Source organism: Esox lucius, chromosome 6 (assembly GCF_011004845.1).
Source record: "Esox lucius isolate fEsoLuc1 chromosome 6, fEsoLuc1.pri, whole genome shotgun sequence".
In the NCBI taxonomy this organism is placed as follows: Eukaryota; Metazoa; Chordata; class Actinopteri; order Esociformes; family Esocidae; genus Esox; species Esox lucius.
This window is the reverse complement of record NC_047574.1, coordinates 28460122-28532210: the sequence shown is the minus strand read 5'-3', so window position 1 is coordinate 28532210 and position 72089 is coordinate 28460122. Positions and strand designations below refer to the sequence as shown.

At 42.3% G+C, this 72089-nt stretch overlaps 2 protein-coding genes across 6 annotated transcripts; one reads left to right on the top strand and one right to left on the bottom strand.

Moving 5' to 3' along the window:
- The first annotated feature begins 46458 nt into the window (after window positions 1-46458).
- On the top strand, window positions 46459-64330 carry ikzf1 (IKAROS family zinc finger 1 (Ikaros)). Of its 5 annotated transcripts, none has more exons than XM_010898076.5 (8): window positions 46459-46618; window positions 50886-50939; window positions 51109-51231; window positions 56560-56838; window positions 59054-59221; window positions 59666-59791; window positions 60614-60748; window positions 61238-64330. In XM_010898076.5, the coding sequence occupies exons 1-8, from the start codon at window positions 46474-46476 to the stop codon at window positions 61945-61947; spliced, it is 1740 nt and encodes a 579-aa protein (XP_010896378.1). In that variant the 5' UTR covers window positions 46459-46473; the 3' UTR covers window positions 61948-64330. The 5 variants fall into 5 exon arrangements, with proteins under 5 accessions (XP_010896378.1, XP_010896379.1, XP_010896380.1 ...); XM_010898077.5 differs by having other exon boundaries at window positions 46464-46618; window positions 60617-60748; window positions 61238-64329; XM_010898078.5 differs by lacking the exon at window positions 60614-60748 and having other exon boundaries at window positions 46465-46618; window positions 61238-64329.
- A 3082-nt stretch (window positions 64331-67412) lies between these two features.
- Window positions 67413-70477, bottom strand: fignl1 (fidgetin-like 1). Its single transcript, XM_010898075.5, has 2 exons — window positions 70284-70477; window positions 67413-69705 (listed from the first exon to the last, which is right to left on the bottom strand). The coding sequence occupies exon 2, from the start codon at window positions 69695-69697 to the stop codon at window positions 67757-67759; it is 1941 nt and encodes a 646-aa protein (XP_010896377.1). The 5' UTR covers window positions 69698-69705; window positions 70284-70477; the 3' UTR covers window positions 67413-67756.
- Between the last annotated feature and the right edge of the window lie 1612 nt (window positions 70478-72089).

The window sequence follows — 72089 nt, the reverse complement described above, 5'->3', positions numbered from 1 at the left end:
TTATCTTTTCCCGGAGCTGTACTGTACCCCTATTTAAAGATGCTGAATGCAGTTATTTCTAAATGGTTCATCTGATACAGATGAATGTACCCTCCAATTAAAGCTGACAGTCTGCACGGTAACCCCATCATGGTATCATTTCAAATAAAATGTGCTGAAGTACAGAGCCAAAACAATAATGTCCTGGGTCACTGCCAAAATACTTATGGACAGCAGTCTACATTCAAACTTGATTTAATAGTATCATTTTTGCATACACGGTACATCCTCATACAGTAAATTAGGCTATATGCAATTGGTTTATAATGTGCAAATGTAAAAAACTATATTCTCTAACATGTTTTTTGACCCAGCCACCCTGCCATCCCTGGTTATACCGGCAAAGCTCAATTTGATGGTGCTTGTTCCTCTGGGTTCATTCTGCCTGAACTACCCAATTCTTCCCCAGGGTGAGTAACTAGTACCCCACATGTAGTCTTGTCACACAATGATCCATTACCATATTACATAATGTTAATCTCATGCATCCTAATGCAGCTGTGTGAGACATATCTGTGTGGGACAAATCTGAAACAAGTTTATTCTTTCCTGTTCACATTCAACAAGGATTACTACTATAATCCACTAGAGGGCATCCTAAACTCTCTAAAAGTTGTGCCTCAGGCAAGGGCTGTGTCTGAAAACCCAATGCTTGGCAGTGAGTGCAGTGACATCTTGTGTGGAACCATATCTTTTTATTATCCCTGAGAAATATTTTGTTTTTCCGTTTGCGTTTCAGTTCAAAATCAAAGTATTCTTTCGATAATAATCGGTCAAAAATGTATTACGTTTCCATAAATACATATAAACTCACTCAAGAGTATATCTGTATTTTTACTATTTTCCACCTTGTAGCCATGCTTTACCTTGATGACAGCTTTGCACACTCTTGGCCATCTCTCAAACAGCTTCATGATGTAGTCACCTGGAATGCTTTTCCAACAGTCTTCAAGGACTTCCCACATATGCTGAGCACTTGTTGGCTGTTATTCCTTCACTCTGCAGTCCAATTCATCCCAAACCATCTGAATTGGACTGAGTTCGGGTGATTGTGGAGGCTAGGTCATCAGATTCCTTCACTCCTTCAATCTCTTTCTTGGTCAATTAGCTCTTACACAGCATGGAGGTGTTGAAAAACAAATCATAGTCCCATTAAATGCAAATCAGATGAGATCTCATATCGCTGCAGAATGCTGTGATATTCTTGCTGGTTGAGTGTGCCTTGAATTCTAGATAATTCACAGACAGTGTCACCAGCAAAACACCCCCATACCATCACAATTCATCCAGATCACCTACTCTGCGTCTCACAAAGACATCACAGTTGAACTAAAAAATCTTACTTCTCCCTCAGTAGTGGTTTCTTTGCAGCATTTCAACCATAAAGGCCTGATTCACACAGTCTCCTCTCTCCTGAAAAGTTAATGTTGGGATATGAAATCTGTGAGGCATTTATTTGGGCTATGATCTGAGGTCCGGTTAATGGCAGATTTCTGAGGCTGGTAACTCTAATTAACTTTTCCTGTGCAGCAGAGGTAACTTTTGGTCTTCTTTTCCTTTGGTGGTCCTCAGGAGAGACAGTTTCATCATAGTGCTTGAAGACTGTGCAAAGCTGTCATCAAGGCAAAGGACGGCCACTTTGAAGAATCTACAATATGAAATGCAATTTTATCTGTTTAAAACATTTTTCTTTGCTACATTTCATATGTGGTATTTTGTATGTTATTACTCTTATCAGGAAATATTTATTATGTTCTCAGGAAATGTATTCAGTCCCCAGGTTCGTGGGTACATTATAAATATATCCCAAGATACGTAGCTAGGTGAAGTCACTGCCTGGCAGTTAGCGGCATTCATTGCAAGACCAGGATTGGGAGTGTACTTGCTGATTAGCCCAGAGATCCCACATAGAGCAATGCAATTGACCAGCACTTTTTAGGTTTGGGGATTTCTAGCGACTCTTTATGGTGACTTGGGCACCAGTGAGTCACTCAAGGTACTAGACAGTAGAATGTGGAGCACACTCTACTGTCTAGTACCTTGAGTGACTCACTATAAGCATGTTAGAATTGTATACTTCCTGGTTTAGCAAGTTGCATGAAGAACCATTGTTAAAAACCAGAGCGACAATGAATATGCTTTGTAGGAGATCACGAGTCTGCTGGAGGTAGATCATTAATCATGAATTGGATATCACAAAATTGTGGAGGAAAACTGGTTAAGAAAATAAAATGGAGAGAGGTGAGACAACTTACATTTACTACCAAAATGCATAGCAAATACACTGTACTGTAATATTTATCAGAAAGTCAGTGCTATTAGGGAGGTAAGTGCAGGCAGCAAATCAGATATTTTTGGAAAATGGACAGGAACCCCGTCGGATACAATGTTAGGGAGAAGCAAATTCTTCCATTGGGGTGCCAGGGCAGCTACTCGGTTTTACGGTAGATGAATTGAGGACCGTATCACAACCTTTTTAATGTACTCTGAGGATATCTATCTAGTACCGGGACAAAACTGAAATGAGTCTTCTAGGTGACCATGAAACTTCTAGATGGCCGTGGAAAAATTTTTTTTTATCTTTAGGGACAACCAAGAACTAAATAAAACGTCCAGGGGACCATGAAACAACTTCCAGAAAACATCCTAAAAAAACATCCATGGGGACCTCCCCGGGACAAACTGGTAACTAGACATAACGTCCTAGGGACTTAAGGGAAATACATTTTCAGTTTATTACTTCCTGGGGATGTCCTGATTTCATAATTTTTTTGCTGGGTAAATCCAAGCCACCTGTGATACCAGTAGTTAGAGTATGACACAAATCCTCTTCATTCTAGGATAGTCTGCTTTGGCAGAGTGGAGCACTTTGACACAGAGGTCAACAGTCTCAGTTGACCAAGTCCGTAGACAGCACTTATTTTGGAAAGAAAAGAATGAAGAGAAACAAACCTGTAGTTTTCGAGTCAGAGGTGTCAAGTCAAGAACGTTGGAGCAGTGGGTGACATGTTCCCACCAAAATTAGTAGCAGGTCAATTCTAGGTGTTTGCCTGGTACTCGGATTAAACGAGTATAGTTATGGATATGAGGATATGGTAATGATACTGTCATGTCACTAACCATGATCGTATAATTACGCACTAATCTCTGCGAAATGCTGAGCGCTCACTTGGCTGATTCGGCTGTCAGGGCAAACACCTGCAGCTAGGATGTTGATCATGCCGCGATTAAATTCTAAGTGTATGACCCCAGTCATAGAGTTTCACACATCAGCCCCCAATGATTAACACACATTGTCAGCCCCCTTCTCATAGTTCAACTTTCCCAATCCAATCATAAGTGAATTAGAATCTCTCTTATTTTCATCACTTTGTTTCTTTTTCTACCTGAATTTAATTCTATTTGCCCTACTTCAAAGTGATACAGCCTACTGTGTTACAAACAAACTAAGTAGCTAACAGTCATGAATTATTTCTTGTCATATTTTGTTAATACAAGATTGGGCAAAAAATATGTAATTTGTCATTTGAGCCGTCGAGATTGTTTTTGCGTGTGAGACATCGAAATCGGTTGATGGTGCAATAACCTGCGGTCGTTCAAACAAACAGCTAATTTTTTCTATAATTAAATGTGGAAAATGCAATCAAATGCCTTTAAGGACACAAATAAATCATGTTTTGTTCAACTAAGATCAGAGAAATGTATGCTGAATTGACAACGAAGTGAACTGCAAACATCTCCACACTGAGAATTGTGTGCGCGTTAAAATGAAGGTGGGTCAGATTCTGGCTGGGAGGCTGTGTTCGTCATAACACCAACATTTAAAACTTGCTTATGGATTTTCCGATCACGAGTATTTACGATACAAGAATACAGTGGGGAGAACAAGTATTTGATACACTGCCGATTTTGCAGGTTTTCCTACTTACAAAGCATGTTGAGGTCTGTAATTTTTATCATAGGTACTCTTCAACTGCGAGTGACAGAATCTAAAACAGAAAATCACATTGCATGATTTTTAAGTAATTGATTTGCATTTTATTGCATGACATGAGTATTTGATACATCAGAAAAGCAGAACTTAATATTTGGTACAGAAATCTTCAATTACAGAGATCATACATTTCCTGTAGTTATTGACCAGGTTTCCACACACTGCAGCAGGGATTTTGGCCCACTCCTCCATACAGACCTTCTCCAGATCCTTCAGGTTTTGGGGCTGTCGCTGGGCAATATGGACATTCAGCTCCCTCCAAAGATTTTCTATTGGGTTCAGGTCTGGAGACTGGCTAGGCCACTCCAGGACCTTGAGATGCTTCTTTTGGAGCCACTCCTTAGTTGCCCTGGCTGTGTGTTTCGGGTCGTTGTCATGCTGGAAGACCCAGCCATGACCCATCTTCAATGCTCTTACTGAGGGAAGGAGGTTGTTGGCCAACATCTGGCGATACATGGCCCCATCCATCCTCCCCTCAAAACGGTGCAGTCGTCCTGTCCCGTTTGCAGAAAAGCATCCCCAAAGAATGATGTTTCCACCTCCATGCTTCACGGTTGGGATGGTGTTCTTGGGGTTGTACTCATCCTTTTTCTTCCTCCAAACACAACGAGTGGAGTTTAGACCAAAAAGCTCCATTTCTCCTCTGGATCATCCAGACGGTCATTGGCAATCTTCAAACGGGCCTGGACATGCGCTGGCTTGAGCAGGGGGACCTTGCGTGCGCTGCAGGATTTTAATCCATGACGGTGTAGTGTGTTACTAATGGTTTTCTTCAAGACTGTGGTCCCAAGTCTCTTCAGGTCATTGACCAGGTCCTGCCGAGTAGTTCTGGGCTGATCCCTCACCTTCCTCGCAATCATTGATGCCCCACAAGGTGAGATCTCGCATGGAGCCCCAGACCGAGGGAGATTGACCGTCATCTTGAACTTCAATGTGATTTTCTGGATTTTTGTTTCAGATTCCGTCTCTCACAGTTGAAGTGTACCTTTGATAAAAATCACAGGCCTCTACATGCTTTGTAAGTAGGAAAATCTGCAAAATCGGCAGTGTATCAAATACTTGTTCTCCCCACTTTATGTCACCTGTAACAAACGGATACAATTACAGATACAGATTACCAGTGTGACAACATTAGCATAGTCATCATGTCATCTTCTTCCGCTTCCAACATTAGCATATCTCTAGTTAATCAATCAGCCATAACATTATGACCACTGACAGGTGAAGTGAATGACACTGATAATCTCGTTATCATGGCACCTGTCAGTGGATGGGATATATTTGGCCGCAAGTGAACATTCTGTCCTCAAAGTTGATGCGTTAGCAGCAGAAAAAATGGGCAAGCATAAGGATCTGAGCGACTTTGACAAGGGCCGAATTGTGATGGCTAGATGACTGGGTCAGAGCATGTCCAAAAATGCAGCCCTTGTTGGGTGAATCGGCGACAGGGTCAAGGGCGGCCAAGGCTCATCGATGCACTTGGGGAGTGAAGACTGGCCTGTGTGGTCTGATCCAACAGATGAGCTACTGTAGCTCAAATTGCTGAAAAAGTTGCTGGTATTGATATAAAAGTGACAGAACACACAGTGTTTCGCAGTTTGTTGCATAAAGGGCTGCATAGCCACAGACCCCTGTACTGCTGAAAGCGCCTACAATGGGCATGTGAGCATCAGAACTGGACCACAGAGCAATGAAAGAAGGTGGACTGGTCTGATGAATCACTTTTACTTTAACATCACATGGATGGAGGGTGCTTGTGCGATGCTTACCTGGAGAACACATGGCACCAGGATGCACTATAGGAAGCAGGCAAGCCAGCAGAGGCAGTGTGATGCTTTGTGATCCGTTCATGTGGATGTTACTTTGACACATACCACCTACATGAGCATTGTTGAACACCATGTGCACACTTTCATGGCAACGGTATCCCCTGATGGCATTGGCCTTTTTCAGCAGGATAATGTGCCCTGTTACAAAGCAAAAATGGTTCAGGATTGGTACACAACAATGAGTTCAAGGTGTTGACTTGGCCTCCAAATTCCCCAGATCTCAATCCAAAGCTTCTGTGGAATGTGCTGGACAAACAGGACCGATCCATGGAGGCCCCACCTCGCAACAGGACTTAAAGGATCTGCTGCTAACGTCTTGGTTCCAGATACCACAGCACACCTTCAGAGGTCTAGTGGAGTCCATGCCTCGACTGGTCAGGGCTGTTTTGGCGGCAAAAGGGGGACCTGCAAAATATTGGGCAGGTGTTCATAATGTTATGGCTGATCAGTGTCAATCATTCAGGAAGAAATCCCGCCTTGCAGAAGGCGAATGGTTGGAACGGGATTGGCTGGAATTCTATTGGCACTGGTGTTAGGTTATCACTCTGATTGGTTGTTGGTGTTAGGATATCACTGATTGGCTGTTGGTAGAACAAACCATTTTAACAGAAAAAGGTTGAATCATAACACTGTATAGAAAAAAACTGAAAAACTGCATCCATGCAATTCCCGGGACAACATTCCTGGTTCCCGGGCAACCGGGAATGTTGTAAATTAAATTAAATCTGCCTCAGATCCACACGAGCATTGCCTTATAAAGGTGCATATATCTTAAATAAGTCACAAATAAAAGGAGGGGGGTGGCAAATAGGTCTATTTTGAAAATTTTAATTGTGACTTTGTTGCTAGTAGAATAATGAATGTGTTATAGTTAGTTGAAACAACATATTCTTGTGGGAATTATTAAATGTGTCACTGTGTCATAATTTATTGAATATGGTTGCGAAGTTGGGAATATCACAAGTCACATTTAATTAAAGAAGTAAAACATTAACCTAATATAACCCATGAAAAACATAAAATATGTAGAGTACATTAATTGATTAAGCTATGAGGTTTGGTTTTAAACTATTTTCAGAAGGTGTATATTTAAAAAAAAACATATTTTTCAGCCATGTTTATTTCTTATTACACAGGATCGAAGTGAAAGATAGATAGAGTTTTTGCTGAAATAGCAGTAAAACGTATTCTACAGTATTACGTACACACTGCAGCGGTATACAGGATGTGCAATGGAGGCAGAGAATGCTGCCTCTAAGCGTTGTGGTGGCAGCATCACGTTGCTTGTCACTGGTCTCAGTCCTCTGAAACCCTAACCTTAAAAGTATACATTCTATTACAGGACAATTACACAAAGTGTAATTCTTTCAAAACACCAGAATAGCTTTTCAAGAGGTGTTGAGTTCCCTGAGCTATTCAGTGAGTATTTAACAGTGATAGTGTTTAATGATGGCACAAATAAAATGACTGTCAACCAAACGCTAGTTAGTAATTCTGACAATGGCTGCAAAAGGCACTTCCACCATGTATCAACCTCGAAGACATGCTGTATACAATCAATATATCTTTTTTTATTTGGAAAATGTATGTTCAATTTAAAATGTCTTAAAGAACCCAGAAAGTTCATGTAATGCCTATCATCCAAATATCAGAAGATTTGCAACTCTACTAATGAAACATTTTCAAAATTAAAATGGGTCCATCAAATTCCCATATTAGAATTGCAGGAAAGTTAGTAATCCATTGTTTATAAAGTGAGGACTGTTACTTCATGGGAACACCATGTTTTGTTTCCCACTTGAATTTCTGTTTCCAATTTCGGTTACATAGTGTTTGTCAGCTTTTTTGTAACTTTTGGAAAGACGGTTGGTGGCTAGCGCCTGACAGTGTCACCTAAAACACTAACGCCGACAGTTGTGACAGACGAGAAACAATGGTTAACATTGCCATAAAACGAGCAGTACCATACCACAAAAAGAGGGAAGTCTGGGAGAAAAACCAGGAAGAAAAAAACATTAATCATTTTGACAATATTATCAAAGTCACAGTCATTATGAATAAAGTACTTATTCCATACTGACTATATATTTTGTAGCCTATATTGAAATGATGAATGAAACCCAGGTATACAATAAGACATGAATGAAATAAATTATTAGGATTGAAATGTACTGCTATGTAACAGTATCAAATGAAACATACATAACATTCTACAGGCTAGGATAAGAAATAAGCAGAGGAAAACAATCCCCCAAAGTCAGGAGTCTTGTGTGTCTGTTGTTGAGGGTGTGAAAACCTGTTTCCTAGTTGGGCCCCAGTTGAGTGAACTTTACCGGCTTTTGGAGCAGCTCTCTCCAGATGGTTGAATCCAGAGCAGCTCGTGGTAATGGTGGTTTTTCACAACCCTGATCCATTTTCCTGGTGCCCAAACAGTGAGATCTGTTTCCTCTACTGATTAAGCTGGCCTCCCATCTTTTTTCCTCAAAACAGAAAAAGAAGACAAGGTCTCCGATTGATTGATTATCAACACCAACGTTCAAAGCCCTCTGAAGTTTGGCCGATAGTCTCTTTCTGGTGTCTTTTCACTTTTTTATTGTGTAAAAACGTTTTTAGTGAACAATGTTGTCGATTTTCCTAATGGTGTTCTCAAGACACTGGACAAAAATGTAGTTGCCATCTCAAAACATAAACAAATATATCCTAATGTTTATGCCACAGTAGAACTAAAGAGATGAACGCAGATAGTGTTCGAATTTTGCAACTAAACTTGTTATACTCCTAACTCAAATACAGATCAATATATAACTTGTTTATATCTGTGCAGTTTAGAGGAAGTTGAAGTTATCTTCTGGAGCAGTTGTTAAATAGCAATGTTAACTAACAGATTGAAAGAGTAGGGAAAGGGGAGGGGGAGGGTGGTTGTTGCTACAAATGAGCATGTGTTCTCAGCCAACTTACCTGCGAAAATAAAGGCAAGTAAATCATAGTGCTATTAAATACTTGTTGATGATTGGCTAGAATGAGTTCTAGAATGCAGAATAATTCCTGATATACAGGACAGTTGGATAACTTTGGGACAGATAAGTAATCATGACATAACAGGCCATACATTTAGAAAGTGATAAACACCACATTTACGGAGGTTTTTACCCTGCTCATATGACATTTGCCAACTAACAACAATATAAACAAACGTATTCTACTAGAAATGGCATATATTTGTTTTCATATCTATATGTTTATTCATTTTTTTTTAATGTTTTGGTTGCTACAGACGCAACCCAGTCATTCGTTCCATTAGTTTAACTGTAATAAATATAGAACTAATAAATATAGCATGATTAAAACATTTAAACAAACACATATAATTTCTACTAGTAAAGGGTTGCTTATGTTGTTAAATGACGATGTTTATTGTATACATGTTATATATATTATTAAACATTTATATAATACAATATTATATATTTGTTATATAGTGTTTTTACAAGGAAAAATACTTTTGCACAGTATTATACAGTGCCTTCAGAAAGTATTCCGACACTTCACTTTCTTAATTTTGTTAAATTATAGGCTTAATTAAACATTTATTAAATATATTTTCCCACCAATCTATACACTATGTTCCAGTATAACAAAGCGAATTTACTGAAAATATCTCATGTACAGTGGATATAAAAAGTCTACACACCACTGTGAAAATGCCATGTTTTTGTGATGTAAAAAATGAGACAAAGATAAATCATGTCAGACTTTTTTCCACTTTTAATGTGACCTATAATGTGAACAATTAAATTGAAAAATAAACAGAAATCTTCGAGGGGGAAAATGAAAAATAAAAACCTTACAATAAAATGGTTGCATAAGTGTGCACACCCTCTTATAACTGGGGATGTGGCTGTGTTCAGAATTAACCAATCACATTCAAACTCATGTTAAATAGAAGTCATTACACACCTGCCATCATTTAAAATGACTATGATTAATCACAAATAAAGTTCAGCTGTTGTAGTAGGATTTTCCTGACATTTTCTTAGTTGTCTCAGAGCAAAAGCCATGGTCCGCAGAGAGCTTCCAAAGTATCAGAGGGATCTCATTGTTGAACAATTTCAGTCAGGAGAAGGGTACAAAAGATTTTCCAAAGCATTAGATATACCATGGAACACAGTGAAGACAGTCATCATCAAGTGGAGAAAATATGGCACAACAGAGACAGAGAACAACAGGGAACTGGACATCCCTCCAAAATTTATGAAAAGACGAGATGCAAACTAGTCAGGGAGGCTTCCAAGAGGCCTACAGCAACATTAAAGGAACTGCAGGAATTTCTGGCAAGTACTGGTTGTGTGCTACATGTGACAACAAACTCCCGTATTCTTCATATGAATGGACTATGGGATAGGATTACAAGTGGGAAGCCTTTTCTTACAAAGGAAAAAATCCAAGCCCGGCTGAAAACAAACATCAAAGTCCCCCAAAAGCAGGTGGGAAAATGTGTTATGGTCTGATGAAACCAAGGTTGAACTTCCTGGCCATAATTGCTAAAGGTATATTTGGTGCAAAAACAACACTGCGTATCACCCAAAGAACACCATACCCACAGTGAAGCATGATGGTGGTAGCATAACTGATTGGAAATTATTTAGAAAGGCACACAACTGTCTATATTAGAGCTCACCAGCCAAACTAAGTAACTGAGCAAGAAGGGCCTTGGTCAGGGAGGTAACCAAGAATCTATTGGCCACTCTAACCGAGCTTCAGTGTTTTTCATCAGAGATGGGAGAATCTGCAAGAAGGACAACCATCCCTGCAACAATTCAATCAAGCCTTTCATTGCAGAGTGGTTAGATGGGAAGCCACTCCTGAGTAAAGGTATTTGGTTGCCAGAAGGACTCTGAGGGCATGAGGAAAAATATTTTCTGGCCCGAATAAACCTAAATTGAACTATTTAGACTGAATGCCAAGCTCTAGGTCTAGCGAAATCAAAGTACCAGTCAAGGTACTCATTATCTGGAAAACACCATCCCTACAGTGAAGCATGGTGGAGGTACTGTAGCATCATGCTATGGGGATACTACTCAGCAGCAGTGACAGGTCAAGGATACAGGTCAGGATTGAGGGAAGGATGAATGGAGCTAAATACAGAGAGGTTCTTTAAGAAAACCTGATCAAGAGCGCACTGGATCTTAGAGTGAGGCAAAGATCTTTCAGTGTGACAATGACCCAAAGCACACTGCGAAGACGAAGCTGGAGTAGCTCTGGGACAAGTCTAAGAAAATTTGTATTTAATAACTGGTCACACATTTCTAAAAACATGTTTTTGTTTTTTCTTTATACGTTATTGTGTGTAGATTCATGGCAAATTAAAACAATTTAATTCATTTTAAATTTAGCCTCAAGTCACAAGACATGGAAAAAGTGAAGGAACCTGAATAGCCACTGTACAGTGGATTTTTCCAAATGTTATTGTTATAACATGAAATCAAAATGGATTTAAATAAATTTTCTTTTGTCTCTGATCAACACAAAAAAGAAAAAAAATGCATTCTACAAATTGTTTTAAATTAATAAAAAAATTACAGAAATCATTGATTACATAAGTATTCACCCCTTTTGACAGGATTTGAGGTAATTGGTTGAGGCACCTTTGGCTTTGTTGAGGTGTTTTGGTCTCGTCAAACCACATGTCTTCTGGTAAACTTTAGATTTTATGTGAGTAGTGTGTTCTTTTTGCCATTCCCAATTATGTGAAGGATCCATGCCATATTATCTCAATTTCTTAATAATGGACTTTACTATGCTACGGGGGATATTCAATGCACTTAAAATGTTCTTACATCCTGATTGGTGCTTTCGAAGAACCTTATTCCGAGTATGCTACTCTGGGACCTCCCAGATACAATTGTATTTAACATGAAATCAGGTGAAACCACTTGATTGCACACAGCTGGACTCCATCCGACTAAGTACATGACTTCTAAAGAGAATAGCTCATTTAGGCGTGTCATTGTAAAGGGGGTGAATACTTATGCAATCAATTATTTTCTGTTTTATATATGCAATTAATCTAGAACAATTAGCATATTTAGTTTTTCCACTTAGAAATTATAGACTTTTTTGATTTCATGTTGTAATAAAATAATATGTGGAAAGGTCCAAGGGTGGTGAATAATTCTAAGAGGCACTGAACATACACAATCAATCAACACTTTGGGGTCACATAGAAATGTCCTTGTTTTCCATGAAAACATACTTAAAATGAGTTTTAAATTTATTTAAGTAATACAATTATTTAAATAATAATAATAATTTTGTCCTGGGAAATGTGCTTTGGGACATTGGCTACAATCAAGCACCATCCACAGGGTATGGCATGGCATTGCAAAATGGAGTGATAGTTTTCCTTCTTCAAGATCCCTTTTACCTTGTACAAATCTCCCACTCTAAACCACTGATTACCAGGCTTGAAAGACACGTTGCTGTCCCTGTCCAAAGTCCTCCTGGTTGTGTTGCAGATCAAGACGATACCTGACAATTTCAGCTGCCACTCTGCTGTCACTGAAATTCAACACTACTGTTGTTTGCTCCTTGGGGTTTAAGGCCGGGTATTTTGTAAAAGCACTTTGTGACAACTGCTGATGTAAAAAGGGCTTTATAAATACATGTGAATGATTGATTGAATACATTTATAAATACATTTGATAATAAATGTAACATGAACAAATACTAACACAGAACGAGTGAAAATAACATAATATGTAAAAATGGGTGAACTTGCCCTTTAAGAATAAATTCTATGCATAATTTTTTGTATTACAATAGTTTCTCAAATGTCTGTAACATTGCATTTCCTAAATTAGAATGTGTTCCTCAGATGCCAATCAAATGCCCTTTAGACTTTCAGGAAGCTTGATTGTTGTCCATTGTTTGTGAATTGAGGGACTGTACCTTCAGGTGAACTCCATGTAAATTACTTTTTCCCATTCAACATAACAGTTGGTTGTATTTTGGTGTGGAACAGTTAATGTGTGATCAGTTTTGCTGCTCCAGATGTACATGTTAGCATTCTGCTGTGAATGTTATCTATACCCTAACTAACTGACTAAGTGTTGATGTGTTTCACAGGATGACTCAGGGTTTACATAATCCTTCTGCTAATGTGCGCACTGCACCCCTGTCCAGAATTGTTACCAATGTGTCAGCACACAACCCATTCCTGCAACCCATTCCTGCACACAACCCATTCCTGCATCCCGACCTGTGTTTCCTATTTAATGCCTCAAGAACACATGAGAAACATTCAACAAAGCATATGAGAAACTTTGGAAGGTGTCTGCATGCCTTTTATGCCATCCAATCTGTATGTCTGAATAGATCTGTAATGATGTGATGTCAATGACTGATTCTGGATGAGTCGGAGAATAATAAGAGGCTTCATTAGCATAATTTCCCTGATTTAGATGAGTGGTTTCATGACTTCAGGGCTGTGAGCTTTTTGCTAGCATTGTCCTCTTAAGCTACAGTGTGTCTGTGTGTGTATAGGTCTGTGTGTGTGCGTGTAATAAGTGAGGGAAAGAGGAATAGGAAAACAGTGTGAACACTAATAACAAAGGCTCAGTTCTTTGCAATTAATAATTAGATGTACAACAACTGTGTGCACAGGGAGAGTTTGAAGAAATCCACTGGAGAGTACATCCACTGGGGAGTACATTTCTGGAATTCACCTTAAAAAACAACACCCCTTCTTTCTTTTGAAATCAGTATCTTTGTTCTTCCTCAGTAGAACAGATGGTTATGCCTCGTTTGAAATCAGTACACCCAATTAACTGAATACATTATCTGGTACCATTTAAGTCTTGCACATACTACACTACCTTAAGGCGAAGTTACATGTAATGTTACCTGAAACTTCTTCCCTGAGTGACACATCATTGTTTGGATGGCATATTGCTCGACAGTTATGTTATTTGTCCTATTTCCATACATTTTGGTGTGGAATTGTTAAGGACTTGTTGACAGTGCTGTGGGTGGGGGTTATGAAATTCTGGGAGGGGTGATACAGTATGGAGGGGAGAGAACTGGGTGTGAACTGGCGGATGGAATAAGGGGCTTACCCTTTCCTAGTAATTATTGTCAGGGCTGCCCTTTGTCACCGGTTCTGTTCGTAATTTTTATGGACAGAATTTCTAGGCGCAGCCAGGGGCCGGAGGGTGTCAGGTTTGGGGACCACACAATTTCGTCTCTGCTTTTTGCAGATGATGTTGTCGTGTTGGCCCCTTCTAACCAGGACCTTCAGCATGCGCTGGGACGGTTTGCAGCCGAGTGTGAAGCGGTGGGGATGAAAATCAGTACCTCCAAATCCGAGGCCATGGTCCTCAGTCGGAAAAGGGTGGCTTGCCCGCTTCAGGTTGGTGGAGAGTGCCTGCCTCAAGTGGAGGAGTTTAAGTATCTAGGGGTCTTGTTCACGAGTGAGGGAAGGATGGAACGGGAGATTGACAGACGGATCGGTGCAGCTTCTGCAGTAATGCAGTCGATGTATCGGTCTGTCGTGGTGAAGAAAGAGCTGAGCCGCAAGGCGAAGCTCTCGATTTACCAGTCAATCTACGTTCCTACTCTCACCTATGGTCATGAGCTTTGGGTCATGACCGAAAGGACAAGATCCCGGATACAGGCGGCCGAAATGAGCTTTCTCCGCAGGGTGGCCGGGCGATCCCTTAGAGATAGGGTGAGAAGCTCGGTCACCCGGGAGGAGCTCAGAGTAGAGCCCCTGCTCCTCCACATCGAGAGGGGTCAGCTGAGGTGGCTTGGGCATCTTTTTCGGATGCCTCCGGAACGCCTTCCTGGGAAGGTGTTCCGGTCCCGTCCCACCGGGAGGAGACCCCGGGGAAGACCTAGGACTCGCTGGAGGGACTATGTCTCCCGGCTGGCCTGGGAACGCCTCGGTGTCCCCCCGGAAGAGCTAGAGGAAGTGTCTGGGGAGAGGGAAGTCTGGGCATCCCTGCTTAGACTGCTGCCCCCGCGACCCGGCCCCGGATAAGCGGAAGAAGATGGTATGGTATGGTGGTATTGTCAATGACATTTTTTCATTTGATTTCGTATTTTCGATAGCTTTCATATTGTAACAGTCGGAGATGGCTTGTGCCATGCCGATTGTTACATTTCTATATTAGTTGTGTTTAAGTTCTAGTTATTCTGTTTCTATGTTCAGTTCCTTATCCCTATTGTTCATTGCTTTCACCTGTGTCCAGTTTAGTCTTCTCATCTGTGTCTTGTTTTCCCCCAATCACTTCCCTATTTAGTTTCCACAGTTCCCTGCATGTTGGTTGGTCATTGTTTCCTGTTGAGTATATTGTTTGTGTATTTGAGTAGGTCTTTTAATTTTACACCTGTTTATTTTCTCTGTGCCTGTGTCCTGCTCCACTTTGTTACACATACATTACCGTTACACTAACAAGTTTGGGGTCACATAGAGATGTCCTTGTTTTCAATGAAAACATACATGAAATGAGTTTAAATTGGCAATGTAGCAAAATGAATAGGAAATATATTAATTTACAAGTTAGAAATTATTATTTTAAATTGAAATAATAATAGCGTTTTTCAAACTTAAAAATAATCCTCAATTTGCTGCAATTACGGCCTTGCAGAACTTAAGCATTCTAGTTGTTGGACTGGCTTGATGGGCACTTCTTATGTACCACACGGTCAAGCTGCTCCAACAACAGCTCAATAGGGTTGAGATCCAGTGATTTTGCTGGTCACTCCATTATAGACAGAAAACCAGCTGACTGCTTCTTCCCTAAATTGTTTTTGCATAGTTTTGAGCTGTTCTATTGTAGAAGGAAATTGGCTCCAATCAAGTGTTGCCCACAGGGTATGGCATGGCGTTGCAATATGGAGTGACTGGATTCCTTCTTTAAGATTCCTTTTACCCTGTACGAATAGCCCACTTTCCCACCACCAATGCACCCCCAGACCATTACATTGCCTCCATCGTGCTTGACAGATGACATGGCTTGGACCAAGCCGAAAGTTCAATTTCTATATTATTTGTGTTCCAGTTATTCTATTTCTATGTTCAGTTTCTTTCTTCTTTCCCTATTGTTCATTGCTTTCACCTGTGTCCAGTTTAGTCTTCTCACCTGTGTCTTGTTTTCCCCCAATCACTTCCCTATTTAGTTTCCCCAGTTCCCTGCTTGTTGGTTGGTCATTGTTTCCTGTTGTGTCCACATTGTTTTGCAGGTACATTTTAATAAAGCTCCCAGTTAAGGGCCTGTGAGGTGTCTGTTTTTTTTTCAAACTAAACACTCTAATGTATTTGTCCTCTTGTTCAGTTGAGCACTGGGGCCTTCCACTCCTAATTATATTTTGTTTAGAGCCAGTTTGCTCTTTTCTGTGATAGTACACTGCACAGTTTCTTGGCAATTTCTTACATGGAATAGCTTTCATTTCTCAGAACAAGAATAGACTGATGAGTTGCAGAAGAAATGTATTTGTTTCTAGCCATGTTGAGCCTGTAATCGAACCCACAATTGCTGATGCTCCAGATAATCAACTAGGCTAAAGGAGGACAGTTTTTGCTTCTTTAATAGCACAACAGTTTTCAGCTGTTCTAATATAATTGCAAAGGGTTTTCTAATGATCAGTTAGCCTTTTAAAATGATAAATGTGGATTGGCAAAGCAACACGTGCCAGTGGAACACAGGACTGATGGTTGCTGATAATGGGCCTCTGTATACTTTTGTAGAAATGTACTTACCAAAAAGTCTGTAATTAGCTTTTCTTAGCATTCATGAATGGTAATGTTTCGTACCACTACCTCAAAGCTTCATTGCAAGCAGAAGACTGCTACAAAACACTTAAAAGTACATTCAGTAATCTGTCACGGTAGCATCAATTATTTAAACAGCACACAGATGAAACAAACGGCAGAATTGGCTGAATTCAAACTGGTACTAGAGAACTATTTTCTATAGCCACCATACACAGCTTCTGTTCTTTTGCAGAGATATCATCGAGGTCAGAGTGAACTTTAACCTTAACAAGCTATGTGAAGGTTGCTTTGCCTAGCTTATTAAAATTGCTGCTAGTTTACACTTATGTAATATTACTGCTGTATTTTTGCTTCATATTTTTATAAATTCTTGATATGTAGATGGCATGTGCCATGTCACAAGAATTTAATTGTGCAGGATGACGCTGTGTTATTTGGTGAATTTGAAAAGAAACATTTGGATTTCCTTTGTTTGTAAGTATCAATGTTGACTTCTTCCTGCTCGTGGATGTTGAGTTAATTAAATTCACCCCCTCTGCAATTGGGACAATACCTCTGCCTCTCCTGAGTCTCCTGAGAATCAATAGAGCAACTTCCACAACAAGGCATATACTTTTTGCGAGAAACATTGGATTGTGCCACGTTCATTTAGAAGAGGACTAAAGGCAAAAGCAATTCCATCAAGTTTCCCAGTTCCACCCGTGGAGACAAGACAGATTGTAAGTAATAATTCCAATTGCTATGTTATAATACACAAATTACACATTGCCAGCGGATATTCCGTGCAAGAGTGGGGCATTAACATGTTCACCATCATCCCCCCTTTAGCTGCTCTCCAAGCTTCTATTTGGTTAATTCATCATCTGTGTATTGTGGTTAGAACAAGTAAGGATATATCTGACATTTTTTCTAATTGTTCATATTCAGAGTCAGACATAATATATACAGCTCTGGAAAAAATTAAGAGACCCCTGCTAATTTTTCTTAAATCAGCATCTCTAAATGTATGGCAGCCATTCCATTCCAGTGTCTGTTCCAACACTGGCACACCTCATTTTACTTAATGAGGTACTGATTAGGTGATTACCTGAACCAAATCTAATTTAACGAGGAAAAGTATAAAAACAGCTGGATGGCAAAGATTGTGCAAGTAGTACCTCAAAGGTAATTTGGATTAAAAAAAAATATTCAGCATGACAAAGGAGCTGAAAAGAAAAGCTTTGAGTGAGGAAAAGAAGGGTTCAATTCTGGCTTTACTGAGGGATACAGTGAGCGTCAGGTTGCTTCCATCCTGAAAATGTCAAAGACTGCAGTTCATAAGAACAAAGTCAATCAACAGACATTGTGGACAACAAAGCTACAGACTGGCAGAGGGCGAAAACTACTTTTCACTGACCGAGATGAATGTCAACTCATTCGAAAAAAGAATACAAAAAGAATGGCAAACAGCAGCTGGGGTGAAGTGTTCCAAATTGGACTCTTAATATCTCACCCGGCCAGAAGAGCACTGGTCTCACCTCAGAGCCTGGGTCCTCTCTAGGTTTCTTCCTAAAATTCGGCCTTCTTAGGGAGTTTTTCCTAGCCACTGAAATCCAACACTACTGTTGTTTGCTCCTTGGGGTTTAAGGCCGGGTGTCTCTGTAAAGCACTTTGTGACAACTGCTGTTGTAAAAAGGCCTTTATAAATAAATTTGATTGATTGATTGAAGTGCACGGCGAGGACGATTCGAAACAGGCTCCTAGGGGCAGGGCTGAAGTCGTGCAAAGCTAGAAAAAAGCCCTTCATCAATGAGAAGCAAAGAAGAGCCAGGCTGAAGTCTGCAAAAGACCATAAGGATTGGACCGTAGAGCAATGGAGTAATGTCACCTTCTCTGACGTGTCAAATTTTCAGCTTTGCCCAACACCTGGTCGTCTAATAGTTAGACAGAGACCTGGAGAGGCCTACAAGCCACAGTCTTGCACCCACTGTGAAATTTGGTGGAGGATTGGTGATGATCTGGGGATCCTTCAGCAAGGCTGGAATCAGGCAGATTTGTCTTTGTGAAGTACAAGGTTATCCTGGAAGAACACCTGCTTCCTTCTGCCCTGACAATGTTCCCAAACTCTGAGAATTGTTTTTTCGAAGCAGGACAATGCTCCATGCCACACAGCCACCAGATCACGGATGAAGAACCACCAGATCAAGACCCTGTCATGGTCAGCCCAAACTCCAGACTGCAGTTGAAAGTGTTGCCATCTTGAGATTCAAACCCAGGTCACCCACGTGAAAGGCTGTGTCATTAACCACTACACCAGAGAGCTGTACATTTGCTGGGTGTCATTATAACGTCTTGTCTATATCGTCAACAAATCCTCTTCTGCCACTGGTTGTTTATTGGCCATTTGTGAATGACATTGATACATTTAAACTGACTAACGTTTCTTACTAAGTTTACCTCCACCACAAATAGCGTTTATGTATGGCTTTTGCCAATGGCCGTTTTAACAGCGTATTAGCCAGTAATAAGCTTTACCGGTTTCTAATAACATAAGAATTGAGTAATTGCTAGCAAGTCTTGCCAAAGCTATTTCATTTCATGGCATAAGAATGCATTTATTTTTTTCATGGCAAAACAATATAAATTTTTCTTTCATTCATGATTAACATCAATAAAGGCGATGATAATTACCCTTTTCATCAAGTGAAAAGACGAGAGAATAATGGAATCCACCAGATATAAATGCCATTGCTCCCAATAGAGTCGAACTTAGGTCTTCCACATGAGAGGAACTGTCTTTAACCAATACGCCACGGCATTACACATTTCAACACTCGCTAGACTCCATTGAGTATTGTGTTACACTGACTAACGTTTCTTATTAAGTTAACTTCCACCATAGCGTCTATGAACTGTACTGCTTTTGCCACTGGGCGTTTTAACAGCTTATTAGCAAGTAATAGGCTTACTAGTATCTACTAACTTCCAAGGAATAATCATAAGAATTGAGCAATTGTTAGCGAGACTGGAGATGAAATTTTCCATGGCAGAAACAGTCGCAATATAACCGTATACAGTTTAAGTTAAGGCTTACTATAACGTAACTAATGTATTTTGTAGCCAGCAAATGTTTGTCTATCCTGACTCAAAACACATGCACGGATGCGTACTTAATAACCGTAAACTGTTTTATTTCAGGCTTACCATAATGTAGATACTAAAGGTTTTAGCCAGCGAAGTTCATTTATATGAATAATTCATGATGTGTACTTCGCTTCACCTGCAAGGAGATACAAACTCGGGACCTATAGTTTACAGGGCTGCTTCTCAAACCACTACGCTATTTAACAAAGTGTACTCAGTCAGTTACTCTCTCACTCAGTAAGAGACATTCCCTCTTCTTGGCCGGCTCCGCTTACTCAGTCCAGCAAACCTCTGGGTTATTCCACCAAATATTTATTTTTGAACTCTTCCTAAGTTAAAACATTAGTATTTAGTTGTTGAAAAATGTATATGAATGTATTTTCTTTGCATTATTTGAGCTCTGAAATCTTTTTTTGATTATTTTGATCAGTTGTTATTTCATACAAAGACTCTAAATGACAATATTGTTATTTGGAATTTGGGAGTAATATTGTCAGTAGTTTATAGAATAAAACAAAACTGTTCATTTTACTCAAACACATACCTATGAATAATAAAACCAGAGAAACTGATAATTATGCAGTTGTCTCTTAATATTGTCCAGAGCTGTATGTATTTTGCTTTCTCTCTCAAGCAAATAAAGCTTGACTCTCCGAGGTGAATATGAAAGACAAAATAGGTAACTTTCTTTTTAGCTAGCGCATACTAACTTTCATTTACTGTATACACGCTCTTCCCAAATTAACATGTGGATTGATACAACTGTGAACAAAACTGACCAGTAAACACAGTAAGTACCCATTTATTTGAAATGAGAATTATATTGCGAAAATTGACAGTGTGCATCCTGGCCAATTCCAGGGACGATGCTAAAATCAGGAGGTCGTCTAGGTAGGCTAAAATCCTGATGCCTTCCCTGCGCAGGGGCTCCAGCCTTCTCATTTGGAGAAGGTGTGTGGAGCCAGAGCGTAGCCAAAAGGAATCCTCATATACTCGTAGACCCTGCCCTGAAAGGCAAACCTGAAAAACTTACTGTGTCTGCGAACGATCGGGACATGGAAGTAAGCATTCTTGAAGTCTATGCTCAAGCAGAAATCTCCCGGCAGGGAGGGCTTCCAGCAGGCGACTGGTGGTGAGCATACCTACGTGTACATTTTGATTGCGCAAATCCAATAACGGCCTCACTCCTCCCGTTCTTTTGGGAACCAGGAAGTAAAAACCGTCCTGTCTGAGGTCTTCCGGGACCTCTGAGATCGCTCCTTTGCTCAACAATTCCGTCATGTCTGACAGTAGAGCGGACGCTCTGTTGGGTGATAACATCACTGTCTCCACTATCCCGGAAAAGGGGGGTGGAGCCGAGCAAAACTGTACCAGATAACCCAGTCTGATCGTTAGATCGAGACAGGCTGACATGGTACAGTGATAACCCCACTCCCAGTAACACTCTGGGAGAGGAAGAGCATGAAGTTGTGGGGGGCGTTGGTCCGGAAAGGTTGTAATTCCGTCCCTCGTCTGCCTTCTTGAAGGCAGTGTGAACGTTGTCGCTGAATAAGCCCTCCTGGGAGAGAGGTGCGTTCAGGAGGAGTGCACGATCGGTGTCGCGTAGGGAGGACAAAGACAGCCACAGGTGACGCCGTCTGACCACGGAAGAAGCCACTGTGCGTCCGGCACAGACCATCTGGGCCTGGTTAAGGTGGAGGATAGCCTTTAGATTACCCGCTACCTCTTTGATGTTACGTGATGACGGAGTAGGAGAACGGTCTAAAATATGGGAGGCCGCTGACACTAGGAGAGCACCATTGTTCGCCGTGGCCAGGGCCTGTGATCCCAGGACGTAAACTTTATTCCACAGCTGCCCCAAGTAGCGGTCCTTGGTGGATGGCAAAGCAGGCTCCTTCCCCGACCAGCCCCAGGAAGGCAGGAAATGCGCGGTCATCTCGGGCTCTAAAGGAGGGATGGCCGAGCTGATGAGAGTCTGCCTACCGTAGACCCTGGTGAGGGTGGTGTAGGACTTAACGGGAGCTCTGGTGGAAGCCGGAGCGGACCAGGAATCCTCTGCGAAGGCTTGAAAACCACGGACCTCAGGCGCAGGGGAGTCCACCGGTTTCACACGTTCTGCCCAGGAGCCGAAGGACATGTCGGAAGGTTCCTTCAGCGTCGGCAGAGGCAGCTGAATATGTAGCGCTGCTCTCTCAATCATGCCCGCAAACTCCACGCGGAGAGGGGGCAGGCGGAGAGGAACAACAGAAGAGAGGTCATCATCAGGTTCTCCCTGGAGAGAGGGAGAAGCGTAAGATCCGCCACCACAACCCAATTGGGAAGGAAGCGGGTCTGGCGTAGGAGCGTCCTCATCAGGCATCTCGTCGTCATCACTGGAATCCAACACGGCAGAGACGTCCACCTCTTGTTCGAAAAAGTTTGCCCTCTCTATATGTGTAGATTATTGTATCAATGTCGTTCACGAATCGCTAATAAGCTGTTAAAACGGCCAGTGGCAAAAGCCATAAAGTTCATAGATGCTATTTGTGGTGGAGGTAAACTTAATAAGAAACATTACTCAGTTTAATGCTAGTTAATGGTGTCTAACAAAATATTCTAGCTTGGCGTGATGTTAATGAGTGAAAATAAGTCCAGCATGTGTGCTGTTCGATGGCGTAGTGGTTAACGACAATGCCTTTCATGTGGGCAACCCAGGTTGGATTCTCGAGAGGGTAGCCACGATTAACGCTTATTGTGGGACGGCTGAACTAGGTTTGCCTGTTTTCTTGTTTTCTAAAGTATCTATAATTAAATTACAATATTTTAGTTGGTAACGTAACGGATTACAGTTACTGTTTTTTGTAATCCTTGTAATCCGTTACTCCCCAACTCGGTTGTTACAGGTAAATGTTTCCTGGATGAAGAATCCTGCAAGACCAAGGGTCTAGCTTTGGATGGTGCTAATTGTAAATGTGTGAAGCTGGTTTCTTTGTTTTTATTGTTTTAGCCAAGGTAAGGTGATCCTATTATAGATGAGTTTATCTTTAACTGAAGCTCCTAGCATACCTTCGTGCTATAGAGTCTGAAATACTTATGGTATAATTAGTAGACTGTTAGGTTAGTTGGGAAGACATTGAATCGTGTTGGTACTATGTTTTGTATTGCAAATGTATTACTTGATTGGAATAAATAGTATTACTTTGGAATATAGATTACTACGGCATCTCCATATTCAAGCTGGTAGGCATACTGGTAATAACACACACCTGAGTAAGTCCAAGCGAACAGACTTGGTGTCCCTGAGTCCTGGAATTCTCGAAGCAGTCTGGTTAGGCCCAGGAACATATGACAAATGTTTAGTCATTCCTGAGTTTTGAGGATAAAGTAGGCAGTGAAACATATAATCTTTTAAATGTTTGGCTTGTGACAAAAGATTAGCTTTTCTAAGAACTTCCAGCATAGCATGGTCATTTATGATTGCGTATGTTTACAGACAATATGGAGTCAGATTATTAGATGTTGAATGATCACGTAGGTCATAGATTCTCTCTGCACTAATCTTCATACCTGTCTGCTCAGTAGCATTCCAAGGGCCGTCCAGAAGTTGACACCGCCTCCGCATAAAATGGGTTTGACTGTTTTGCTTTTGATTTCTCCCTCACCTCCTTCCCTCACCCTTCTCATTTTTATACACAAAACGAACAATATTAGCAACTACTATAGAGCATCTTAACATTTCCTGGAAGAGCTGACAACTGGTCAAAATCATTGGGTAAAAACTTTCTAGACGTTACGTTACCCATTGTGGGCGCTGCTATGCTTTTTATATAGTTTATTCTTTTTTTTTTTTCAGACCAAAAAAGCTTATAGAAGCTTATAAGAACCACAGGGTAACATCGAGGGATCAAAAGGCCTGTCTTGCCACAATCAATTTCAAAGTATATGATTCAATAGTCAGAAAGAGACTTCACAATATTGGTCTACATGGGATGTCAGAAAAGAAGAAGCCTCTGCTCTCAAAAAGAATATCATGACACAATTTATGTTTTACCAGACAATACCCCTGTGTTCCAAAACTACTAGAACAATGTTTTCTGGACAGGTGAGTCAAAGGGGGAGCTGTTTGGCTACAATAACAAATGGATGCCATGTTTGGCGAAAAGGAAATTATGTTTGACTGTTATGATGCCTCAGGGCCTGGTCAACTTGTCGTCATTGAGTCAACTATGAATTCCATATTGTACGAGATAATTATTGAGGAGAATGTGAGGCCATCTGTCAAGGGGATCTGGCAAGAGAACAATAATCCAAAACAAAGTGACTCAAATAATTAAATGGGGGATTATGGAATGTTCAAGATGATGCTCAGACATGTTGTCCACTGTGACAGTTTTAGTGATGCAGATTGTAAGACCTAGCAGCAGCCCCATCTGGCGTGTGAATAACAAGCAATCAGACAAAACCCAGGGCACCAGTGGGAGTAATTAACTGTCTCCCTCTCCTTTAAAATAGGTGCCACTTCTCAGTTCATGGAGGAATAGCTGGTATTGACCTCAGTGTTTCAGCAAACCATTGTTTAAGACAGCGGAGGATCTCAAGATCCCAAAAGATCCCAAGGCGTCTCATGTCCTGGTGTGAGATCCAATGCCTCCCTCCCTCATTTGGAGCACAGGCACCTGTTCTTTGCTGTTATTGCCCTTACCTGTGTTCCTTATCACGTCCCTATTTAAGTCCTATCTTCCTTTTTGTATCTTGTCGATCATTGTTTGGATCCAGTTCCTTTGTAACATTGTTGTGTTCTGATTTCCTGTCATAACGTCATAAAATGTTGTTGTTCTATTCTGTTGTTTCGGCTAGACATTGACTCATTATAAAAAAGACAAGAAGACCCTTGGGCAGAAGAGTAGAGTGAGTCTTAGAAGACCTATAGCTAAGGTGGCCGAGTCTTACATCTTTCAGGCTTTGCTTTTCCCCAACCTGCATACATCTATTTTTTCTTGCTGGCAGCATGTGCATTCACAAAAACAGAGCCTTGACCTTTGCCAGCAATCTCCAAAAGCAGCGGAAGACATACCATAGAGGGTTGCTGTCTACAATGGCCTACCACAACTCTTGGGAAGATGATATTGTGGCAGATCTTGCTGGTTTCAAGGAGACAGCCATCTGAGATTGGGCTTGTCCACCTAATCGCCCTCAGTTTTAAGATTTTTTTGAAGATGGGCAGAGACTTTGCTATACTAGCCTCCAGGGGATGCTGGTTCCATCATTAAGGTGCCAGGAACAACAAGTCTTTTGACTACATGGATTGAGGCAGAACAGCAAAGATCCCAGAGGTGGCTGAAAGAAGAGCCCAGATGGGGAAAACAGTATGGAGGTGAGTCTCCTCTTGTTGCTCTATAGGCAAGAACCATGGCCTTGTAGCGGATATGAGGTCTAATTGTATGCCAGTGGAGTGTATATCAAAGTGTGTGACTTGGGGGAACCTTGAACAGTAGGCGGCACGCTAGATTCTGAATGAGTTGCATGGGTTTGGTTGCACAGCTTTACCAAGAGAGTGTTGCAGTAATCCAGTGAGTCACTACCTTGATGTTAGCAGGGAACAAGTGGTTGTCATCTGGGGTCGCACCAAGTTTTTGTGCACATGATGGCTTCCCGTGGAGGAAGAGCAGTTCATTTTGATCAAAGTTTAAATTAAGGTGGTGGGCCAACACCAAAGCAAAGATGTCAGCCAGGCATACAGGCAGGCATGTTGTCATCTGGGTCCTGGAAAAGTAAAAATCATGTTAGTATATTGTTATAAAAATGTTGTAGGTTGATCTGTTTCTGTGTATTGTCTTGATGAACACCTGGCATGAACACCCGTTAGATCTAGGAGAATGAGACCAGAGCAGAGACAGTTAGCTTGGGCATTGCAAAGAGCTTCTGTTACACAAAGGAGATCACAGTCTCTGTGATTTCTTTAAAAGGGGAGCTATGTATGAAGGAGGTAAGGAATGGCAGATGTACTCCTGAGATGGTCTTGAGAAAGGAGGAGGGGATAGGGTCAAGAGGGCATGATGTTGAGAAAGACACCAACAGCGCATTTTGGATGATAGATAACAACAATGTAAAGTTTTAATGGAAAGGCTGCATTGACAGCATGAAATTCAAAAGAGGTATATAGGTAGGTGAGCATGAGGGAAGAGAGAGAATCTCCATTTTGAAGAAATGACTACCCCTGTGCCACCACCATGCAGATGACGTGAGAGCAGCCGGAGTTGCACTATTTTCTTGGGTAATCCATGTCTATGTCAGAAAATCAGGAGCCTGGAGCATAGGCTGAGATGAACTCAGAATTGATCACATTGATCACAGTTCCAAACAATGCCAGAAATCAAGAATTGCACACAGATTGTTCAGACTGGGAACACAACACTGGAAAGGTTTCAGCCATGGGATTGGGAGTATTTGTAGATATGACAAGAAGACAGGCAGACAGGGATGAGAAATACACACATTTCACTATGGGGACAGCCAAGTTCCAATGCAGCACAAAACATGGAGCATTTATCAAGCCAAAACCTTTGACATTGAATTAAAAAAGCCCTCCGCTTTCGAACACATCCCAAGAAGACCCTCAGTTTTGTCCTTGTGTGCTGTGCGCTCCACTGCAGCAGTTATAAAAATGTCATTCTGGATGGGATTATCGTCTTTACACACTTAAACTCCCCTGAAAATTCCTGGAATCTTCTTCACCTGAACAAAGCATGTTTTCTTTCATATGTCAAGTATAACCCCATATTTTTAAAGGAATTCTGTCCCTTTGAGTGAACACTACTTTGCGCCACTTGCAACAACTAAGTACCAGGTCAGATTCAGACCATCAGTGGACATGACTTTGGACCAGCAAGAGCGATGCAAGCTTATGCATTAATCTAATCTGGTTAAGCCTTTGAAGCAAACCAGCTCAAATCATGCAAAAAAGTCACAAGTGCAAATAGCCTTTACATAATGACCAGAAACATAAACATCTCCGGAAACAATTAAGAGACTACTGCACCTTTTTCTTTCCTTTCCAAAAAAGTTTAAAAGGAAAGTTTGGGTGAAGAACAGAAGCGTTAAATTTGCAGTGATCTCATAATTTTAACCCTTCCGTTCCTCACTCAAAACCTTCCTTTTCGACATCTTTGGAAAGGAAAGAAAAAGGTGCAGTGGTCTCTTAATCTTTTCCGGAGCTGTACAGGTGCTGGTCATATAATTTGAATATCATCAAAAAGTTTATTTATTTCAGTAATTCAATTCAAAAAGTGAAACTTGTATAATGTATATATTCATTCCACACAGTCTGATATATTTCAAGTGTTTATTTCTTAAAATTTTGATGATTATAACTGACAACTAATGAAAAATTTGAATATTGTGAAAAGGTTCAGTATTGAAGACATCTGGTGCCACACTCTAATCAGCTAATTCACTCAAAACACCTGCAAAGGCCTTTAAATGGTCTCTCAGTCTGGTTCTGTAGGCTACACAATCATGGGGAAGACTGCTGACTTGACAGCTGTCCAAAAGACGACCATTGACACCTTGCACAAGGAGGGCAAGACACAAAAGGTCATTGCTAAAGAGGCTGGCTGTTCACAGAGCTCTATGTCCAAGCATATTAATAGAGAGGCGAAGGGAAGGGAAAGATGTGGTAGAAAAAAGTGTACAAGCAATAGGGATAACCGCACCCTGGAGAGGATTGTGATACAAAACCCATTCAAAAATGTGGGGGAGATTTACAAAGAGTGGACTGCTGGAGTCGGTGCTTCAAGAACCACCACGCACAGACGTATGCAAGACATGGGTTTCAGCTATCGCATTCCTCTTGAACAAGACACAGCGTCAGAAGCGTCTTGCCTGGGCTAAAGACAAAAAGGACTGGACTGCTGCTGAGTTATGTTCTCTGATGTAAGTAAATTTAGCATTTCCTTTGGAAATCAAGGTCCCAGAGTCTGGAGGAAGTTGCTTGAAGTCCAGTGTAGTTTCTACAGTCAGTGATGGTTTGGGGTGCATGTCATCTGCTGGTGTTTTTTCCACTGTGTTTTCTGAGGTCCAAGGTCAACGCAGCTGTCTACCAGGAAGTTTTCGAGCACTTCATGCTTCCTGCTGCTGACCAACTTTATGGAGATGCAGATTTCATTTTCCAACAGGACTTGCACACAGTGCCAAAGCTACCAGTACCTGGTTTAAGGACCATGGTATCCCTGTTTTTAATTGGCCAGCAAACTCGCCTGACCTTAACCCTATATAAAATCTATGGGGTATTGTGAAGAGGAAGATGCGATACGCCAGACTCAACAATGCAGAAGAGCTGATGGCCACTATGAGAGCAACCTGGGCCCTCATAACACCTGAGCAGTGCCACAGACTGATCGACTCCATGCCACGCCGCATTGCTGCAGTAATTCAGGCAAAAGGAACCCCAACTAAGTATTGAGTGCTGTACATGCTCATACTTTTCATGTTTATACTTTTCAGTTGGCCAACATTTCTACAAATCTTTTTTTTGTATTGGTCTTAAGTAATATTCAAATTTTCTTAGATACTGAATTTGGGATTTTCATTAGTTGTCAGTTATAATCATCACAATTAAAAGAAATAAACATTTGAAATATATCAGTCTGTGTGCAATGAATGAATATAATATACATGTTTGACTTTTTGAATGGAATTACTGACATAAATCAACTATTCTAATTATATGACCAGCACCTGTATATTTGTCACGGTCGTGGGATGAGAAGGACACAGGCGCAGAGTAAAGGTATTGAAGATAATCCATGATTTATTTGAAACAAAAAGGACTCCAACAAAACAAACCAGTGACGTGGGTATTCCTTACACAGGAAAAACAAAACCAAAATGAACCACACCTCTGGGCCTACAAACTGAACTTAAATAGGGTCCCCAATTGGAGGCAATAACTAACACCTGCCTCCAATTGGGGAAACCAAAAAAGGATTAGAGGTGGCTAAAGGCCACCTCCTGTCCTGTCCTGGCTATGCCCCGAGCCCAGCGCAGAGATGGCTAGGGGCACAGCCAGGACGTGACAGTACCCCCCCCCCCAAAGGCGCTAGCTCCCGACCGCTAGACCGGGGCGACCACACCCGTACCGGCGGAGGCTCAGCGCCCGGAGCTGCCGGCACAGGCCGGGGAGGCGGAGCCGCAGGGACAGGCCGGGGAGGCAGAGGGCCAGGAGACGGGAGAGCCGGCGGAGGAACAGGAGCCGGCGGGAGAGCCGGCGGCGGGTCAACAGTCGGCGGAGGAGCAGGAGCCAGGGGAGCTGGGGGAGCCGGCGGAGGGCAAGCAGCCGGCGGAGGAACCGGAGCCGGGGGAGCCGGCGGAGGGTCAAAAGCCGGCAGAAGGGGCAGGAGACGGGAAACCGGCGGAAGGCGAGGAGCCGGCGGAAGAGCCGGCGGAGGAGTAGGAGCCGGCGGAAGAGCAGGAGACAGGGGAGCCGGTGGAGGAATAGGAGCCGGCAGCGGGTCGGCAGCCGGCGGAGGAGCAGGAGACGGGAAACCGGCGGAGGGTCAGGAGCCGGCGGAAGAGCCGGCGGAGGAGTAGGAGCCGGCGGAAGAGCAGGAGACGGGGGAGCTGGTGGAGGAATAGGAGCCGGCGGCGGGTCGAGCAGGAGCCGTAGGAGCAGGAGACGGTGAAACTGGCGGAGGGTCAGGAGCCGGTGGAAGAGCCGGCGGAGGAGTAGGAGACGGGGAAACTGGCGGAGGGTCAGGAGCCGGCGGAAGAGCCGGCGGAGGAGTACGAGCCGGCGGAGGAGCAGGAGACGGGGGAGCCGGCGGAGGAGCAGGAGCCGGGGGAGCCGGCGGAGGGTCAACAGCCGGCGGAGGAGCAGGAGCCAGGGGAGCCGGCAGAGGGTCGACAGCCGGCGGAGGAGCAGGAGCTGGCGGAGGAGCAGGAGCCGGGGGAGCCGGCTGAGGGTCAGAACCCTGTGGGAGAGCCGGCGAAGGAGCCGGAGACGGGGAAGCCGGTGGAGGATCCGGAGACTGGGAAGTCGGCGGAGGGTCAGGGAGAGCCGGCGGAGGGCCAGGGAGAGCCGGCGGAGGGCCAGGGAGAGCCGGCGGAGGGCCAGGGAGAGCCGGCGGAGCGGCCGGGACCGGCGAGGGCGCCGCTGAGGCCGGGACACGCGAGGGCGCCACTGAGGCCGGGACAGGCGAGGGCGCCACTGAGGCCGGGACAGGCGAGGGCACCACTGAGGCCGGGACAGGCGAGGGCGCCACTGAGGCCGGGACAGGCGAGGGCGCCGTGGGACGAGGCGGCGGCTGCCAGGCAGGAGAGGGCACCTTGGGACGATGCGGTGGCTCCTGGGCAGGTGAGGGCGCCGCTGGTTGAGGGGGCGGCTCCTGGGCAGGTAAAGGCGCCGCGGGACGATGCGGGGGCTCCTGGGCAGGTGAAGGCGCCGCGAGACGAGGCGGCAGCACCTGGGCAGGAGAAGGCGCTGCGGGCGGCGGCGGCCAGTCATCCGCGGGCTCGGGCGGCGGCGGCCAGTCATCCGCGGCCTCGGGCGGCTGCGGCCAGATAATCCATGATTTATTTGAAACAAAAAGGACTCCAACAAAACAAAAGGCACCAACCAGTGACGTGGGTATTCCTTACACAGGAAAAACAAAACCAAAATTAACCACACCTCTGGGCCTACAAACTGAACTTAAATAGGGTCCCTAATTGGAGGCAATAACTAACACCTGCCTCCAATTGGGGAAACCAAAAAAGGATTAGAGGTGGCTAAAGGCCACCTCCTGTCCTGTCCTGGCTATGCCCTGAGCCCAGCGCAGAGATGGCTAGGGGCACAGCCAGGACGTGACAATATTGTCCATATTCTTAGTAATAATTTAGTAATACATGTACTGTAACTAGTAGGCATTTGGTGTTCTATTGAAATTAAGCTAGCTAACTATACTGAGGTTCATTGGGTCGAAGCAAAACATAATGTAGCAGCTAATCTACAATGGATTTCTTCCAAACATGACCATCATCAATGGCAACAGCCTTAGAAAGTATTGTAGTTGTATTGTTGCAATGATGATATTACACTTTGTTAGTTATCTATGGGAAATGATTTTTTACATATGAGGGGGAGAACACTGTTTTACATTCATAAGCTAGCTTGCCACAACAATTAATTCGAAATGAATCAAGTCAGATGCAATTGATGTGCAGACTTTTTGTATGAAACGTTTAGGAATTGCAACCATTTTCATACGCAGTCATCTTATTTCAGGGGCTCAATGTAATTGGACAAATTAACACAATGTGATGTCTCCCTCCAGCTCAGGTCCTCGATCTGGCTCCCGTTCTCATGAATGCAACCCACTTTCCCATTCACCTGTACCCACCCCAGTCATCAGATCGCAAACACCAGCATTCTAATCATCTGTTTACCCACCTGTGTCGTGTTAGCTCCACTATTTAGTTCTGTTCAGTTCACCTTAGCCTTCGTGAGGCATTGTTTGTGTTCACCACAATTCTACTAAGCCTGTTAGAATTTCCTTCAGTTTTTTGGGCTTTTTGTGTACCAACCCATTTCTGCCCGTTCTGTCTAGATCCCGTTTGTAGCCTTGTCCTTACCTGTACCTTCGCCATTCCATCCTTTGTATTGCTTTGCCAGGCCTTTACTGCAGCTGTCTTCTGTTGTTGTTTGTTCCTGGGTCTTTCTGCCTTAAGTTTTGTCTTTAGCAAGTAAAATTCTTGCTCGATCGGGTTGAGATCAGGTGATTGACTCAGCCATTGCAGAATATTCCACTTCTTTACCTTAAAAAACTCCTGGGTTGCTTTTGCAGTATGTTTTGGGTCATTGTCCATCTGTCTTCTGTCACATCATCAATAAACATTAGTGACCCAGTGTCATTGTAAGCCATGCATTGCCACGCCATCACACTGTCCCCACCAGGTTTTCAAATTATGTGGTATACTTCAGATCATGAACTGTTCCAAGCCTTCTCCATAATTTTTTCTTCCCATCATTCTGGTACAGGTTAATCTTAGTTTCATCTGTCCAAAGAATGCTATTCCAGAACTGGGCTGGCTTTTTAGAGGTTTTTTGCAAAGTGTAATCTGGCTTTTCTATTCTTGTGGCTTATGAATGCTTTGCACCTTGTGGTGAACCCTCTATTTGCTGTCATGAAGTCTTCTCTTCATTGAGACTTGGATAAGGATATGCCTACCTCCTGGAGAGTGTTCTTCACTTGGCTAGATGTTTGAAGGGTTTTTTCTTTACCATGGAAAGGATCCTACGATCATCCATTACTGTTGTCTTCGTTGACGTCCAGGCCTTTTTTGGTGCAGAGCTCACCAACGCGTTCTTTTTTCTCAGAATGTACCAAACGGTTGTTTTGGCCACTCATAATGTTCCTGCTTTCTCTCTGATGGATTTTGTTTTTGGAGCATAAAGAATAGAATAACAAAACTTGTCTCAGTGTCCAATTATTTCCAGACCTTACTGTTTGTAATGTGAAGTGATTTTAAATTGATGATGTCAATGAGCTTATCTTTATTAACACAAATGACAGGATCCCACTAGCATTATGTACCTATAGCCTATGGCATGGGGAAGGTGGCAAATCGCCAGCGGGGGGACATCTTGCTATCTGGTATGCAATAACCCAAACGGCTTTCCATTATTTCATTGAGTCATCCATCTATTAACGGAGAATACAGAAGAAATTAAGAGACCATTGCACCCCTTTCCTTCCTTTCCAAAGAAGTTGAAAAGGAAGGTTTTAAGTGAGGAACAGAAGAGTTCAATTTGCAGTGGTCTCTTAATTTTAACCCTTCTGTTCCTCACTCAAAACCTTCCTTTTCAAAATTTTTGGAAAGGAAAGCAAAAGGTGCAGTGGTCTCATAGTTTTTTCTGGACCTGTATATGTGCATATAGGTCTGTCAAGCTGATTCTGTTATTTAATGTAAGTGTACTGAAATATTAGTCCCGATGTTGTGCTTATAATGAACGCTAATATTCCAAATACAAATTGACACACTCAATATTTCTCTCACTATCTTGCTCCCTAGTTGCAAACAGATTTTACATTACTAATTACACTATATGCTCAAAAGTATGTGGAAACCCCTACTTATTATACAGTTCACGTGTTGCAGCCACCTGTATTGCTCACAGATGCATAAAATCCAGCACTTAGCCATGAAATCTCCAGAGACTAACAGTTTCAGGACAATGGGTCGTGCTGAAGAGCTCAGTGCCTTTAAACCTGGCACTATCATGGGATGCCACCTTTGCCACAAGATAGTTTGTGAAATGTCTGCCCTACTACTTCTGCCCTGCATTAATGCTCATGATTTTGGAATGGGATGTCCAACAAGATCATATAGGTGTGATGGTCAGTTGTCCACATACTTTTGGGAATATAGTGTATACAAGTAACCATTGGTTATTGTGCCAGCTTGGTGGTGGTGTTGTTTCTGTAACCATCATGTATGCGCAAAGGCCACTTGAAAAAATTTTTGGGGGCAAATGGAGATGACCACGGAACAGGACTGATATTTTTCTGACAGATACACATATTTATCAGACAGACTACTTTTGCGGGATCAGGAGTGTACAGGAAAAATATTTACACAAGAAAGGATAGAACTGAAAAGTCACTCCCATGTGAACTTCTAGCCCAAAATGCTCCCTTACTTTTACATTGCTTCCAATAGCACTAAACACCCCCTCCAAGAACTGCCACCTTAACGTGGTGGAGGGGTTTGAGTACCCGAGTGACCCTAGGAGCTATGTTGTCTGGGGCTATATGCCCCTGGTAGGGTCTCCCAAGGCAAACAGGTCTTAGGCGACGGGTCAGACTAAGAGCGGTTCAAAACCCCTTAATGAAGAATAAAATTTTGAGTACCGTGACGTCGCCCGGTATGGCGCAGCCGGGGCCCCACCCCGGAGCCAGGCCCGGGGTTGGGGCTCGAATGCGAGCGCCTGGTGGCCGGGCCTTCCCCCATGGGGCCCGGCCGGGCTCAGCCCGAACGGGTGACGTGGGGCCGCCCTCCCGTGGGCTCACCACCCACAGGAGGGACCATAAGGGGCCGGTGCAAAGAGGATCGGGCGGCAGTCGAAGGCAGGGGCCTAGACAACCCGATCTCTGGACACGGAAACTGGCTCTAGGGACGTGGAATGTCACCTCGCTGGCGGGGAAGGAGCCTGAGTTAGTGCGTGAGGTTGAGAGGTTCCGATTAGAGGTAGTCGGGATCACCTCTACGCACGGCTTGGGCTCTGGAACCACACTCCTTGAGAGAGGATGGACTCTTCACCACTCTGGAGTTGCCCATGGTGAGAGGCGGCGGGCTGGTGTGGGTTTGCTCATAGCTCCCCAGCTCTGCCGCCATGTGTTGGAGTTTACCCCGGTGAACGAGAGGGTCGTTTCCCTGCGCCTACGGGTCGGGGATAGGTCTCTCACTGTTGTTTGTGCCTACGGGCCGAACGGCAGTGCAGAGTACCCGACCTTCTTGGAGTCTCTGGGAGGGGTGCTGGAAAGTGCTCCGACTGGGGACTCTATTGTTCTACTGGGGGACTTCAACGCCCACGTGGGCAACGACAGTGACACCTGGAGGGGCGTGATTGGGAGGAACGGCCCCCCTGATCTGAACCCGAGTGGTGTTCAGTTATTGGACTTCTGTGCTAGTCACAGTTTGTCCATAACGAACACCATGTTCAAGCATAAGGGTGTCCATCAGTGCACGTGGCACCAGGACACCCTAGGCCGCAGGTCGATGATTGACTTTGTTGTCGTCTCATCTGACCTGCGGCCTTATGTCTTGGACACTCGGGTGAAGAGAGGGGCGGAGCTGTCAACTGATCACCACCTGGTGGTGAGTTGGATCCGATGGCGGGGGAGGAAGCTGGACAGACTCGGCAGGCCCAAGCGTACTGTAAGGGTCTGCTGGGAACGTCTGGCCGAGTCTCCTGTCAGAGAGATCTTTAACTCCCACCTCCGGCAGAGCTTCGACTGGATCCCGAGGGAGGTTGGAGATATTGAGTCCGAGTGGACCATGTTCTCCACCGCCATTGTCGAAGCGGCCGCTCGGAGCTGTGGCCGTAAGGTCTCCGGTGCCTGTCGAGGCGGCAATCCCCGAACCCGGTGGTGGACACCGGAAGTAAGGGATGCCGTCAAGCTGAAGAAGGAGTCCTATCAGGCCTGGTTGGCTTGTGGGACTCCTGAGGCAGCTGACGGGTACCGACAGGCCAAGCGGGCTGCAGCCCGGGTGGTTGTGGAGGCAAAAACTCGGGCCTGGGAGGAGTTCGGTGAGGCCATGGAGAAGGACTATCGGCTGGCCTCGAAGAGATTCTGGCAAACCATCCGGCGCCTCAGGAGAGGAAAACAGTGCCCTACCAACGCTGTTTACAGTAGAGGTGGGCAGCTGTTGACCTCAACTGAGGATGTCGTTGGGCGGTGGAAGGAGTACTTCGAGGATCTCCTCAATCCCGCTGTCACTTCTTCCATTGAGGAAGCAGAGGATGAGGGCTCAGAGGTGGACTCGTCCATCACCCGGGCTGAAGTCACTGAGGTGGTCAAGAAACTCCTCGGTGGCAAGGCACCGGGGGTGGATGAGATCCGCCCTGAGTACCTCAAGTCTCTGGATGTTGTGGGGCTGTCTTGGTTGACACGCCTGTGCAACATCGCGTGGCGGTCGGGGACAGTGCCTCTGGGATGGCAGACCGGGGTGGTGGTCCCTCTTTTTAAGAAGGGGGACCGGAGGGTGTGTTCCAACTATAGGGGGATCACACTTCTCAGCCTGCCCGGGAAAGTCTATGCCAGGGTTCTGGAGAGGAGAATACGGCCGATAGTAGAACCTCGGATTCAGGAGGAACAGTGTGGTTTTCGTCCGGGCCGTGGAACACTGGACCAGCTCTATACCCTCTACGGGGTGTTGGAGGGTTCATGGGAGTTTGCCCAACCAATCCACATGTGTTTTGTGGATTTGGAGAAGGCATTCGACTGTGTACCTCGCGGCATCTTGTGGAGGGTGCTTGGGGAATATGGGGTCCTGGGTCCTTTGCTAAGGGCTGTCAGGTCCCTATACAACCGAAGCAGGAGCTTGGTCCGCATTGCCGGCAGTAAGTCAGACTTGTTCCCAGTGCATGTTGGACTCCGGCAGGGCTGCCCTTTGTCACCGGTTCTGTTTGTAATTTTTATGGACAGAATTTCTAGGCGCAGCCAGGGGCCGGAGGGTGTCAGGTTTGGGGACCACACGATTTCGTCTCTGCTCTTTGCAGATGATGTTGTCGTGTTGGCCCCTTCTAACCAGGACCTTCAGCATGCACTGGGACGGTTTGCAGCCGAGTGTGAAGCGGTGGGGATGAAAATCAGTACCTCCAAATCCGAGGCCATGGTCCTCAGTCGGAAAAGGGTGGCTTGCCCACTTCAGGTTGGTGGAGAGTGCCTGCCTCAAGTGGAGGAGTTTAAGTATCTAGGGGTCTTGTTCACGAGTGAGGGAAGGATGGAACGGGAGATTGACAGACGGATCGGTGCAGCTTCTGCAGTAATGCAGTCGATGTATCGGTCTGTCGTGGTGAAGAAAGAGCTGAGCCGCAAGGCGAAGCTCTCGATTTACCAGTCAATCTACGTTCCTACTCTCACCTATGGTCATGAGCTTTGGGTCATGACCGAAAGGACAAGATCCCGGATACAGGCGGCCGAAATGAGTTTTCTCCGCAGGGTGGCTGGGCGATCCCTTAGAGATAGGGTGAGAAGCTCGGTCACCCGGGAGGAGCTCAGAGTAGAGCCACTGCTCCTCCACATCGAGAGGGGTCAGCTGAGGTGGCTTGGGCATCTTTTTCGGATGCCTCCGGAACGCCTTCCTGGGAAGGTGTTCCGGTCCCGTCCCACCGGGAGGAGACCCCGGGGAAGACCTAGGACACGCTGGAGGGACTATGTCTCCCGGCTGGCCTGGGAACGCCTCGGTGTCCCCCCGGAAGAGCTAGAGGAAGTGTCTGTGGAGAGGGAAGTCTGGGCATCCCTGCTTAGACTGCTGCCCCCGCGACCCGGCCCCGGATAAGCGGAAGAAGATGGATGGATGGATGGAGCACTAAACACTAACACCGGAGCCCTATCCATGTCCTAATGAGGTTACTGAAGCGGGTGGGAGAATTGGTTGACGTTATGAGCACAGGGCGGACAGTGAAGGAATTGGATGAACAGCATGACGCAGCACGGCATCCTCAACATGATTTCTCGTCTGTCTGTTGGTGGAAGAGCTATACTTGCCTACATTTGTTGACCACGTGTTTCAATTTCCTTTCTGTACAATCAAACTGGATTTTCAAAACTGTATGCCAAGCCCCCACGATCCTCACGAGGCGTTCACAAATCATAGCACTTTAGAGTGTCCTAGCAGAATATCTTCCATGTTGTCAAATCAATAAATGTTGGTTCCATAAATCAAAAGTTAATTTTTTGTCCACTAAGATTATTTACCAGAAAATGGAGCACAAATAAGAATGTCCTGCAAGCTGTGATGGGTTTCCTTAAGCTTTAATACGTGACATGATGACTACTATAGCAAGGCATTATTGGTGATAGTTCATGTACTGTGAATTTAATTATATGATGTTTCATTGACATCACAATCTTGATCTATTATCCAATTATCATGTGTAAAAAAAAGATTGGCTTTTTGTCCTGGTATTAACAAAAAAAATGTGAATAGCAAAATAAAAGGTTTAGTTCATATTTGCATGTGGGAATGCATTGCATAGATTTCATTAACATATATACTACCGTTCAAAAGTTTGGGGTCACACAAATGTCCTTGTTTTCCATGAAAATGTCCATGAAATTAGTTTTGAAACCAGTCAAATTTTGCCCACAGGGTATGGCATCGTGTTGCAATATGGAATGTTAGCCTTCCTTCTTCAAGCTCCTTTTTACCCTGTACAAATCTCCCACTTTTCCACCACCAAAACCCCCTCAGACCATTACATTTCCTCCACCATGCTTGACAAGCACTCCTCCAGCATCTGACGAATGTTCTTCTTTGTGAACACCTCAAACTTAGATTTGTCTGTCCATAAGAAATGTTTTTCCAATCTTCCCCAGTTCAGTGTCTGTTCTTTTGCCCTTCTTAATCTTTTCTTTGTATTGGCCAGTCGGAGAAATGGCTTTTTCTCTGCAACCTGGAGTCACCTCTTCACTGTTGATGTTGAGACTGGTGTTTTGTGGGTACTATTTAATGAAGCTGCCAGTTAAGGACCTGTGAGGCGTCTGTTTTTGGTAAGAGCCAGTTTGTGCTGTTCTGTGTAGGGAATAGTACACAGCGTTGTATAAGATTTTCACTTTCTTGTCATTTTCTTGCTTGGAATAGCCTTCATTTCTCAGAACAAGATCAGACAAGATCAAACATAGTTGCAAAAGGGTTTTCTAATGATCAATTAGCCTTTTAAAATGATAAACTTGGATTAGCAAAGAAAACGTGCCATTGATACACAGGAGTGATGGTTGTTAATAATGGGCCTCTGTACGCCTATTTAGATTTTACATAAAGAATCAGCACGATGCTGGCTTTGCTAACGAGATATTCATGTGTAATATAAACACAGGATCGCACACAGGAGCTTTCACACCAGCTGTGTCAGTCATTAAGCTGTTAAACCACCAGGGAGGATACCCATAAATAGGTTCAGGGGCACGGATGACAGCAAAAGGGTTAAACCACTAACTAGCTAAAAGATGATGAAGATAAGAGTTTAGATTAGGACTTGTGTCCGAAATCTGTTTTAATTATTGTATTTTATTTTTAAACCTGTCTTCAAACCTGTATGAGGTCTTAAGCTGCCCATCCTATGGTAAGCAACTGAATAGCATTTTCCTGAAGTGTCAAGCACCCTTGATAATGAGGTTGATTTTCCAACCGACGATAGATATTGATATATATCCTGGATGGGGGTGGCATGGCCAGAGTGATGCATTGAGCCGTCTGCACAACCTGCTGAGCCATTCACATACCTGGCCGTGAGGCATCCAGTTACGATGTTCAGGATGATGGTGTGATGATAGTATTTGGAGAAATGCCAGTGTAAAGAAATGCCAAGATTTCTTTAGTTGCCTTAAGGTGTAGAGTGACTATTGAGCCTACTTTTCAACATTGGTACTCAGATATGTGAACAAATAGGAACCTAAAACTTGGTTCCTAAAATCTGTATATTTCAGTGATTCTGCCCTGAAGGGTTTTGCTCGACAGGTTTCCGCTCTGTTCCCATCCCATCAAGGATCCAGCCACCACAAAACCAAGTTTAAAATAAGGATAATCGTTATGCTTCTTCATTGCCAAAGGGGGTGTTGGTATTGGTGCTATAGCAACCTCTTCTTTCCCATAAGGTCGCAGACGGACTGGATCTCATTATTGGTCCCCTTTTCAAAACCGGGTTACAAACACAATGACAATCACCCGCTATCCTTCAGGATCTCTTCAATGGCTGCCTGGCCATGAGATTAATTTCTCTCCCTCATCTTATTTTTTAGTCTTCATTTCTACATACAGAGGCTAAATGTCAAGCATGCCTGACTCCTTCTAGTGACACATCCATTCCAGCAGATAATTACCATAAGGGAATTGATGCTTTAGTGTGCAGAGGGGAATTTAATTTACTCTGACATCCCACAGCATAATACATTCCAAAAGAAAGAGTTTTTCACTTTCCAATTGACTTTTTAGATAAATGTGAATATTTAACGTGATTACTGGTCTTGAACGTCTTTGACTTATTAAGGTGTTGAAACCAATTAAAGGCTACATGCTGTTTGTGCTTCCAGATTTGAAGCTGTGAGTACTGCTTAAAGATCCATGAAATAAGAAACAGACTGAATCTTTTGTTCATTAGCTCATTGGTTATAGTGATGCTGTTATTATAACAAAATCGAGTTAATGATATTTAATTACAGCAACATGCTATACAAAATGTTGTGGAACCATCTGAAAGTTAGGATTGTCTTTGGTGTATTTAGTCTGGACTAAAATGATCATTATGTTTATGAAAGTCACTGAGAAATAAATATTGCTATGGATAATTTGGTAGCACTTGAAGCCTGCATTTGTGATGCTTTATAACTTATCACATAATGTAATTTGCTTGCATAAACCTGCACAAGCATTTCAATTGACTTATAATAAGGTTTATACATATAATGCCTCTCAACTAAGGATATTTTAAAGGATCTTTTATAGTTAATAAAACATGATTATAATATATACCCATATTCATTACACATCTGACAGTATATTATGACCTCATAGCAATGTTTTATACCTGTCATATTCAGTATTCAAACCCCTTTTTTTGTGTTATAGATTTAATTTAATAATTTAATTAATATACTTTTATTGTGCAAACACGTTTTTAGAGACTTGTGCCAATTTATTGAAAATGAAAAGATTAAAAATGTAATGTACATAAGTATTTAGGTCCTTTGGCATGATTCTCTGTATTGAGGTCAGACGCATCCTCTGTCCTTTGATCATCCTTGAAATGTCTCTAAAACTTGACTGGAGCCAACTGTGGCAAATTCAATGGATTGGGAATGATTTAGAATGGCACACACCTGTCTATATAAGGTCCCACATTTGTAGTACATGTCAGAGCAAACACCAAGCCATGAAGTCCAAGTAAATCTCCACATACCTCAGAGATTGGTGTAGAGGCATAGCTCTGAGGAAGCTTCTAAAAAAATAAAGCATAAAGCTGGCCGCCTGGCAAAACTAACTAAGGCAAGACGGTTTCTTGATTAAGGAGGTGACCAAGAACCCAATGGCCACTTACAAAGTATTAGAGTTTCCCAGCAAAGAGGGGAGAACCTGCCAGAAGTACAGTACAACCATATTTGCAGCACTCTATTATAAGTCTTTATGGTAGAATGTCTAGATGGAAACCACTTCTGAGAGCAAAATAGATATGTCAAAGGTTTACACCTGGTGAAAACAAAGTACCGCTCATCCACCATCTGGCTAATATCATCCCTACTGTGAAGCATGGTGGTGTGAGCATCATGCTATGGGGATGTATCTCAGCGGCAGGGACTGGGAGACTGGTCAGGATTGAGAGATACAGAATGCAAAGGACCTCAAACTGTGGTGAATATTAATCTTTCAGCAATATCTTTTCAACAACCTGAAGTATACAGCCAAGACAACACTGGAGTGGCTTTGGGACAAGTTGGTAAATGTTGTTGATTGACCTAGCCAAAGCTCAGACTTGAACCCATTGAACATGTGTGGGGAGATCTTAAGATGACAGTTTACGTATGTGCCCTCTGACAGAACTTGAGAGGCTTGAGAGGAGCTGCCAAAATACGTGAAGAATGGGAAAAACTGACGAAATACAGGTTTAAAGCTTGTGAATGTACAGTGGGGAGAACAAGTATTTGATACACTGCCGATTTTGCAGGTTTTCCTACTTACAAAGCATGAAAAATAATCCAGAAAATCACATTGTATGATTTTTAAATAATTAACTTGCATTTTATTGCATGACATAAGTATTTGATTACCTAGCAACCAGTAAGAATTTCGGCTCTCACAGACCTGTTAGTTTTTCTTTAAGAAGCCCTCCTGTTCTCCACTATTTACTGCACTTGTTTGAACTCGTTACCTGTATAAAAGACACCTGTCCACACACTCAATCAAACAGACTCCAACCTCTCCACAATGGCCAAGACCAGAGAGCTGTGTAAAGACATCAGGGATAAAATTGTAGACCTGCACAAGGCTGGGATGGGCTACAGGACAATAGGCAAGCAGCTTAGTGAGAAGACAACAACTGTTGGCGCAATTATTAGAAAACAGAAGAAGTTCAAGATGACGGTCAATCTCCCTCGGTCTGGGGCTCCATGCAAGATTTCACCTCATGGCGCATCAGTGATCATGAGGAAGGTGAGTGATCAGCCCAGAACTACACGGCAGGACCTGGTCAATGACCTGAAGAGAGCTGGAACCACAGTCTCAAAGAAAACCATTAGTAACACATTACGCCGTCATGGATTCAAATCCTGCAGTGCAGTGCACGCAAGGTCCCCCTGCTCAAGCCAGCGCATGTGCAGGCCCATCTGAAGTTTGTCAATTACCATCTGGATGATCCAGGGGAGGAATGAAAGAAGGTCATGTGGTCTGATGAGACAAAAATAGAGCTTTTTGGTCTAAACTTCACTCCCCGTGTTTGGAGGAAGAAGAAGGATGTACAGCCCTAAGAACACCATCCCAACCGTGAAGCATGAAGGTGGAAAAATCATTCTTTGGGGATGCTTTTCTGCAAAGGGGACAGGACGACTGCACCGTATTGCGGGGAGGATGGATGGGGCCATGTATCGCAAGATCTTGGCCAAAAACCTCCTTCCCTCAGTAAGAGCATTGAAGATGGGTCGTGGCTGGGTCTTCCAGCATGACAACGACCCGAAACAAACAGCCAGGGCAACTAAGGACTGGCTCCGTAAGAAGCATCTCAAGGTCCTGGAGTGGCCTAGCCAGTCACCAGACCTGAACCCAATAGAAAATCTTTAGAGGGAGCTGAAAGTCTGTATTGCCCAGCGACAGCCCCGAAACCTGAAGGATCTGGAGAAGGTCTATATGGAGGAGTGGGCCAAAATCCCTGCTGCAATGTGTGCAAACCTGGTCAATAACTACAGGAAACGTATGATCTCTGTAATTGCAAACAAAGGTTTCTGTACCAAATATTAAGTTCTGCTTTTCTGATGTATCAAATACTTATGTCATTCAATAAAATGCAAATTAATTACATCAAAATCATACAATGTGATTTTCTGTATTTTTGTTTTAGATTATGTCACTCACAGTTGAAGAGTACCTATGATAAAAATTACAGACCTCTACATGCTTCGTAAGTGGGAAAACTTGCAAAATCGGCACTGTATCAAATACTTGTTCTCCCCACTGTATACTGACTGCCTATTGCTGCCAAATTACTGAAAAAAGGGTCTGAATACTTATGTACATGAGATATTTCCATTTTTCTTTTCAATAGGTTGGAAGAAAAAACATCATCATTATCGGGCTTTTTGTTTAGATTGATAGCAAAAGAACTTCAACAAGTTATAAATTCAACATAGCGAAGGCAACTGAAAACTTTCAGAAGGCTCTGTATTTTGAGTATTAAAATAGTGATGATGATCAAGAAACAAAGTCGTGTTAACTGACAAAAAAGTGGAAGAGAAACAACTATTGGATTGAACCTCTCTTAACTAGACTCTGTCCCTATGTACTTTTGTAACCCCACATAATGACTGAGAAGATCTGCTGTGTCACTGGGATAAGTGGTATCTCTACGGCTGGGAAGACCATGCTCCTCTGCTGGTATTGATTGGAGTGTGCGTTGTGCTGAGTCACGCCTGTGTTCCAGGATTCCCTCTGGCTGGCCTCAGGTCAGGTGGGCCTTAGCGTGCCCTCAACGCCCTAATGCCACCATCACACAATTCTATATATTGGCCCTGCATTCACAGTCAGTTCCTCAGCTGTACTGTAGCTGAAAGTACCCAACCTTCACAAAAGGCTGGATGAAGACTCTTTGAAAAAGGTTGTTGTAATCCATTCTGTCATGTGGAAACAACAGACCAAAAACCAACTCCTGCAAAAAGTTCCTCTTTTGCACCATGACCAGACCAACTGCCTGTGAATGTTGTGCTACTTTTGAGATAAGGGCTGCCTTCCTCTGTAGGTGGTTATGTTATCCAAAACAGCAGCATCTTCACAGATAACACCACAGAGGAATGGAATAATGGGAAAACCACCACTTTTGTCATTGCATACTTGCAGCATAGATTCACTCTACCAGAAACTTCATTTGTGATATAATGATAAAAACATGGCAGACAAAATGAGCCCATTACTTGAGTAAAAAGGTATTACTCATAATTTATTGACTGTTTCTATCAATATTAATCCAAGAATGTTATTGCTTTGAATAATTTGTGGAAATAACCTATTTTTGCGTGAAATACTGCACTAGGCCAACTTGTTCATAACAAGTTCTTTTTTTTTTTTTTAAATATGCATTTCACCGACTACTTAGAATTCTAAGCAAAATAAGAAAAGTTAATAGGCCCTAAATTATGTTGGCTGAAATGCTGCTACTCTGTTGACAGATCTGTTATTCAGTGCTCTAGAATAAAATGCAATTACATAGTAGTGACATGAATAAAAAGGTATGAGGATTGGTGGAGAGGTAGCAAAGATAGATAGAACTTTATTCATCCCCTAGGTCAAATTCATACTATTACAACAGCTCCTCACATTAAAGCAATATTATGCCACAAAAACAATAAAAAAACTATATAAACAGCATATACATATAAACCTATATAAACCAGCACTGTGCTAGCTCCAAGTATACAATAAATAAATATCTAAAGAAATCTAAAAATAGACATACAGTGGGGAGAACAAGTATTTGATACACTGCCGATTTTGCAGGTTTTCCTACTTACAAAACATGTAGAGGTCTGTAATTTTTATCATAAGTACACTTCAACTGTGAGTGACAGAATCTAAAACAAAAATCCAGAAAATCACATAGTATGATATTTAAATAATGAATTTGCATTTTATTGCATGACATAAGTATATGATCACCTACCAACCAGTAAGAATTCTGGCTCTCACAGACCTGTTAGTTTTTCTTTAAAAAGCCCTCCTGTTCTCCACTCATTACCTGTATTAACTACACCTGTTTGAACTCGCTAGCTGTATAAAAGACACCTGTCCACACACTCAATCAAACAGACTCCAACCTCTCCACAATGGCCAAGACCAGAGAGCCGTGTAAGGACATCAAGGATAAAATTGTAGAACTGCACAAGGTTGGGATGGGCTACAGGACAATAGGCAAGCAGCTTGGTGTGAAGGCAACAACTGTCGGCACAATTATTAGAAAATGAAAGAAGTTCAAGATGACGGTCAATCTCCCTCGGTCTGGGGCTCCATGCAAGATCTCACCTCGTGGGGCATCAATGGTCATAAGGAAGGTGAGAGATCAGCCCAGAACTACATGGCAGGACCTGGTCAATGACCTGAAGAGAGCTGGGATCACAGTCTCAAAGAAAAACTTTAGTAACACACTACGCCATCATGGATTAAAATCCTGCAGCGCACGTAAGGTCCCCCTGCTCAAGCCAGCGCATTTCCAGGCCCATCTGAAGTTTGCCAATGACCATCTGGATGATCCAGAGGAGGAATGGGAGAAGGTCATGTGGTCTGATGAGACAAAAATAGAGCTTGTGGTCCACTCGCCATGTTTGGAGGAAAAAGAATGATGAGCACAACCCCAAGAACACCATCCCAACCGTGAAGCATGGAGGTGGAAACATCATTCTTTGGGGATGCTTTTCTGCAAAGGGGACAAGACGACTGCACCGTATTGAGGGGAGGATGGATGGGGACATGTATCGCGAGATCTTGCCCAACAACCTGTGGCCTAGCCAGTCTCCAGACCTGAACCCAATGGAAAATATTTGGAGGGAGTTGAAAGTTCATATTGCCCAGCGACAGTCCTGAAACCTGAAGGATCTGGAGAAGGTCTGTATGGAGGAGTGGGTCAAGAACTACAGGAAACCTATGATCTCTGTAATTGCAAACAAAGGCTTCTATAACAAATATTAAGTTCTGCTTTCCTGAAGAATCAAATACTTGTGTCATGCAATAAAAAGCAAATTAATTAATTAAAAATCATACAATGTGATTTTCTGGATTTGTTTTAGATTCTGTCACTCACAGTTGAAGAGTACCTATGATAAAAATTACAGACTTCTACATGCTTTGTAAGTGGGAAAACCTGCAAAATCGGCACTGTATCAAATACTTGTTCTCCCCACTCTATGTATGTCTTCAAGAATCCATCTACACTGCCCAGAGTACCTAGGGAGAGAAGTTTAAAATGATCCTAAACAAAGGTGCAGTGGATGTAGAGATTATAATAACTTAGCACATAGATAGTATAAATGTAACAATAAAGATAGGATGCTTATTCTGTAGGTTTATTCCATGTTTTTTCCGCTTTTCCCTTTACTTCCTATTTTTCCAATCACAAGGCTACTTGACACACATGTAAAATGTGACTTCAAGACTACAGATATAATATCTCTAGAATCTAGAATATTTTTCTTTTTTAAACAAACCCCTGTCACCTCAAAGGCCCAGGTAACTAAAAATATGGGAAACAATGGGAAATATTTGATGATAATAGTTTTAGGAACAAATCTCACATTCCCAAAATATCTTTGAAAATGGATTAGAGAGGATTACATAGTATACATTAATAGGGAGGAGTAATTATTTGTGGTTACTTAAATTTTAGGGGAGAGATGAGACTTGTTTACAATAACTGTGGGTTGTTATACATTTAAATTGCCAGAATGTATGTATAAAAAGCATATAGCCAACACATTGGGGTCTTAATTGCAGTGTAGCTATTAAAGCATGCAAGAACAGGTGACAGAAGGGGAGCTGCCCATATGCAAGTGAGGAGTCCTATTCCTTCTCTACGAAATAAATAAATAAATAAACAATGAATCGTCCAGTCTCCTGTGCGGCTCATCCTATCTCATGCATGGCTGCCAGTAATGGTCTACTGGGTGTCAGCTTTTATTGGCACGATACAAAGCAAGTGCCAAGGGTTGCTACATCGACTCCCCGAGCAGACTCGGCCTCTGGATAAAAGCAAGCAAAATGCCTTAGTCGAGCACAGAAACATTGAAATGTTAGGCTGGAAAGAGGAAGTACAGTGGAGAGGGGAGGGACCGAGGGCAGAGTTCCATGGGGCTGCCGCGGCGCTTCGAACTTCAGCACATGGAGCTGGGGAGAGTTGGAAGAACTTCATACTGCAAACTCAAGGAATAGCAGGTAGGCTGTAGTAACTTACACGATTCTTGTTAAGTTAAAAGAATCTAAAGTTCGTTTTACGTATTTCTAAGTAGTAAGTAAAGTCCTTAATTAAAACAATTAACTATGTAGCGGATTGGAAAACATTGTCCTGAAGTCTGGTGCAGGTGCGCGAGCTGCTGAGATCCTGTGACGCGCGTTGTATGTAGTAGTCTAGCGCAAGTATCTGATTTGACCAAGTCAAAGAAAATGTGAAATTGAACACTACAATAAATAATATACAATTTATTTTCTTAGGAAAATAATGGAATCAATTTGTATTTTCCCGAAATTCCATTTTTGAGAATTATCACTATCCCTTTACATTTACAAGAATATATTTATTGACATCAATAATTAACCGATGTTAATAATCTAAAATAATATCATAAACCGAAATGTCCGTTATTTCACGGTTTTCCATAGACTTCTTTCACTTTTCGAGACAGATCGGCACCTGTTGCAACCTGGCGCATCCAAATGAATTGCCTATCTGAAGTTGACTTACTATTTAACTTCCTGTCCCTTAAGCTATAGTTCTTTTCATAAGTCAGCATATCTTCTATCAAAATGTAACCATTTAATTTGAAATAAAACATGTTTCAGTATTTAAGCGCGCCTTAATAAAAGCGCTGGAATTAAATGACAATCATTACTATAGGCTGTCTACAGGATTAAAAAAATATGTTTCTGTTCATTGTCTAAGTTACACGAAAAAACACACTTCAAATTTCCTTTTCAAAATGCCCAAGACGGTCTCAATCATTGGTTGATCTGATCCAAACCTGACATGTGTGTTCATAGTATTGGTGGGCAGGACTCAAGTAGCCAAACTGTTAACATGTTGCGAAACCGACAATCAACCCATAGAATAATAATTTTCAAAGAAATAATGAGGAAATAAGTCCAGAAAACGTTGCATATACTTCTGTGCGCAGGAAAAAAATTCTACAACTATTATATACTATTATGTAAAATTATAAAAATGAACTTCAAGATAATAATCAATTCAAATAATTAATTTGGGTATGAGTAATAACATAGCACTATGTCATCATTGCATTGTCTAGTTTTTGTTAACAAATACAAATCTATTTGCATTTTTATTGATTTGTTGTCAATATTCTGCCAATATTGACTTAGTCAACCTCTTTATTTGGTATTGATATTATACTTACAAGAGATAAAAGATTTTCTTAGTCCCTTTGTTAGGGTATTTGATATTGATAGTGGTTACCTATCCATTAAAAGTGGGCACAAGCCACAAACACACACACACACACACACATATATGAATATATGTGAATTACTATTAGTAAACTAAACAATGAATTGCACCCCACCTAATTGCACAAGAGCATGTACAGTATATGATTGGTCTATTTGAGAAGTCTTGAAATACTACAGATGCTGTACATGCTGGGGAACACACCAGCTTCCTGATTGTTAACAAACAGAGGAAAGGGGCAGATTATTGAAAAAGTTCTTACTGAATAGAAGTGTAATGAAGTGTGTCAGAAAGCAAATAAAGATCCCATAAAGAAACACATTTCAATTAACAACTGTAATCCTTGTAACCCACATAATAGATACCAAAATATCAGCTCAGTAAGATTATCTTTCTACTAAACATTTAATTAAAAGCTAATGATCAAAATATTTAGAAGAGGACTGCTGTGACTGTTTACCATATTCCATGGTTAAGAATAGTAGGGCATGGTTCCCCAAATGTTGGGTTGGGAAACACAGGTGGGTCTATGTTAAGGACTGAGCGGGTTTTTCACCAAACATTATTTTCTTGACATTGGAATGGATTAAGTGTGTCTGTACTCAACCTATCATATAAATCAAGCTGATTACATTGTAGGAATCAAATCGAACACAACAGCCAATAGTCTCACTTTTTTTTCTAATTATACATTTATTTTTGTGTGCTGTATATCAGAAGAAATTATGTGCAGAAACAAATTTGAATGTTTAATACAGTCTTGAGTCACACTTGTACTTTTCATTGAAAACCAAAACACTTCTACCAGAGTATAATAACATTTTCTTTTACTTTTTGTTAAGCATAGTTATTAGACTCTGTCACCATAAAAGTTGTGAATATTTTATAATGTTGATAATATTTCCATATTTAAAGATACTTGAGTTACTAAATCATGGTTTACAATTCAATACAGTATCCAAAGTGTGCTGGTGTGGTCCACAATGGCTGTTTAACGGTTTGACTGGTTCAGTCCCCACCCTGCTCCCGGTCGTATGCTTCTCTACACAGATCCTACACACTGCCCCACTACCTCTCATACAAATACATATACACACATCCCTGCGTTAGGAATAAGGGTTTTGTGCACCCAGAGCATTCCTCCTGGCTTTCCTCTATGTAAGTGCACTCAAACCCATTACCAGTGTTCCTGCCCTATATGGGGCCATTAGTATTTTTTTTTTGTCATGTTGGACTATAGAAAGTGTTGTCATTCTGAAGGAAACCATGGGAAACACAACATATAATGAGAATCATGATACACATTTATACTAAGTATATTTAAATACGTTGTATACACAAATGTTTTTTGTTTAAAATAAAAAGCTACCCATAGGCATTGACTAAAACCTTTTTTGTTTTTTTATGTACTAAATGTTTTTTTATTTTATCGAATCTAACATCAGGCATGTTACTGACTGTCTGAACAGTGTCATGTCGGGTGAACATTCAACTTCCTGAACTTTTTCATGCACCTTGCTTTTTACATGCCTACACAACTGGGTTGTGGTTGAACATGGGAATGCATTTCTCACTTCTGTCAAAGGCCCCCACCAACACCATGAGTGTTTCCCTTCGCACCATCTGCCCAGGAAAAAAAAGGCACACGAGAATACCGCCACCCCCTCCCTACCTCCAAACTCCAGATGCTAAAGAACGATGGTGCATGGTCTTATATTGACAGACTGGCACGCAACACCCATTGCGTTTGCGCCACCACTTCTGCACCGATGACCTCTGACCTTCCTATACCCCCCTTCCTCGGGTCCTGAGTGACTCTTGGTTGTGGAACCTCGAACTCGATTCGCCTCATCTGTGCGTTGCAACAGCAGCCGGCGCTGCTCAGTGGCTTCCCACTATTTGTTCCAAAAGTGTGGAGCCATCTGTCAGTAAAACAGGAAGGCCTAGGTTCCCCTTCTCCCTTAGGCTCGCTTCGCTATTTTAGGGAGCTTCACTTCTCCCTGTGTGGCTGGCTCGGCCGGGCAAGCGGCTCCACCAAGGGCCTTCTTGAAGTGGCGGAGCCGGGGCCGAGGCTGTTGTGCCCATCTGCTGCAGGCTTGAGGGGGATGCATTATTAATGGGGCCACTCACACTAGTGACTCTTCAGATATGTAGCAGGCCCAGGCCAGGAGATGTGCTCCTCTTCTTCTTGACTAAAATTGCCTCCTCTTGCGCGGGATAAACTTACTTTGGCCGCACTGCTGGCCTCCTCCTTCACCTTCCTCTATCTCTCTGTCTCCAATTCTCTGTCTTCACTTTTGCTCTTCGGCCCACTCCCTGTCTGTCCTGGTTCCCTTCCCGATCAATCTACCTCCCCCATCGCACTCTTTCTCCGTCTTTCTCTCCTGCCATCTCTTTCTCTGTCTATCTCATGTGTCCGTTCCTCTCTGCATCTCTCTTTCTTTCTTTCTCTCTCTCTCTCTCTCTCACCCTCTCTCTCTTATTTTTCGTTTCTCTCTTTGTTTCTGATTGGGGCTCGTCTTGCACACATCCTCGCCGTGCCGCGCTCAGCGATGCATGCTCAATAAATTAGAGTGAACACGAGTGCCGATCAGCTGGGCACAGCAAACAGCCGCATCGTCGGTGACCTAGGGCCAGTTAATTTTCTGCTTAATTTTGCGGCAGTCAGTTTGCATTTTTGGATGATTATGTGGCAGGAAATTAACAATAAATAACAAATGTGGTGTGAAAGCCCCTTCCCTGGCAACCCCCATAGCCGTAGCCCATCATGGCCTGAGCCACTTTCTCAACCCGCCCTCTCTATCAGTCTAGTAATGAAAATGTCTGTAATTCTTTGTAGTGTAATGTGGCGGGACAGTGGTGAGTCTCTCGTGGTGACAAGAGTGATCTTGCTGGGGTGACGGAGTTGTACAGAGAAAGGTCATCGCTTTAGTAGGCTGTGGTCTTTTGAGACATTGTGTTTCTCAAACCTTGCCGAGCTCTTGATTACATTTAAACACCTCCATGTCTCTATCCCATTAGAATACCTGCACCGAATGGAGAGTGAGCAGGCACAGGAGATGTCTCAGATGCCAGGTAGGAGCCTCTATTTTCAGGCCATAGAGGGGATGATGCTCCAAGCCCAACCATGTGGCACAATCAAAGCCCCTGTAATGGATTGTAGATCATTACGTATTTTATGGTAAAGAGGAACCACGTTCAGTGAGTGATTAACATTTTTGTGCCTGTGGTTCCCCCTTCGCAGGCAGGGATAGCCCCCCTCAGAATGAGGTGTCTGAGGAGAATGATGAGTCCATGCCCGTCCCGGAGGACCTGTCAGCCAGCTCCAATCTACAGCACAACAACCGAGGAGAGAAAGGAGCCATTGGTGAGTTACGGGTCATACGAGTTTCTGCCACGTACGTTTCACTGAACCACCCACCCCACATCAAAAGGCCTGGAACTAGTCAGGTCCTTACGCCTAGACCAGAATTGCCATCAAAACTTTATGTGTGTACCCCAAAACCTAGGAGTTTCTCCTCAGAGGCACAAAAGAAGTTGTGAACTACTGTTGTTAGTAATAATAATTACAATAACAATGATTTAAAAATTGCAGTTATAGTAATATAAACATAAATGTCACATAAATACATTACATCCTCCTACATCTGTACTGCAAAAGCTCAAACCCCTTATTTTTACAACAGAAAAAGAAACTAAAGAACTAAACAAATGTATTGATAACTTTATGATATATACTATGACAATTTTGTATCAGTATTCTAATCAGCCATTACAACATAAAAACAAAAAAAATTCCTTAGATCCATTTATTACAAGCAATCTAGCTCTTAATCCAACTTAGTCCTTTTGAACATGTCATCTTGATGCATTTAGGTCATTGCCAGGAAAGATTAGACATTTCTCTGAACCGTCTCATGAAGAGCAAAGCCTAAAGGAATGGTTAATGTGGCCTTGATTTTGAGGATAGAACTAGATGAATCCTGGGAATACCATGGACCATTAGCATTAGTGGATGTACAAGTTTATTGAATCACAGGACATGATTTAGATATCATAAGCCAACATAAGTTCATGGAGTTTTGTAATCATAATTTTACTTCCTGAGAACATTTGTGAGAAGCCTAGTTTTGCAGTAACTTGTGTGAAAGGTAGCTACAATAAAAAAACTGTTTCTATAAATCGTGGTATAAAATTGGAATCCATATTAGTTCCAGAAAGCTGTATGGTGAAGTTTACCATTGTGCTGTGAGGCTGTGCTTAGGCAAAAAACAACATGTCAGAGCAGAGGAAACTGAAATAGGATGTGCAAGAGTTTCCTAAGAAGAACTTGCCATCAGGCAGTTTCAACACTCCAGGAGATAAAGTGTTCAGGAGTTGAGACAAGCTCAGAGATCAACACTGCACATAATGCATCACACCACCGCACGTCCAAAAACACCTGCAAACACACGCTCGCTTTCACTTCAACTGTCAAGGTTTTAACTCGGCAGCAATCACAAAACACTCCAACCATCACCCATGTGCCATATTTTACTACACAAAAAGTATACTAGTTGTCATTTACAAGGAACGTGTTGTAACTGACCTACTAACCAAGCACGTCTATTGAAAGTCCCTTAGTCAATGTCAGCATTTGTTGAGGAGCAGTTATCCTAAGACATTTTAAAGTTTTAATTTCCAGCAGCTGCAATACCAAGGTTTAAACATGAAGCACAAACTGATTGACTTTCAGAAGCACTACGTTGACTGACATGTGGTATCATCCTGATGTTTTTGCCACAGATTCTCTTGTTTCTTTTAGTTATGTTAGAGCTGATGAGCCAGGTATGATCCTGTGGTTGAACCCAGTCAGCCATGGTTTTCTCCATATGACTGTCTTTGTGGCTTAGCCTATGATTAGTCATTTTACTTACCGGATTTTACATATTGTGAAAACCACTAAAAACCGACTAAAATCTTCACTGATGCATTATGGGGACTACAACTTGGAGATAACAATCAGACATTTTAAATGTTTACACATTCTTTGTAACTAAATTAATTAATTTATATATTTTAGTTAATTTGGGAATGTCTTTGAAGACATTAATTTATAGTGGTTTCAGCAAGTTTCTTCTAATTCACATACAAAGAGAGCGTCATAGAATACGTTAGTTGTTTTCTTTTAAGGATGTAATTTCTTTATCTGGTCTTATAGTATTTTGAAATACAGGAAGAGGTCCTGAATCAGGAGAGAGGTCGGCATAATCATAGACAACAGTGTGTAAGTTTAGTTGTCTGTGTGTGTGTTTGTGTGTATGTGTGCGTTCTGTAAGGGTTTGTTTATATGTATGTCTTCGAGTGTGAGTGAATGTACGTTTCTGTGTAGCTCTACACTCCCTGAAGATCTAATCATCAGTGTGAGAGGAAGTGACTGTTATATCTATGCAGTGCATCACTGGCTTTCTGATAAACCCCAAATGCATCAGGGAGTTATAATTATCTGTCAGGATCATGTGGTACAAAGACTATCGGCCTGCAAGGTGCATGACTGTGTAACTGAGACATGGAGTCAGAAAGAAAAGCAGAGGCCCTGAAAGCTAAGTTGTTTTTTTTGCAGTTTTCCATACACTTTCCAATACTAACTTACATTTGCCCTACGCAGCTTCTTTGGGTTCATCCTACACAGCCTTCACCATATGATTCAACAAGCACAAAAAGTATTCCCCTTATGTGGGGAGTGCAAGACACATCCCTACACAAGTATGCGTTACACTTTGCCTTTTATCCATTGGAGACAAATAGACAAATTAATTGCAGTCATACAGATTTGTATTTTAACTGTGTCTATATATGTAATGACACATTAGGACTATTCAGTATTCACTAATACAACCATCTCTAGTTTACAAAGTAAGGTTCCATTTGTTTTTGGTGGTCCTTAACAACACTGACACACTCAGTAGAGTCAGGTCTAGTAAGGAGTCTATATGGTGTAGCTCACATGTGGTTGGTTACACAGCCCAGCAAGCTCACACGCTATTTTCATCAGCCAGTGAGAAAAGCAGCACATTTACAGGAACCTCCAACAGGCTCTTTTTACTTCCACTCTGCATATGAGCCAACATCAATGGTTTGTTATCAGTTATCTGCATTTCCTATAAATTTTTTCTAGTTCTGTCAGGGGAGTACCTAGTGAATTTATAAATGTATTTGTTGATTTCAGTTGAGTTTTGTCAAGAAACATCTCTGGAAAGATACTTGTGTTTCAGTGATGTTTTTGTGGATCCGCTCCAAGCCAGTCTCATAGCTGTTGAAAACATCACTGACCCCAACAAAACATAGGGAACTACTACTGCTGTGCTGCAGCTTCTCTGGGATAAATGGGGAAGTTGTGACTAAATTGGGGATGGGAAGAGGAGCTTTTACTTGATAACATGTCTGTTTTACTCATATTCTGATTTGCTCATTTTGGGAAGCAAATGCCTAATCACACAGGGAAGGACAAACAAAGAGATAAGCAATAAAACAACAACAGTGACTACTCAGGTCCACCTCTCAATGTCAGCACTCAACATTTGGGTCAAGTGAACAATACATCTTCCAGTGTGAATTATGTATTGTCAGACAAAAATGCTCAGTGAGATTCTAAAGGGTGTGGTCCTAACATTCTTAGAGGAGGATTTCAGTATTTTAAAACTGTTAGATCCTTCCTCACCCTGAAAAACAAGAGTGTGAAATTTGGTTTAATGTGACGTAAAGGTGATTTGGATGTTTAAAAATGGAAAAAATTCGCAAACACTTCTATTACCTTCATAGATTTGAAGGTAGTGATGGTCAAAATTAGCTGAAATGTGTAATGGTTGTTTAAAAAAAACCTAAAACATTAATTACAGGTTATCCTTGCCCATAGTCTATTTTCAAGGTGAGGAAACATTAAGTTGTCAAATGGTGAACATTCTCCTGTAACCCAGCAGCTGTGGTTAGTGGGTCTATGCTTTTCACATTTATCAGTGCCTCTGTGTCAGTAGTAGTCTTTGCCCTTCAGCTTTCATGTAACTAGCTTCCTTTGTGCCGGGTGTGCCATTTGTATAGGCGTGTGGTTTGGGTTCTCATCTAGTCTGCTCAGCGGAAAGACATAGACTATGTGTCCACTCACAACGTCAAGCAACAACAGGCAAACAGAGAAAAATAGGTTTAAGGTTTACAGGGAAAATACAATATTTTGTTTCAGCGCTGTGCAATATTTCCTCAGATAGCACACTATAACTGTTTTAACATGACTTCGTCTTTGTCTTCAAGGTGGTTTCTCATTTTAAAATTTGAGTAATTATTAAGGTATTGTATACCAGGTTCAGATTTTAACCAACACCTTTAACTCGGTTGATAATGAAGTTACGTAGATCTGAGAGCAACTCATCAGTGATCTTTCCGCTCTCACTTACTGGATGAATCATGCTTTATGGGAGCTTGTTCCCTTAAAGTGTAACAAGTATCCCGCAAAATGAATGTTTCAGTTACACTGTTTTACAATTCCTTGTCTGTGCTTCCCTTTCTGTCACTTCTCCATAATTCTTGGTATTTCAGTTAGGCAGGCCTTGTTTCTAAAGCTTCCCCTTTTTCCCTATAGATTCCTATATTTCATTATTTCCACTTCTTCCTCTTCGAGTGTACAAACAAGGTAGACACATGAGGAAATCAGCCACCATAGCATGCAAACCAGTAACCACAGCAAATAGTTTAAGGGTTAGCAAGGTTATGTGTTGAAAAAGTAAATTCCAAATAGCCACAAATCATTAAGGAACCAGTAACTCTTATTACCCTCCATGACATGATAAACCTGCAGGTTATTCCCTTCAAAACTCAATCAGGTGACTGTCGTCACTTTTCCTTATAAATTAGCTTCTTTTGCACTTGTGCTTACTTATATAAGTGGACTGAAATTAGGGTTTAAAAGTGCTTTGTGAAAATAGATTTTCATGCCACATTCTGGTTAAAAAGCCATAGAAAATACAGATATGCCTATAAAGCTATTAATTTAATGTATTTCGGCATTACAATCCAGTTTCAGTTTTTTTCAACCATAAGAAATTACTTTTATTGGGTTATTGTTTTCATTGTAAAAGAGCTATCTGTTCAGATAGTGTAAACTTGTTTGGGGTATGTGTGTGTTTTTACCATAGATTGTTGGTCTGGTTTACACCGCTCCCGTCCCTCGTTTCACACGGTTTCCTGTGTCTCTGTTTCCTGTTTATCTTGCTGTAATTTTCAAAGAAGTGTGATGAAGAGAGATGCAGTATGAGTTTCCCCATCTCCATTTGCAAAACTGTTCAAAGAAAGACATATTATCCATCTGTTATGTTTGATCTGGAACAATGATCACAAAAATCCACTGCATGTGTTCGGCAAATTTGTTCAAAAGTTATGTCCTAGTGTGCTCAGCCAATCAAGTCGAATTGAGAATCGCTGCACAGAAAGTGCTTATTTAAATACTCTCCCTCCATGAACTATCACTACCAGCGAGTTAACTGGAGGTGAGGGATGCTCTCACAGATACATGTTTATGGACTACTAATCACATAAGGTCCGAGAGTCTAAGATGGGGTGAAATAGTCATATAGGAATGTACTCATATTTCTACATAGTCAGGTAGGCTATAGTCCCCAAAAACATGCTCCTATTCTAAACAGTGGCCCACTGCCCTCTTTTCCAGCCTGTAACATTAAAGTTGAGGCTCGCAGTGACGAGGAGAATGGGCTCACCTTTGACATGATGATGAATGGCGAGGAGGAGGAGGAGTGTGCGGAAGACTTGCGCGTGCTCGATGCCTCGGGGGCCAAAGTGAACGGCTCCCATGCATCCCCCGACAGCAAGGGCCCCTACTCCTCGGCCGGGGGTATCCGCCTGCCCAACGGGAAACTCAAGTGCGATATCTGTGGGATAGTTTGCATTGGCCCCAATGTGCTGATGGTGCACAAGCGAAGCCACACTGGTAAGCCATACGCGATATCCATCGCCCTTACTTTGCACCCATGCTCACTGGTAGCCTTACTGAGAAGATCATGTGTATGTGGAGTGGAGGTTTTCTTCTTCCTGATAGTATATCTTCACTTGAGACACTGAGAGCAGCAGACGGGACCGTTGGCTTAACCTTGACTTACTCGAAAGTTGTCCATAGAGTTGTAGGCCACAGCACAAGCAACTTGGGGTTTACGTAATTTTACAGTCTGACACTGACATATTATTCAGTTAGAAGGTGGAATAAAATTCTTATCACCGAAGTATCTTCTTAGCAGGTCAAGTGCAATGCAGCAATTGATTACTTGTTGTTTAAACTTAACTACATATGCAATTGGAGTGATCCTATGAGCTCAATATGAATAGCGTGTGTTAGTTACTAACTCTATTTCGTTTTTTATTTGGATATTAAAGAAGCTTTCATTGGTTGTATTAGCCGAATTGGTTTCAGAGGCATCTATTCCCATAGTTAATGTACTATTGTCATTATATTGGTCTGTATTACATACACATAAGTATTACATATTGAAGTACAAGCGTTGCATGTAATGTGTTACAGGTAGTTTCTACATATTTTGTATGGAAGATTCTGAGGAAGCCACTATAAAAATATCTAATTAAATTGTATTTTTCATATCCGCTGACTACAAAAGGTATAGACCCTACTGTAAAATGCTTACTTACAGCTATTTTTTATTTTTGGAATAAGAACACTGAGAAAAAAATTAACACAATATAGAGTGAAGTGGATCAGGATCTATTTGTTGTGTGGTACGTTTAAAAAGTTTGATGAATATAGTCCCTAAACATGCTCTTATATCGCAGTTGAAAAACAGGATATCTGCAGCAATTAAATGGAATCTCCACAAAATAGCAATTATCTGAGTATTAAAAGTTTTTCAAAATTTTAAATTGATATTCTATTGTAATGAACCCGATGCAGTGGGGGGGAACACCTTTCAAAAAGGCACTTGACTGCAGAGCTTTAGAAACTAATGAAACCCAAAATGGAAGAAAGGAACACTAGACTAATGTAAATGCAAAAGAACGTATAATAAAAGATATAATGAAGTGCCTCCTATTTACATAGAAAATATTCTGTGGTGAGTCTTGGCTCCTGAAATGCATTTTTAATGAGTTTCCTTTTTTCTATATTTTTGCTGCTTCACTGGGGACTCTTATTTTATGTGGGCCTTTCGAGAAAAAAAGACATATTAAAACCTCACAGAATGCCACAACACACGGTGAGGCTGGATATTGGTTTATTCCAGAACCGCTGATCAGGAAGACTGGCTCTCAACACAAAGTGTTTCCTTCGCTTTATTCAAATGAGTTCGAATTTGCATTGTGATGGGCCGCTCTTATTTTAGAGACGAAGAGGAGGGGGGAAAAAATGAGATTCTCAGATCAAATTGACCCAGGCACTGGTGCATTACAAAACTGGCAGCCAGAATGTGAAAGGCTCTTGTTCGATCAGAGTGGCGGTCGGCTCCCTGGTGCAGGGCCAGGGAGAGCTCAGAGAAATGGAGTGACACTCCGCTCTCAAACCCTCCTAGGCTGGTTGATTGAGCTTTGCTTCCAGTTCCATCATCTGCTATGTTCTAGAGCTTGGGAGTGTTGTAGTACATTGACCCCTACGCTCACATCCACAGTGGTGCTATTGAGGACGCTTTAAATCTTGTCCTCGCGTAGCTGACTTCAGACAATGGCTTTGTACCTGGCCTGTTAATGTCTGCAGACAGACTGTTCTTGTTGTAGCTGAGGTGACATTGGTGCGAATCAAAAACTGTTATAAACTGATACAAACGACCAACCTTGTTCATGTCAAACATATATAAATCCCTTTATGGGCCTACACTGAAGCACAGTAAGTCCTGAATGATCAAATAAATCTGTGCCTTTTACCCTTGAGCATAGCACTTAACCCTTTTTACTTCTATAAGTGGCTCTGGGTAAGAATGTCTGCTGAATTACTGAAACGTAATGCAGTCAGTGGTCGTGGTTTGCCCGACCCACACACCAATTATCCAGTTATTATATTTGAGAAATGAGTGCCTAATGTTAGTGAAAATTTATCCAAACTTGCAATTTAGCAATTGTACATTATGTGCTAAATCTTCTTATTTAAAAGTGGCAGTTCCTCCTCTGTGATGGCCCTAACCGCCTGCTGTGTGATGTTTCTTCCCCAGGAGAGCGTCCGTTCCAGTGCAGCCAGTGTGGGGCTTCTTTCACCCAGAAAGGCAACCTGCTGCGCCACATAAAGCTCCACTCGGGAGAGAAGCCCTTCAAGTGTCACCTCTGCAACTATGCCTGCCGTAGGAGGGACGCCCTCAGCGGACACTTGCGCACCCACTCCGGTGAGTCAGGAAGATAGGAGTAGTGGTCAGGGTTTTGTGGATGTGGGTGGTGTTCAATAAAGCAGGTGATGTTTTCGGCAACAGAAAATTAGTGCATTCCTGTTTAAGAACCACCTAATATAAGAACAGTACTTATCCTGGTTGAACCGTGAAAGTACACCTGCCCTGTATTCAGTACAATGGATGTCTTGTTTTAGTGTGGGGATGGGAACCATATCCAATGGCAAATAAATGATTATGAAACCATTACATCTATCATGTCATTTAAACATGGGACCGGGTCTGTTGAAGAATGGAAAAGAATACCACCATCATAACTCAAAGTCCTACACCACTTGCGATGTTGGATATGGCCATTACTATGGACTTCTCAAGTGTGCTTAAACATTGCTCTCAGTGCGTTGCTGTCAATTCTCACCTCTGTATTAATGTCACTTTTTGCAGTCGGTAAACCCCACAAGTGTGCCTACTGTGGGCGGAGCTACAAGCAGCGTAGCTCACTGGAGGAGCACAAGGAGCGGTGTCACAACTATCTCCAGTGTATGGGGCTGCAGAATAGCATCTACACAGGTTAGTAAGCTTGTGTTTCTGTCTGTCTCTCACCTCCTCCCACACTGCTGACTTATTTTGTACTGTAGCCAACATCTCATCCCTCAGGGCTTTCTCTGGTACAAACATAAATGCACCTCCCAAACTTGAAACAATATTCCATCACGTCAGGCTCCATTTTATGATATTTAACTGCAGAATAAATGTTGTTTCTCTATCAGATTCAAGGTTTTTGTAGTGTATTGGACATGCTTTATCTGTCTCTGTTTACCAAAAGGGAAAGCAATTTATTAAAACATTATTATCACACTTTATAAAAACTGTTTCTTTTGTGGTCAAATAGAGTGGCAGCTTATTTTTTATAGGCCTTCAAGTTGTAAAACATCATTCCGTGACTCAAGGAACCATAAATAAGAGACTGACTTTAAAAAAGTGAATTGATAGTTCTGCAAAAGTGTAATAATAATTTGCTGAATTTAGAACCTGGCTTAAAGTTAAATGAACGTGAGATAATGTGGCTTTTTGCGTTAAAACCATTGAAGGTGGATGTACATATAGCCTACTGAAATATCAGAATCAGGAACTGGTCAGAGAGTATAGATGTTCTAAGAGGACCTTAGAAGAGGTCAATCACTCCATTTTGCTTACTCAGTCTGGCCCATGTTTACCAACATTCTGCATATAATAGGATCCTCATCGTTGCAACCATTAAGAACTCTGCAATCAGGAGTGCCTTCGCCAATTTTTGCACATCCTGTTATATAATCAATGGTTACAGTCATTTGATCAGGTCAGGTTTTACTACTTTGATTCTGAAACCTACTTTTCTGTCTTGCTTTCCAGTAGTAAAGGAAGAAAGCAACCAGAATGAGCAGAGGGAAGACTTAAGCCAGATGGGATCTGACAGAACCCTGGTGCTAGACAGACTAGCTAATAATGTAGCCAAGCGTAAGAGTACTATGCCACAGAAGTTTGTAGGTAAGGGATCCTGTCTGCTTCCTTTATATAACGATGTACATGTAACTGTTACCACAGGGACTTATGTTCCAAATGTTCCAGTCGTGTATTTCAAGTGGATGCATTCTTATTTGCCACCTTTGCGCTGCAGAACAGACTATTTGATAAAACATCATATATTCAGCATGCCCCTTGTGCCAGGAATCTCTCTATCATTACAACAACGCTTGAGGTTCGTTTAAATTGAGCACACAGAATATTTTTAAAAGATGTCAGTACAGATTACTTTTATTTCAGCATGAAAAAATATTGAAAATGTCCTGAAAAACAGCAAATAATCAGCCAGACACACAAAGACTGGAATATTTCAGATGATGATCAATTAATAGTAAAACTGTGACAAATTAAATGACAAGGGAAGCTAGTGCTTGGCATGTTTGATACCCGAAGTCAGAGTATTTTTTCGATTCAAATTGTGACCCTCTCCTATTTTCTCTTCCTAACCCTCAGGTGAGAAGCGGCTATCAGACCTCTCCTTCGAGGGCGGCCAGGGGGAACTGATGCAGCCTCACGTCATCGACCAGGCCATCAACAGCGCCATCAACTACCTGGGCGCCGAGTCCCTGCGACCGCTCATCCAGACCTCCCCTACCTCCTCAGACGTGGGGGTCATGAGCTCCATGTATCCCGTCCACAAGCCCCCTTCAGAGGGACAAGGAGCGGGAGGCCACGGCCTGTCGGCCAAGGACAGCGCGGCTGAGAACCTGCTACTTCTCGCCAAGTCCAAATCAGCCTCCAGTGAGAAGGACGGTTCCCCCAGCAACAGTGGCCACGATTCCACCGACACGGAGAGCAACAACGAGGAGAGGGCAGGTGGCGGTGCACCGGGCCTCATCTACCTGACCAACCACATCACTTCTGGGGCACGTAACGGTGCGCTGCCCCTGGTGAAGGAGGAGCAGCAGCGGCAATACGAGGCCATGCGAGCCAGCATGGAGATGGCCTCAGAGGGCTTCAAAGTGCTAAGCGGTGACGGGGAGCAGGTGAGGTGTTATCGCTGTGAACATTGCCGCATCCTCTTCCTAGACCATGTTATGTACACCATCCACATGGGCTGCCACGGCTTTCGAGACCCCTTCGAGTGTAACCTCTGTGGCCATCGCAGTCCGGACCGATACGAGTTTTCTTCACACATGACCCGAGGGGAGCACCGCTTCTGAATTTTCCACGGAGCGTACAGTCACTCATGAACATGTATATGTATTAGCACACACACATACATAAAAACACACAGCCTCTGTACGTCCCTCCCTCTGTTTTTGGAAGTGGTGATTTTTACACATTGACAAGAAACTGCATGTTTGAAGAACAAAGTACAAGACTCATGTTGTTTTCACATATTCAGGAGGGACAAAATGGAAATCTCCTCCATCAGCTTTTTCGAAAACAAAATGTCTAAAAAGAACTCTTCAGTAAACAGAATGAACAACTTATTTAGCCTCAGCAATAAGTATTGTGTGGCATATTGTATTGTTTTAAGCCTTCACGTTTAGGACTTGAAAACCTGCAATGCAGAATTTACACTGCTCTTGGCCAAATTTGGATAAAACCCTACTACTACTACTACCAGTGCAACCTTTCGTTTTGGGAATGGGATGGATATTGTAAATAAAGACAATACATTAAAATGGCATTTAAATTGTCATAATATGAATATGTAATTCTGGACAACAACCTATCTTAGCGCTCTAGCTAATTCATATGGCTTGGGAAAACACAATTAAAACCATTATACTAATACATTTCAATACCCATAGGAGATTTTTCTCTTTATTGTATTTAAATGTTTATTTGAAATCTCTTGTTTTTATATAAACTTTTTATATATTATTTATGCCATGAACACATGCATGTATTGCTTTTTGTAATTTATTACAGTTGGTGTTGTTTTCCTGTTTGATTTTTTTACTTCAAACATTCCCTACCATTTATACAAAAATGATAGATGGATTTGAGTTGAATAAATGACTGAACTCTAGTATTATTTACTGAAATATATTTTTCTTTCATATAAAGTAGGGATGGTATTCTGTTTTGTCTCAGCTATTTACTTGGGTGGCAGAGAGAATTTGGATTTAACTTAAAGCAACTTCACTCATATATCATGCTTGCAAAATATCAATAAAGAATATTTTACATAAACAAAGCACTGATATTTTATTTATTTTTGTAGTAAGATAAACCAGAATCTTGACTCCAGCACATACATTTATTGGAAGTTGTGGAACGTTTGCTGTGGTTGCAGAAATGACATCATAATAAAGTTATAAACTTTCTGAAAACAGAAGAGATTAAAAAAACATATATATTCAAACAGAACACATTTCGATTTCAACATACATTCATTAAAATACCACATCCCTGAAAGCACTTAACATCAAATATAGTTTTGTTGAAGCAGAGAACAGAATGTACTCATTGGGGTGATTTTTATATTGAGGTTGATTTATATTCCAGGACTGGGATACTATGCTTACGGTATGTTTACAACATACACATTTTCATTGTTTTAGTATGTATTTTCTGAATTTTCAAGTCTTTACCATACTCAAAATTGGTTAGATTGTGCATTATGTTTTGCAGACATATTTTTATCACACATCGATTCAGAATATGTTTACTGTGAAATATAATCACTCTACTAGTTTAATTACCAAAATATAACTCCGGAAAGTGTGAGTGGTCTCTTAATTTTAACCCTTCTTTTCCTCACTCAAAACCTATTTTTTCGACATTTTCATGGAAAGGAAAAGGTGCAGTGGTCTCAAATTTTTCCGGAGCTGTATTTTGTCCGTGTAATTCTCGTAACACATAAATCGAACAGCAAAACACACACCTGCACTTGTTTCAAAATTCATATTTTAATGTAATATGCAATAATAACTATAAACTGTCTGTTTTCACACCAGGCAAAACACTAGAACTAGCCATTGAAATGTACTGACCATCAAATGTGTATTCTTTTCATCCCATGTGCAAAAAACATAAATGTACATATCTTTGAGTATTACAGCATGTAGGTGTACTGTGATATAGACACAATGTTTAGCAGGCACTAGTTTTAATCAAGTAAATGTTCTTTCTGTTTTAGCCTGAATAACTTTAGTATGCTCAGAGGACAGTTATTCTTCATCTGTATGTCTGTACTGTAATAATGTACAGTATTATATAGTTTGGTACTTACTATATTTGAATGATGCTGTGTGGCTCAGTTTATAAGAGCATTACACTAGAAGCAGCAAAGTTATGGGTTCAATTAGGATTACATGGATCCATCTGTTTCCCTATGGATAAAATGTTGTCCCTATGGATAAAGGTGTCTGCTTTGCAGATGAAAGTTATTAATTTGTGGTATAACACTATTGTTGAATCATATCAAAGGTAATGTGACAAGTAATTTGAAACACTAAGCTTGGTAAACAAAACAAAAAAGACTTGAATTTTGGGTTGTCCCTATTCAATGAAAATGTGCTTAGAGTTTTGAAACAGAAATTTTGATTTTAAATTTGGAGCTTTGTGCTAACAGCTGTGAAAAATGTACCAAATATGTGTGAAATAGCACTTATGGAATAAAAAAAAAACATTACAATTGAACATTACAATAGTTTTCTAGTCAACTTATTTATTAAACAATTTACATAATCCTTAGGCATTTTTTTTTATAAAACTATGAGGAAACCTGTAAGACTTTTTTTTGCCTTTTAGAACAGCATAAGCAAAGAAAGTAACTAAAAGAATGACCCAGCACGTTTGAGTGAGCAACCCTCAGTTCGTTCATTACCAAACCATACTGCCATGATAATAATGATGCATAGATATATTGAAATGTGATTGGACTTCCTCAAACTGTCCTAAATCATTAAGTTCAAAATATGCCAGTCATTCAAAATGTAGCTGCTACTTGTCAAGGAAAAACAAACTGAATGATTGACATTCATATTCCTGGAGAAAATATATATTATTTTCCCAAAGAAAACATTTAATTTGTGCTGAATAAATGAATACTTAATGTACTTATTAGCTACTTTGTATAAATGTGTATTCCAATATGGGTTTGCTAGAGTATCAGGTTCAGGCAACTTAGTATTTGCATAGGTTCTTAAGTTACCAGTTATTTTCAGAAAATAATAACAGGAATATGAATTTCAATGATACAAATACAAAAATCCCATGACCTGCGAGCAGTGTGGAAACACCATTGTTTCAAAGACAACAGAGTTGATTATTTGCTATAGTTTACAAAGTCCTACAAGATCTGTAGTACTTAGAATTCTGGAAATGCAAGGCAGGGCTCTAAACACTGGAGAACAGAAGTCCAGCACAGCTGATGCCCTGAGAGGAAAACAGCTTACACACAAAGTACCAGACATGACTTACAATAGAAAGAAAAGCAGGGAGCAAAGATCCAGTGTTGAAAACAGCTGAATGCTAAGAAACAGACAACCGGAGAAGGCCACAGAGAAGATGTAGGTGAAAGTAGTTATAGAAGGCATGCTGAAATAACGTTGAGTGAATTTTAGTGCGGGAGAACAAGAGAGTGGACAACTAGCTAGCTAGGACACGAAGGACAGGGCAGTTGAGCATCAGGCTGGGGCCAGGGCTCAGAGGACCAGGCCTAGCCGCCTGGAGAGGTAAGGCCCGGCTGAGGAGCTCATCAGGGCTGTGCAGCAACAGCGGCGTCTCTTCCAGATGGCTGCTATGTGATTCTGCGGAAACGGGAAGCAGCTGCGGCCAGCACCGAAGCCCCCACCACGCTTCACTGGGACCTAACGGGGGAGGGAGGACATTTGCATGAGAGGGATTATCTGGCCAACGCACTATCCCCCAGCCAAAATCCCAAATCTCACTTCCCCTTTCGGACAGTTTACTGAAATAGGTCTACTTTACCACTTAAGAAACTGAGTGAACTATCCCATTAGGGAGGATCCTATCTGACTGTGCCAGATTTAGCATGCCCAGAAGTCACGTCTGTTAATCTTACGATTGGAGAGAAAGGCAACCATCCATGGACTGCAAATGTTACACCAGTGTTCAAAGGTTTAGAATACCAGCATGGACCATTGGGTGGACTTGGTCAAAACTCAAACTGGGTGAAAGGGCATGAACAACCCAGTTCTAAGACCTGTTTGGGTCGGGGACCTGTTTTGTAATACCAAATTCAACAGTGAACCCCTTATAATTATTACTCAATTTTAAATGAATAATGACAAATAGGTTGACTATGACTTCAGCTGTGTACAGCTGAAAAGATTTATATCTTAAAAGCTGTTTTCAAACTGATTTCCTGCAATTCTACATATTTCGCCATGAAGCAGAGGGAAGACTGCAGTGTTAAGAGATTAAATACATTTCTGCTTTAAAGAGGATGTACAAGGAATACAGGAATTATGTTAAAACCTTGATTGGGGCAATAGTACATAACATCCGTCATTCCATATCACACTGTATTATATTCTCTAAATTCATTCCATGGATAATTTTACCAGAATCTGTATAATATGTTGATGTTAGCAAAAATCTATTAAAAAATGAGCTGGGCACGTCATCCAGGTCCTCAGACCCCAGTTTGAGAACCATTGATCTAGCAATTGCCCTTAATAGCGTAGTATTTTAAGTGAAAGCCAAAACTCAACACAACATTCCTAGAAATGAAAACTGGTTTAAGGCACATGATGACGGAAGTTAACATTAATATGGGTGTCAAGAAACTGGATCTACCGTCCCAGCACCAGAGGAATTCTGGGCATCTGTCCTGGTCCAGCTGTGGGGAGCCCTGCTGTTCTGACAAGCTTCCACCAGCCCTCAGGGATGTGCTCACCACTTGCATTGCTGGCTAATTTTACAAAGTTTCAATACTGTGGCCAACCCCTGAACTCTGAAATATTAATCAGCAACTTGACAAAAAGATGAAAAATACATGAAACCCTTTTTTCATGGTCTTCCAGTTTTTCAGACTGTTTCATGAAAATTACATGACAATTTCATTTGATGTGGGCACAATCTATAATTGTCTCCTTCTTGACCAGTGGCAATCGACATCCAGAAAGACATTCAACAAACTTAAAAGAACATCAACTACACTCAAAATCTCTGTTGGGTCCTTGGGCATCTGGAGTGCTAGAACTTGGCAGAGAGGACTGAAGTTTGGGCTAATGAGGAGGACAGTGTAGCCTTAGGTGCAACCTGACTAAATAGCTTTTAGACAAGCAGGACATAGAGACTTTGGGATCATAAAAAGTCTTACACAAACATGAAATTACAGTTTTCCTGTTTTGTTAAGTACTAGCTTCATAGCACATGGCCTCCGTGACAGGAAGAGGCCATGCAAGGGTGCTATGTGGGAAAGCCTTCTTCACAAGACCAGGACACTCTAGGTTAGTCAACTTCCCCTAGCCATGGTTGGCACATCCATTGCTTAAGATGATATTTCAGGAACAGTATGGATTCTGACTGAGAAAATGTATGGAATAACAATACACAAATGAGTGGAAGACAATAGACTCAAATTAGTGAGCCTTGATGAGATGTTAAACCGAAAGCAGATGTAGATCTGCATTCATTTGCTTAGGATAAACAGGTAGCTAGCTTAGGGAGTGAAAAAGGAACATTTCCACATGACTCGTCCTCAGAAAAAAAATTATTTGCCACATTTCCTCTGTTACAAAGGAACACCACATGGCAGTGCAATGCCGTAGGACAAAATGTAGCAACTTTATTAAAGAATGTAAATACTCACACCAACATTGTATCTGAGAAAATCCAAGTAAGGAAAAACAAAGAGTCTACATTTAATAATAAATATATTGTTCCATAGATCATTAGAGTAAAACAGTTGTCACATAGGCTTAGTCAATGTTAAAATAGTCATTTTATGGTGTAGTCCGCCGCAGGAAAATCTAAAAGCTTTAAATGCGAGGTGGTTCACTTAAGTCAAATGCAACAGCCTACATTCTCCTGCTGTGTCTCTGATTAAAGGCCGCAACCAAAAGTCTTGTTCCACTCCTCGTATAGCTCCAGGTCTTTCACTGAGACACTGGGCCTCACGACCCTCAGTGCCTCTTGGAAGTCACGGTGGAGAATGGGCCGAACTTGGTCAGGGGTGATGGTGGCAATGTCACTGAGCTGGATGCTCCGGATGGGGCCTAGTGCTGCCTCACGACACAGCCCGGTCATATCGGCACCGGAGAAGCCTGCTGTTCCTGTGACCACGCTCTCCAGATCATCCTCAGCCAGCTGACTCTTCTCCCGGGCCATGAGCTTTGAAATTATTTGCCGTCGTGCGTTTTCTTCCGGGAGGGGGATGTAGAGGCGTTTAGCGAGGCGGCGCCGGGCTGCCTCGTCGATCTCCTGAGGGCGGTTGGTGGCTCCCACTACAAGGATGCGGTCATCAGCAGAGGTGGTTGCCCCATCCAGCTGAACCAGGAACTCCGTCTTAATACGCCGCGACGAGTCATGCTCGCCGTCTGTACGCTGGGATAGCAGGGAGTCGATCTCGTCGATGAAAATGACGGCCGGCTGGTGGCAGCGGGCGATGGCGAAGAGGGCTCTCACCATCTTCTCCCCCTCCCCCACCCACTTTGATGTGAGGGATGAGGCACTGATGCTGAAGAAGGTGGCACCAGACTGGCAAGCGATGCACTTCCCGATCAGCGTTTTCCCAGTCCCCGGGGGCCCGAAAAGGAGGATGCCTTTGGGTGGACCGCGGAGGCCGGTGAAGATATCCGGCCGGAGCATAGGCCACACCACAATCTCCTTGATGGTTGCCTTGGCAAACTCCAGGCCAGCGATGTCGTCCCAGGCTACAGGTGGACCATGGTCCATAATTTCACTCATGATCAGCTCGATGATCTTGGGCTCAAAGTTTTTCAGACGCGCGTCCACTGGTGGAGGCTCCGGGGTGCTGTCGCTACCAGCCCCATCCACCTCATCCTCCTGCCTCGGCATTGGGGACACAAATTTAGAAAAGGTCCCCCGTGGCCTGTTGGCCCCCAGGGACTTCTTAGTGGCACCCCCCAAAGTGGACGCCAGCCCAGGGGCCTGCTGGTTTCTCTGGGGCTGGTGGGAGTGCTTCTTCTGTTGATCAACAAAAAACTGCTCACGGGCCGTTTTGAAGTTAGTGCCGGAACCACGCGGTTCCTGCCCTGCCTGGCCCCCATATGCCCCACCTCTGCTAGCTTCACCACCGGAGTTGTAGAATGCCTTCCTCTTGGAGGGGTTTGAGTTGAAGACCTGTTGACCTGCGGGCCCTGGATTTATTTGTGGTGGAGCAGAGGAGTGCTGGCTGAACAGAGGCAGAGCCCGTACAGAGGGGCCAACAGAGGAAGGCGGCTGGCTGGGGAAGCCGTCTGAGCCTCTTGGCCTCCCTGCAGCAGCACCCTGGAAATGACTTGAGGCGCTGTTGACCTCAGATGTGGTCCACAACAGCGGGGTGTTGAACAGTGGATCTGTTCCACTCTGGACCAATCCCGACAGGGAGCTGCCTTCACACTCTTGTCCGACCGTGATGTTAACATCTGCAGGTGCCACCAGGGACACACCGGCCCCTGTTGCAGACCGAACCATGTTCCGCACGCATGGCAGCTCCAGCACGCTTGCAGTGGTCAGGGACGACTCCCATTTGTCACTGTGGTTCCTCTGACTGCGGGCCAGGTGCAGCGCCCCCTCTGCGTAGTTGTTGAGCCCTGTGCGAGGGTCGTCCGAGTCCAGCACTGCAGCATAGCGCTCAGAGTAGGTCCTAAGCAGGCTGTCCATGCCGGCCAAAGAGAGCTGGGAGTTGGCCCATGCATATTGAATGGCCAGGATGTGTGCCCGATAGGCATCCGCCGTCTGTTCAGGTGTGCAGGAGCCAGATGAAATGTCAAAGGACCTCCTCTGCCATTCGCCCAGGTGTGCCCCACTCATGCCTGGCATGCTCCAGCCTGTTTGAGGAATGGGGGACAGGAGTTATTAAAAATGCATGACTCAAGAAGCAGCAAGAAAAAACAAAACACGCGCACGCACACATGCAGAAGACACTAGTTTTAAAAATTCCATGAGCCTTAGTAAGTTGGAGATCATCACGTTATAACTTTACTCATGCCAACTAGTTAAACCCATACAGCAATGGCATTTGAGTATGCAGAAAGTAAATATCGTTACACTGACCAAAATGAGCCCAACGTGTAACGTCGGTAGACAGAATGAAGCCACTGAAACTAACGTTAATTTGTGCCCAAACATTTATATAATAATGTGCGGTTTGCTCTTGGACCAGTGCAGCGCGACGGAAACAATATCACTTGAAACAATTGACAACATTTAAATGAGGATTGCATTTATTTAAAAGTCACTAAATAACAAACGTCATTATAAACCGACAACTCGAACCTGGACTGGGCTGTATTCCCTTCTATTGTACCCTAGCAAGCTTGCTAAGAGTTAGCTTGTTGTTACTACTAGCTACTGTAACTGGCTTAGTTACCAACCTAACTGTCGTGTTAGACAGCTCTCAACTCACCACAAGAAAGTAACAAACAGTTGTTGCAGGAGAGATAGCCAAGAATACTGTAAACACCATGGAAAAGTGTTTTGCTTCATCAGTTTCGCATTGTCAGCTGATACTACTAGTTGTCCTTCCCGCTTCATCTGAAGTTTTCGTAGAGGGAGTTTAATTACACTTGTGACGTAACGGGCTATACAGAATGCTCTATCAGTTATCTGTCACTAAGACATGTTGTCCTTCCCACATATATATAAAACATTTCTTCAAACTATTTTTATTTCAAATTATTTTTGTATTTTAAAACACAAAATTATACTCATTGAATATGATTAAACTATGTGAATATCGTTTTAAGCCAACTTCGCTACTGGCCATTGCTCTGTACCTGGCTCACACCCGGGAACCGTCCCAGTTGCCAAAGCGATTACTTTCAACTGGTGAAGATTGCTACCCCGGTGCCTATCCAGGTAAGATAATCGAATCCCCTCATACCAATAGGCGATTGATTGTCTTCTTCTTGGTCATCTTTAACAACATGTTGATTGTGCATGCTGCCACCTGCTGTTCGGAATGTCACAGTCCGTGATTAAAAAAAGAGCTCTCAAAAAAATATGCGAAAATTGCACCATCATCTCTGCCCGCATACCATATACTCCATTATCTAATTAAAAAGCCAACCTCTACATACTACTACTGCCTGAGCAGACAAGATGTTCTATGCTGTGTGGTAGATCATGGCAATACCAATCACAAAACAATGAAGTGTTTTTTTGTCCTTTTTCCAATGCTAACTTTGTACAACATTTAAAACATTTACTGCTGCAACATAACAATAGAGTATAGGCTAGTTGGCGTGACTCCTACTCGATGCTTGTTACTTACATTTACGCTACATTTAAGTAATCTAACTGATGCTCTTATTACAGTACATGCTGCATCAAACAGTTCTAATCACCAAACAATCAGACTGATATCGGTTTAGAGGAACCAGGTTATAGGAAAAGTGTAGGAAACAGACTATTTGTTCAAGGGTCAAAATTGAACGGGGACCTCCACCGTGATGCAAGTACATTGTGCCATCTGGTGGTAAAAATACATCCAATACCAGAAAACGTCCATGGTACTTAGTGATTTAAAATACAGTACATTCTGTGTTTTAGGTATAGCCTATGAAGGATCAGTTCCAGTCAATTCAGTCCAATTTGCCATTTAAGATTCAATCTGCACATTCGTTCAAGGGTTACAGACAAAAATAGAGCCACAGACTCTTTTCAATCTAAATGCTTTTGACCATTAAATGACGGCATTTGATTAATTTGGCCTGCGTCTTGGTGGCTGTGTTTTCGACAGGGTGAAAGTAGATTCAATTTGTTTTGGGGGGGGGGGGGGGCTTTCTGGTGAGAGCCCATTCGAAACAGGGAACTGGGAACTTGGAAATGACTGACCATTGACTTACGTAAGTTCTTTCAAGACAACTGGGAACTCTGAAAACTTTCCGACCGAAAGATTATCGATTTCATTTGCCTTATTGTTTTTCAGAGTTCACATGCCAGGTTTTCCTTTCAAAATCAAAAAAAGCTTTGTTATCAAAAGCAAACAGAATCCTAATCAACACTCCTACACATGAGTCCAGCTCACAGTATTACACATGCTTAATGAAGTCACTTTTGTATTGAGTCAACTTCGCTGTGGGCTTTCAAACAGGAACCTGACAACCAGACTCACACTTGGCCCAGTCATGAAACAAATGCATTAAACTTTCACCTAGTGCATAAAATGCCTACTACTGGGCAAGATGATAGAACTCCATTTTATACATGT

Bases quoted from the DNA above. Each gene is read 5' to 3' on its own strand.
- ikzf1 (XM_010898076.5), top strand. From the start codon at position 46,474: ATGTTAGGCTGGAAAGAGGAAGTACAGTGGAGAGGGGAGGGACCGAGG. The intron at 59,222-59,665 runs GTGAGTCAGGAA...CACTTTTTGCAG, and splicing joins ACACTTGCGCACCCACTCCG to TCGGTAAACCCCACAAGTGT. The intron at 60,749-61,237 runs GTAAGGGATCCT...CCTAACCCTCAG, and splicing joins TATGCCACAGAAGTTTGTAG to GTGAGAAGCGGCTATCAGAC.
- fignl1 (XM_010898075.5), bottom strand. From the start codon at position 69,697: ATGCCAGGCATGAGTGGGGCACACCTGGGCGAATGGCAGAGGAGGTCC.